Below are 72,089 nucleotides of genomic sequence, written 5' to 3' on the forward strand. Positions count from 1 at the left end.
CCATATGGATGGTGTCGTGGCATCTTTGCTTGGCAACAAGCATCACAGGTCCGAACGTAGTCGTCGACAAAACGCTGCATATGGGGCCACCAAAAGGATCGTTGAACTAGATCCAACGTCTTAGTGCTACCGAAATGTCCCGCCATATGGGTGTCGTGACAACTTTGGACGATTTGAAGACGACAGGAGCAATTGGGGACATATACAAGCTTTTTAAAGAATAACAAACCATCATGATATTCGAATTGTCGGTAGTCCATACTTGGTTGCTGAGATTGGGAATAGGATGCCCGAGAGGTATCAATGTGCGCTAGAATGTCTTGAGCAAAATTGTCTGTCTTCAAATTCACACGTTGTCGTGAAGATTTTCGTCCATAGGCGGAAACCGGGGTGGAATAGGCAAATCGGTGGTGTGCACCATGTGCACATGTATACTAGGAAATGGTGTATAGAAATAAGAGGGGAAATTTTATCCCACATTGTAAGGTCCCTCCCTCCTTGGGCTATAAAAGGAAGGGAGGGGTCACTTATGAGGGGTTGCCTATTTTGCGTATGAAGGGTATACCACTTAGTCTAGAGTTCTTACCGTTTTAGGGTTAGGGTTTCGTTTAGGGTTTCCTTGTTCATCCCCGGTTAGGGTTTTCTCATAGTTTGGTGCGGTCCATGCGGCCACCATTGTTGTAATGATTCGTTTGCTTTAATATATCTTGTTGAGTATCTTACCTCCGCCGATCTCTCCTTCTATGTCGTGATCATATTCTTTCTTCTTCTCCTCTTGAGCTAAGCATCCAAACACATCTTATTCTTTCTCCTCTACTCCCTAGTCCGAGACCCCCGTGGTCCCACCCCTTCTACACGCACGCGCGTAACAACGCGACAACGTATGGTGTCGATAATCTGGGAATCCATTGGGGTGTGAAAAATCCGCGTTGTGTGCAATCGTGTTGGTCCCAAGATTACTTGCTTTTGATTATTGAATGCGGGATCACCAGGACGAGGTGCAAGATATGAACGCCGTGATAGTGCATCTGCCTTTCCTTGTTGCTTCCCCGGTCGATATGTGATTTTGAAATCAAAACATGTGAGGAATTGAGCCCACCTAGCTTGCCGTCGATTTAGCACATGGGCGTTCTGGAAATAAGAAAGATTCTTGTGATCACTGAAGACAATGACCTGATGTGGAGAACCCTCCAAAAAATGCCGCCATTCCACAAATGAATCCACGATGGCTAATAACTCCTTGTCATGTATTTCGTAGTTGATTTCTGCAACATCGAATTTGCGCGAATGGAAAGCCACAGGGTGTAACTCTTCTTTATCTCCTTGTTGAGAAAGGATGCTACCGAGGGCGAAATCTGATGCGTCGGCCTCCATGATGAATGGTTTGCTTGTATCCACATGGGCTAGAATAGGTGCTGATGTAAAGGCTTTCTTAAGATGCCGAAAAGCCATGTCCGCTTCATTGGACCAAAGAAATGCTTGTCCCTTCTTCGTAAGTTGTGTGAGAGGTAAAATAATCTTCGAGTAATCCTGTATAAACTTGCGGTAGAAGTTAGCAAAACCTAGAAAACATTGTACATCTCATACTGACCATGGAATTTGCCACTCTAGCACAGTTTGGACTTTAGCTGGATCCATGGAATTTCCCTTTGAGGAGATAACGTAGCCTAGAAATTCCACTTGCTTGCAGTCGAAGCTACATTTTTCTAGCTTGGCATAAAGACCATTCTTGCAGAGTCGGTTTAGTACTAATAGTACATGAGAATCGTGCTCTTCCTGGGTCTTCGAATAAATCAATAGATCATCCAGATAGATGATCAAACAGATATCCAAGAGGTCTCTGAATATATCATTTGTCATGTGTTGGAAGATTACAGGTGCATTGGTTAGACCGAACAGCATAATAGTATATTCGAAATGCCCATACCGCGTGCAAAAGGCGGTCTTCCATTCATCTCCCGGTCGGATCCACACGAGGTTATACGCTCCTCGTAGATCGATTTTTGTAAAAAACTTGGCACCATTAACTCGCTCTAAAAGACTTGATATAAGAGGAAGTGCATACCTATTCTGAATGGTGACCTTATTTAAGTCGTGGTAATCAACGACAAGACGAAGTGAGCCTTATTTCTTCTTGATAAAGAAGATGGGTGCTCTGGGCAGAGATTTCGAATGACGAATAAACCCGCTTGCCAAGTTCTCCTCTATGTAGGCTCGAAGGACTTCTAACTCGGTGGGTGACAAGTTGTAGATTGGTCCCCATAGTGGCTCTGCTCCTGGTTGTAAATCGATGGGACAATCGTAGGGACGATGATGAGGAAGAGTACCGGCTTTTACCTTGTCAAATACGTCGGCATAAGGATGATATTTCGCTAGAAGTTGCACTAAGGATTCCTCCTTAATATTGCTGGAAGGATGTACTGATATGGCAAATAGGAACATTGCCTCCTTGACATGTCCTTCTTCGCGTAGTTGACGTAATGAAATGGTCGAAACTCGATGAGTAGATTCTTGGGGTTGTCGATATCGAACTTCTCTTGTTCTCCAATTTATGTCTGGATTATGTAGTTCAAACCAAGGTAATCCCAGGACAATGGGATGCTCTGGACTACTAATTATATTAAATGATACTACACACACAAAACTACCTAGGACAATCTGAATGGGTTCTGACTCCTCTACAATATTCCCGGAAGCAATGGGGCAACCATCAATGACTTCTACATCTGCGAGGCAAGGAAGTTTTCTTAAGGATATCTGAGAAGCTTGGGCAAAATTTCGATCCATGAAACAGGAATTGGCTCCGGAATCTAAAAGTGCTAGGACTTGTATTGGGGGAGTACTTTTAGTACTAATCATGACTTGGGCTAAGAACACATTGCTAACTTGCTTGGAGGGAATGGAACCACTAATGGGCTGTACAGATCTAGGGTTGTCCAACCAAACGACTCCTATTTTGGCTGGACTCAATCGTTTAACTCTTCATCTAATTGACAAAGGATTTCAAATTTGTTTGAGATACTTGGGCTATTAGTACTATTAATACTATCAGACACTCTATTAGTACTATTAATACTATCAGACACTCCTAAGGGAAAAATTGACTCGGGTTTAGTACATGCTATGATTTGATTTACTTGTCTTCTTGGTCTATGGGGACAATTGATTGTGATATGCCCTGGTCCACCACAATACAGACATAATTGATTTGCATGGCGTCATTGCTTTTCTTCTTTCGATAATGGGCCACGTCGACGCATGGTGTCAATCTCCATCGGTGTCGGAGTATTTGCTTGGGATACGTCGCATGCGAACGCTTTAGCCGTGACTGAGGCATATGTGGGCTTCGGCCTAGAGCGTGGTATTTGTAATTGACGTTCGGAACGCTGTTCGAAAAGGCGGTTGTCACATCGGATCGCTCGACTGATTGCCTCCATAAGAGATTTTGGTTCTTCGGGGAAGGTTAAAAGTAAATCTTTTACATCGTTTCGCAGGCCGTAGCGAAACTACTCCATTAGTGCCTGATCATCCCAGGGAATATTGGAGGCGAGTAGACGGAAATCCGCCGCGTAGGCAGAGGCTGGACGATCACCTTGACGCAATCGTCGGATCTTGTTGATCGTCGTCCTGATGTTGTCGGTGTCTCCAAAGCAGGCTTTAAACTCACTAATAAAATCTTCAAAGTTATTAAGCAAGGGCAATTGTTTTTCTAGAAGCGGAGCGAACCATGCTAAGGCTGAGCCGCTAAGCAACGTGCCTATTAGGCCGACTTGGGATGCATCAGTGGGGTATTGGGAAGGATGCAGTTGGATAACTAATCGTACCTGATAAAGGAATCCCCTGAATTGCGATCGCGTTCCATCAAATTTCATAGGAAGTCCAATCTTCGGCTCTTTATGAAATCCTTGGGGACTTGATCCTTGTTGTTGCAATGCTGCTTCGAGTTGTTGTACCCGTAACACTAACTCCCCATGTTGTTGCTGCGTTTGTTGTTTTTCTAGAGCGATTTGTTGCAGATCCCCTATCAGTCGTTGGTTTTCTTGTTCCAAGGCAACAAATTTATCTTTTAGGCACTGTAGCTCGGAGAAAACGGATTGATATTCTTGGGCGCTAACAGTAGCCATAGTATAGGGAAAAGGGTAGGAGGATGAGGGAGAACGACAAGTAGGTTGGAGGAAGAAATTGGTTCAAACTGTCAGGAATAGTACTAAAGAAGAGAAGTACTATTAGTACTAAAGAAGAGAAGTACTATTAGTACTAAGAGGACGGGACTGCGTAAGACTCCCGAGAGAGAGAGAGAGAGAGAGAGAGAGAGAGAGAGAGAGAGAGAGAGAGAGAGAAGAGAAAAGAGAGATAGCGAGGATGAGAGAGAGAGAGATGATGATGATAACAGCTAATATATTATGTGAAGGATAAGTACAAAATGGCTAAGAGGCTTAAGACTGGCATTGAACCAAATTGGTTCAACATAATGCCTAGTGCCTTCTTTTATAGTGTTCTCAAGAGTAATCCTAAAGCTTCTAGAATGTTCCAGAGAAATCTAGAATATACATTAATTTCCTATAATAAAACTTAAATGAAAATAATATCCTACATATTACAATAGGTGGTATAATGGTCAAGAGCTCAACCCATATAACGTAAGGTCATGGGTTCGAGTCTTGCCATATCATGACACTACATTCTCAACTTATTATACAAGTTTGGGATGACAGAGTGCAAATATGTGTCAACCCCTCTCGATTGAAACCTCAAACTAGATGTTGACTCTAGCACAGACGAGTGCGAGCCGACTCAATATCGACAACTGATCGGGAGCCTCGTCTATCTCATGATCATGCGACCCGACCTCAACTAACTGGTCGATCTCCTTAGCCAATTCATGCAAACTCTGCGAGATATCCATTTCGATTACGCTAAGCGAGTATTACGATACGTGAGTGGCATAATGGATTACGACATTCTTTACACATCGGCCACACCAATTTGACTTGAAGGGTACACGGATGCCGACTGGGCCAGCTACAAAGACGATCGACGATCAACCTTTGGTTTTGTCTTCTCCCTTGGCAACAGAGCAATTTCATGGAGTAGCAAGAAGCAACCAACAGTAGCTCTTTCGAGTACGGAGGCAAAATACAGGTAGTCGTAGCTACATGTGAAGCTATATGGCTCAAGAGCATTTGAAGGATTTGGGCATTCCCATCAAGGATCCGACTCCCATTTATTGCGACAACATGAGTAGTATATATCTGGCTCAAAACCCAGTGTTCCACTCACGCACAAAGCATACCAAAGTGCACTACCACTTCTGTATTGAATTGTGATGAAAAATCTGGTTTTTCTATGAACTCAAGCTTAATTTATTATTATTATTATTTTTTAAATCCGGTAAAAAAACTTTGAACATGAATTCAATATATTGTATAGAGTTATGATGAAAAATCTTTTTTTTACGTCAATTCAATACAACATATCTTGTTCATGTTTAAAACTCTTGTTGTTTTTCAAATAAAAGAGGTTTTTTAAAGATGTATGTTGCACAACACGATACCTTATGGTAAATATGTGCTTCATTTATTAGAAGAAAACCATTAATAATTGTGTTGATGGTAATTGAACTTTGCAAATGCCATTTACTTCACAAATTTTGAAGGGGAATTCTTATAAGGAAGGAGATTATAACATTGTAGATACCTTGATAACTATGTGTTATGTTCAAATTGATATATTAATGTTCACATCTAAAGTTTGACAATTTATGAATATCGTCTACATTTTAGGAGTTGTGGATTTATCAAAATTGTTTATAAATATTGTCTACATTTCTTGAGTTGTGAATTTATGGATGTTAATGAGCACTAATTTATAGATGATGACATTAAGGATTGCAATATTACCTTTTATACTTAAAACATTTTCAAGTCTAACAATAGATGTAACCTTAATCTTCTCAAGACGGTGAAACCATTAATCTTAACCTGTGCCTTGAGTTGACCATAATTGTGATTTTCTTTAAGTTAACTACATTTCATATCTGCAAACCATCAACATTTAAACATTATCCCTAAACTATTCAATTTTAGAAATTATCATTTTGAAATTTGTTAAATCTCAAAAAAATAGCCAAATTTACATGCTATTTAAAACATGTGATACTAGTGTATCAAGTTTTTGGAAATTGTCTAAAATCGCAAGATTATAAAAGGAATCTATAAGTGGAATGCGCAATCCTTCCACTTGTGAATGCAAAGGTGTTTTCATTCGAGAGCGTGTTCAGGACGGAGACGTCGATCTTCTACACATAAACACGAATCTTCAAACAGTCGACATCTTCACCAAGGCCGTAGGAGCCGACAAGCTTCGTCAATTCATGTCTGACCTTGGATTAACGATCCCTGACTTGCGAAGCTTGAGGGGGAGTACAAGCGAGAACCGGGTACAAGCCGAAGAGGAACCAGATATTGTCTGAACCGGATACTAGCCGAAGCGAACATCAATCGAAAGGAATCGACCCGAGTTGATCTTGAGGGGGCATGTTGAGAATCAAGCTCAACATAGTGCAACGTGTGAACACACCTTTTGAGAATCTATGATTACTCAAAGGTCAAGACTCACACCACTACTCTCTACACATTAACTATGTGTCATAGAATCATATTCTATGACACATAACTAATGAGTTACATATTCCCCATGACTATGAGTCTTCACATTCCCCAAGAGAGAGTGGTTGTTGTAGTTAGTTAATGAAGAGAGAGGGTGACTATATATAAAGCACCCTCATACTTCATACTAAGTAGGTTGTGACTCCTTGTAATGCTACATTTTGTATTTGTTATTCTACTTGTGAATATACACCTTCTTCTTGAGTATTCCTTTTTCTATCTATCGTGTGTTCTCTTTTCTCTCCTCTAATTCCCGTCACACATACACATAACACACATCTCTTCTGCTACACAAGAATCATACCCGGTTCTTTACATAGTGGAAAGGGCAGTTGCCCTAAGTCAGTTAGTATTCAAACCGACTTTTGTAATCTAATGTTGAGGTTGTTCTTTTTTGGTTGTTGCTGCCATTCATTTGTAACTCGGAGCTTCAATAATACAATTACATCTTGCTTGTGCTATCATTGTGTTTCTTCTTCCCATTGCTTTGTTGATCTTGTCTTATGATCTAGTTTCCTATTGCACAAAATCTATTTCTCTATCTATTCATCTGATGATCTTCATTATCAAGAGTGGTAAGATATTGTTCTGCACCTAGACGACTGCCTCCAACAACAACCATGTGTGAAGTACATACCTTCTTCCTCAATCATTTGCATTTGATCATAATTCAAATGAGTGATCATCATACCTTGTGTGTTTTGCTTGACGTTGTTGTTCAAGACACATATTGCCTCATACTCGTCGATGTTGTCGACCATTCCTAGTTTAGTGTAGCTACACAGCTTGTGTATGGAGGAGCTCCACCACATTTCCATTTTGAGAAGATATGAAAAAGCCAACAAAAAGACATGGCATTCATCGGGAAAGATTTCGAACAGATTGCAAGGATTTTTAAATTGCAATGGAAATGCTGTTGCAAATTCACCAAGGAGATGTTGAGATAGAATTACACTCTATTGTAGAGGCCCAATCCCTATTTGCAACATGTGGTACCTTGGTTGAAGGAAAAAGAGGTTTTTGAAACCATGCATATGAGAGATATTATACCATGGAATGCAATTATTGTTGAGGACTGAAGTCGTCAATGTGAAAACATCATGAACACTTTGATATGAAGATCACCGAGTACACAAGTAGAAGACAACATTAGAGATGAGAATCTGAGAGAGAGAGAGAGAGAGAGAGAGAGAGAGAGAGAGAGAGAGACAAAGAGGCACACAATGTAACAGTTTATTCAGAATAGTTACAACACAATAGAGGCAACGACTCTCTCACAATGGCAACAACAACAACAAACTAGGTTACAAAGCCCATTATATACTAGCTGGGCTAGGGCAACTGCCCTTTGACATATTTACATAATTGTCCTAAATCTAGTTTGTCCAAGATACAATGTGAATACAACCATTATAGACTAGTATTTGACACTCCCCCGTAATGGGCGTATAGAACGGAATCTGTAATAAAGAAATAGAGTAACCAATACAAATTTTTACAAGGTTGTCAAACAAATCAGACTTCTGTTCAAGTCAATAAACTCTGAAAAACAGGAGGCCGAATCGGTCAGAGTCGGAGGAGCTGAGACCGAACCTCGAACTGTTGATAATGATTGTTGGAAATCAGACTTCTGTTCAAGGTTGTCAAACAAATTAGAGTTCTGTTCAAGTCAATAAACTCTAAAAAACAGGAGGCCGAATCGGTTGGAGTCGGAGGAGCTAAGACCGAACCTCGAACTGTTGATAATGATTGTTGGAAACCATCCCGAGTGTCCGTCTCAATTGGACTAATTCTTCATTACGCCCATTTGGTGCCAAAGGGATTGGAATCGATCTGCCGAAAGACACTTGGTCATCTTGTCTGTGACATTATCGGTTGTACGTATTTTCTCGAGGCCGATTTTCCCTGAAGTGACACAATCCCAAACAAAGTGATATCAAACGTCGATATGCTTGGAGGCATTGTGATGAACCAAATTTTTCGATAGAGCAACTAACAATCGACAACGGTTCGGTTTGAACCGAACCGAACCACGAAACTGCAGTTTAACAGTTTCAACAGTTCGGTTCAGTTTTGGTTTGGTTTCAACAGTAAAAAACTGCAGTTTAAACAGTTAAACTGTTTCTATTTTTAAATTTTTTTTTAAATTTAAAAAATTATAAAAATTGTTTTTTAACAATCTTTTCATTTTAACACCTTATTCTCACATTTTAGGAACATCTTAAAAATTTTAAAAATCCTAAATAATGAAATATTATAAATTTTAATAAAAAATAAAATAAAATTGACCTATGTTGAAAACCGAAACCGAATCACGAAACCGTGGTTTTTACGGTTTGAAAAATGTTTATCGGTTCGGTTTAACAGTTTTGCAGTTTGGTTCAGGTTTTTTAAATTTCAACGGTTCGGTTCCAAACTGGTTCGGTTTGAACCCTCTCGAACCGAACTGTTGCCGATTGTTAAGAGCAACAATTGTACCCTGATTGTCGTTGTAGACCACTGGAGCTGAGTCAGAGTCAACTTGTTGAAATGTGTGCGCCAGCCGCTTGAGCCATAAAGACTCTTTCGCCACATCGGACGTAGCTACGTATTCAGCCTCGGTTGTTGATGTGGCAGTGCATTCCTAAAGTTTCGATTTCCACGAAATTGCTCCATTGCCAAACTTGAAGCAATATCCGGTTGTTGATTTTCGGTTGTCCACACAGCCGGCGAAATTCGAGTCAGTGTAACCGACTACACCTAAACTTTTGTTCAGACCGAAGGGATGCCAAGGTCTTCTGTGCCCACCAAGTATCTGAATACATGCTTAACTGCATTCCAGTGCAATCGACCTGGGTTGTGCATGAATCTGCTAACAACTCCTACACATGAGCAATATCAGGTCGTGTTGCGACCATCGTGTACATCAAGGAGCCGATTGCCAGTGAATACGGTACCGACTTCATAATTTCTCCCTCTGAACAAAATGTCAGGCAGTCTCGCTAAGATAACCGAAAGTTAATGGGGAACGGGGCCGAAGCAAATTTGGTCGATTGCATGTTGAAGCGCTCTAAAACATGTCTGTTGTAGTTGGCTTCAGACAAGAGTGGTTGTCGTTGATTCCGGAGCCGACTAATCTTCATACCAAGAATGTGTCAAGCAAGACCTAGGCCCTTCATTGCAAATTTCAACCGATGTTGCCAAACAAGATCGGCAAGCTCTCCAACATGCCTGCTAGATAGTAGCATGTCATCCACATATAAGATGAGGAAGATGGGTGACCCGTCTTGAGTTGTTTTCGTGAAGAGACATGGGTCCTCATCGCTCTAAGAGAAGCCAACCGATTAGATAAAGTTGTCGAACTTCTTGTACCACTATCACGATGCCTGTTTAAGGCCGTAAAGATTCTTCTTGAATCGACAAACTAGATGCTCTTGGCCGACTGCAATGAAGCCTTTCGACTGTTCCATGAAGATTTCCTACTCTAAGTCACCATGGAGGTAGGTTGTCTTTACATCTAACTGTATAAGCTCCAAATCCTCGACGATAATGACACAAAGTAGAAATCGAAGGGTCGTCATTTTCACCACTGGTGAAAAAATTTCGTCGAAGTTGACGGCATATTGCTGTCGGAAACCCTTCGCGACTAACCTAGCCTTGTACTTTAGGGTGGCCGAATTAGACGTCTCTTTGATTCGATAGACCCATTTGCATGGAAGAGCACATCGATTCTTCGGTGATTCAACCAAGTCCCAAGTCTTATTTGCCTGAATGGAGTTCATTTCTGACTCCATCACCAGATGCCATGTGGCCAAATCGGCTGATGCCGATGCTTCTTCGTATGACATCGGTTCACCGACATTTGTAAAGAAGATTCCAAGAGAGTATCTCTTTGGGGGTTGTGATAGTCTCCCGGATCTTCGAGGTATGATTGGATTAATCGCATCAGGTGTCAAAGTCGAATGGTCCGAAGCCGAATCATTCGATTGTGCTGAGTTGGTCGTTGTCAAGTCGGGGCTTGAGGATTCGGCTACCTATGAGGCCGACCTTGTGTTATCCGTTGGGCCTTCGTGAAGGGTTGGCACGTTTGAAAAAACTACCCTTCAGACTTCAATAGGCCTTTCGGTCGTCTTATGCAGAGCTGACTCATTGAACACTAAGTCCAAACTTTGAACGATCTGTCTGTGCTCGGGGTCCCAAAGTTGGTATCCGATCTCGCCTTATGGTCCATAATTGAGGAAAATGCATTTCCTGCACCTTGGGGTAAGTTTGCAACGGTCGTCCTTTGGTATGAGGGCGTAAGCCTCGCATTCGAATATCCTCAGCTTGTCATAAGTCGGCTTACTGCCGGTCCATAATTCTTGAGGTATTCGAAGGCCTAGAGGCCTACTCGGCGACATATTGATTATGTGTACTGCCGTAAGTAGGGCCTCTGCCCAAAAGCCATCCGACAGTCTAGAGGGTTGGAGCATGGATACTATCCTTTCTTGAATTGTCTAATTTATCCGTTCGGCAATTCCGTTCTGTTTTGGATTATAGGGTGTCATATATTCACGTCGAATGTTGCATTGTCGACAAAATTTGATGAATTCTTCATACTTGAAATCTCCTCCATTATCGGTTCGAAGGCATTTCGGCATTCGACTGGACTGGCTTCTCCACCGTAACGAGCCATTCGGAAAAAATTGAGAACACTCGATCTATGGTTTTGATTGGATAAGCCCACACTTTGTGAGTCGAGTCATCGATAAAGCTGATGAAGTACAAGGCACCGCCGAGAGACTGATGTAGCATAGGACCACAAACGTTTGAGTGGACCAAATTGAGTGGATTCGATTCTATGGGTGCTGATGTCGGGTGTGATGTAGCTATCTGTTTGCCATATTAGCAATGCTCGCAGAATTGATGATCGGAGAAGGAGAGTTTGGGGATATATCTGACTTTGGATAAATGCGTGATGTCGGCATTGCTGAGGTGTCCGAGTTGTCCATGCCATAATAATGATACATGAATATCAACCAAGAACAAGTCACCCTCTCTGAGTGTGACATATAGCGGGTACAGTGAATGTACTTTTGGTCCTCGAGCAAGCAAGAGGTTCCCCTTGTGGAGTGTCCACCCTCCTGATGAGAAGCCGGCACGGATGTCGTCTTCATCCAATTGTCGGACTGAGATCAGAGGTCTTGAGAGCTCAGGTACATGTCAGACATTGTGTAGTACTAATGTAGAACCACATGGGAGATTGAGTTCTATAGTGCCAATTCCAATGATAGCACAATGTTGTGAATTTCCGACTCATACTGAGTCGGGGTGTCAGACCGAATATTGCCGAAATTGGGATGATCTGTGAGAGGTCACATGGTAGGATGCACCCAAATCCAAGAGCCACATGCTCGATTCCTCAGTTGTAAGCAGAACTTCTAATTCGATTGGGTTCTCAATGGATAGTATATTCGGGTCATTAGACAGTACTTCGGCTGAAGAGTCGATTTAATTGACCTTCTCATGCCGGCCACTCTTTTGATCAACTCGTTGAGCCTTATCATTCTTGGCTTTGAGTGCACGACAATCAGCTTTGATGTGCCCGGGTTTCTTGCAGTAGTTGCATATTCAATTGTCCCGGGACTTGTTTTGACTTCGTTGGTTGTTCGGCTGTCGGGAAGAGCTTCTTCCTTGACTGTTTGGTCGGTCAGTCGAACCTTGTACTACATAAGAATAATTGGCCGAGTCATTCGCAAACGATTTCCTACGAGCTGCTTCAGTCAAAATTACGCTCGTGACTACGGAGTACTTAACGATGGCAGTTGACGCATTCCACACAGTTGTGACGAAAGTTTCCCACGAAGGGGGGAGACTACTCATGAGCAACATTGCTCTCAGTTCATCTTCGTCCCTTGAGGCGAAATCTAGGAGCTTAAACTTTCGTACTTGTTCATGTGTGCCTGGACCAAGTCGAATTCCTTCATCCGAAGGGTTTAAAGATGACGAATCCGATAGATCTTTGTGGCGGCCACCTTCTTCTCATAATTGTCTGACAATGTCTTCCATACTTGGAAGGACACGATTGCACTATGAAGTGCTGGGAATATGTCCCTCCAGTGGGAGGAAGAGCCGACTGTTCGGAAAGCCGACTGTCGAAGGGTCGAAAACAGTGATTCGACTATTATTATTATTATGGTAATAATAATGATGATGTTAGGAAACAGGTCACTCCGAATGGGGAGAGAGAGGAGCCGAGTGTTGAAACCAGAATCGTGTATATAGCCAACTCGGGAGACTATACTTGTAAATAGTCTCAATGTGCGCCCCATGAGGGTTAGGTATGTAAATAGCCAGAAATTTGTGTAAGTATATATGCAACCAGGGCAAACTTTAAGAAGTAGAATAGAAGAGAACATAATTGTGAGTGTGAGATAGAAGTGTGTGTCGCGCCATAGCTGTGTGAGTAATAGCAGACGCGAAGAGCCCTGCGTGGTTGATACACTCAACAGAGTGTTGTAACCCTCTCACTGTTGTATATCCACTATCCACAGTGAAGATCTATTCCCGTGGTTTTCTCCTGTTTTTTTAGGGTTTCCACGTAAACATCTGTGCATAGTTGTCTATCTCTCTTTTTTTTTGTGATTCGTATTTCAGCATTGTCTGTTCATTGTGATTTAAATTCCGAAATGATTTCTCAACATGAAGTACACTGACTCCGACAAGTGCATTCAAATTGTGGCACAACTATTTTGTCCAGCTTCTGCCATTCGTTCGGCTCAATGTATCCTTCTAGAGCATTTTCGTTTTTCGATGGGGTCAATTTGCCCTATGACTTTCATATATTCTTGCATTTGCTCCTTCCAAAAGTTGAAGTTCGATCCATCAAACTTCCTTAGACTCATTTCTCATGAGTTGTATGTTGATGCCATTTGTGTCAGTTTTTGAGAGACTCTGTTCAGAGTTGTCTATGAACAGTGTTTGGGTGCAACCGATTGGCTCTCCCGAATTCGTTCTAGCCGAGTTGGAACACGAGCCGAGTCAGATTCGAGTATCAGTGGATTCGATCCGGAGTGACTACGGCTGATTAGCCTAGTCAAATTGGATCCAAATTTGCCGATTGGATTTCGAATGTCGATTTCAAGATGTCAATCACAGATTATGTGCCAATTATGGGTGATTGCAACGATGAGAGGGACGGAGTCGACTGGTCCTCCCAAATGTCATTCAGTCGAATTAAACACGGATTGGAATTGTTCCCTAGAGCTCATGCTGGTACGAGTGATTACGACGAGCGAGTAAACAACGTCGATTGACCTATTCGATTGTGGTCTAATTCGATGTAGCACGATTGAGGCAAAGCCTTCAAAACAAAATCTCACTCCAAGTGGCTACAATCACGGGGGTAAAGTGCAGCCAACTGGCTTACTTTAATGGTGATTTAGAACAATGGAGTGCAGGTTTTGCAAGCGTTCCTCTTCACAGAAATGATATTGTAGAGAGTTGCCAACCGAGATCTTCAAGGTGTACATAGAAAAGTTGTTGATGGAGACTAAATAGACGGTTGCATCAAAATCGAAGACACCAAGCTCTGATACCAAATGTTGAGGATTGAGGCCGTCAGTGCGGAAACATCAACAACACTTTGATATGAAGATCACCGATTACACAAGTTGAAGACAAGATAAGAGATGAGAATATTAGAGTGAGAGAGAGAGAGAGACAAAGAGGCACGCAATGTAACAAATTATTCAGAATAGTTACAATACAATAGAGGCAACGACTCTCTCACAATAGCAACAACAACAACAAACTAAGGTTACAAAGCCCATTATATACTAGTTGGGCTAGGGCAACTGCCCTTTGACATATTTACAGAATTATCTTAAATCTAGTTTGTCCAAGATACAATGTGAATACGGCCATTATAGACGAGTATTCGGCAATGATCACATGCTATGCAAAGAGTGGTAATAGCTTTGAGCCTTGAAGTTATTGTTAAAAATGTTGGGCGAGAATGTGAAACATAATCTTAGACTGCATTGATGTCTGGATATGAATTACAAGGTGATGTAAAGGAGGTATTGAGGTTGTTGAAGAGGGGGATAATATAAGAAAAAGCAATGATCTTGATTGGGTTCAATGCTTCATGCATATAAGGATTCCTTTGCTGGCTTTTTTCTAGAGGTTGGACTATTCACGCATAAAGACTTTGTGCTTCAATGTATGAACACCCCTTTTTAGGAAGGATACACATAATATCAAGAACACATGTATACTCCGGTCCCATAGGTCAAAACTGACCTCTTTATGTACGATAAAAACATTCTAAATTCTACTTCTCTCTCACACATATACACCCTTAATATGTTCTCTACATGTGGAACGACATAGTTAATAGGGACACACCATCTCGAGGTTGGATAGGTAGGGACAATGATTAGAGGTTAGGTGGAAGGCGGTAAAAGTGGGGGGTGAGCTATTCTTGGCCTCTTGACCATTGGATAATTTACTTCATTGACAAAGATGTTGATGCATCATTAGGGAGTGACCCCATACTAGAGTCTCTCTTAGTGCTACGTCTTGGGTTTCATGGATGAATCCTACCTAGTACATTTCAAGGGACTATTGGATGCTATTTGGCAACCTCTTTTGAACATATTGAATTTTTTTTCCCTTGAAAGATTTTCTTCAATAGTATTAAAAACATTGAAAAAGTACAAGTAAAAGTTATCTGCCCGTAGGCTTACAACGTAGAATAAAAGACAATGTATGTACACCTAAACCTGTACATACAAAAACAACTTATACAGGGATGTTGAACCTTAATACGGTACATTAACATGTTGTTTTTTGTATCAAGAAAGGGTCCATGGAAGTTGAACTATTGTCAACAATGTTTCCCATATCTCAAGCAATACCTTTGAAAGACCAAGCTTTGTTGCATCGTAAAGTCGACTGCATCTACATTTCCATAATACCCATAATGTTATCGTAGTCACAGTTTTTCAGACTTGGACAGATCACACCTGCTTTCGAGGTTGCTGAAATGGACTAACCGATATCAATCTTCTGTTATGTACCGTCATGACCTCTTGTCTATCGTCTGCCTCATACAACATCAAGCCGGAGTGTACAATTCCCCAACCGCTACTCCCCATGAGAACAAGCAACCAACATTGATCGTTAGAAATAAAGAAAGAACTTTATTCCATACTTGCTGAGCCAAGGAACAAGACCAGAGGGCATATTAACATATTAACATATTTTGGCTATTTTAGGTTGAACATATTGAATATTAACTAACACTACGTTATAAATGCATGATTTCCATGGCATGCTTATACATAAGTATACACAAATTGAAATTTATAAACACACTCCTTAAACAAAGCACTTGAGGAATCACTTCATTTTTGGATGCTATTTGGCAACCTCTTTTGAACATATTGAATATCTAACATTACGTTATAAATGCACAATTTCCATGGCATTATTATACATAAGTTAACACAATAAGCATACACTAATTGAAGCTTATAAGCACAATACTTAAACAAAGCACTTGATGAATCACTTCATATATATAGTTTCCCAAAGAAATTATTGGTTGTTAAGCTTATTGAGGATTCAAGAGTTTATAAATAAATAAATAAACTTAAAATAACAGTAAATGACTAATCTCGATCCAAAATTGCACTTACGCTACATTTGTCTCTTGCAAGTTTTACCACTTCACAACATGTTCATAAAATATCAAATTCCAATGCCACATCTTCGACTTGTTTCAAATAGGAATTTGGTTGAAAGAATTAACAATATTCCCAAGTTCTAGTGTGGCCCTCAAGTTGCTCTTGCATGTCTTGTAAAAGCTTTGATTGCTTTAAATTATTTTTATTTTACTTTTTTAGCTTTTCTCATCATGTTTCAAGAGAGATAGTTGACAATGAGATTGTAGGGAATGGTGGGATGGCATCACCACGTGGTATCCTACTCCTCACCGCTCCCATCCAAGAGCCTTAAAAATGGTTTTACTCTTGATATAGTGTTTGGATTCAAAAGCTTACAAGGACTTTGATTAAGTCTTAAAAATGCTTGAATCCTCAAACGCTTCACTTTCCTCTGTTTTTGGCACTACATCAACAATATTTTCAAAAAAAACTTAAATGAACCTACCAACACTTCTAGGGGATTCTTTAGTTTGTTAATTGGTCAGTGTAATATATGTTCTCTTGAGGTAGTATGAAGAATCTACACCATTGTATTGTGAATGAATGTCCAAAGTTAGTAAGATTGACAAAGGATCTTTCAAGGGGCACACACAAGCATTGTTCTTTGTGTACAACAAGGAAGATAGTAGACCACGATGTTATTCTCTATATGTGACAATCTATTGGATATTAGGAGATGTTCAAACTCAATAGCATTGGCTATATTGACTATTCCCCTTCTGACCAAGTTGCTAGCTTGTATTGCCACTTGATGGGGAAAGGCATTTCTCTGGTTTTAATTATTGTGTTGACATACTCCAATACACTACATGACCTACATCCACAAAATGTGGGATGGAGTAGAACAGATCTTTTATAATCCATGATGAGGCCAAATTTGACCTATCAACATATCATCTTGTATGTGACTACTTCCTAAGAAGGGGGGTTATTACTCTGTAGTAATGGACACTCATATGTGCACACCCTTGTTTGGGACAATTTTGAGTATGACACTCACACTATTATGTCAGTCTAACAAGCCATCATATTTATCGTGTTAAGCAAGTGATAATTATCACCCACTAGGTTTTGATTGCATACCTCTCATATCTTCATGGTTGTGTGATGCTGTCATGACGCTACCTCAACACCTAACTTGTGTGATCGAGTTTGAAGAAGTGTTAAGGGGTAGAGAGGTGCTAGATGCATTTATTGTGTTATACCACCCAACAAATTTTGATTTGAAGGGCTAAAAAGCTTAGTGGGTAAAATGCTTGACTCATATCTTTCCAAGAATAATTGTATTGGTTGCTAAAAAGTTGATAGGCTAGCTTAAGCTTCTCGAGGGGAAAATGTGAGACTTCAATATTTCCAAGTAAGGCATATTAGAACAATAAGTGGAACATGAACAAGATGCCTAAATCATTAACAAAATGCAACTAAATTTGCATCTCTAACGAATTAAACTTCGATTACTTGCTCATTTCATTGTCATGGATGGCGGGTCGTGACTAACAAACATGTCGATCACTTGTGTCCTCTATTAGACATTCATTGTCCAAGTGCCTTTTTTTTTTTCGTAAACAATGGCTTTCATTACGAAAGAAAAAAACACCACCATGAGTAACTTACTACAAAGTATAGAACCCTTCTATCTAGGCATCTAAAAACACAACTACTCTACAACGACTCCAAACTCAATGCCACCGGACACACCAATTCATAATGGGCAAATAATAAATGATATGTGGCCTTGTAGAGTTCTCGTTCTTTCTCTCTCTCTCTCTGGTCGATCATCTTGTTTTGTCGATGGAAAGGCGACCTCGTCTACAGAGTGTGTCGGAGGTTAATAGAAGAGGCGGTGGCGTTCTTCTTTGCGGATCACGTGTCAGCGTGAAACTTGTGAAATCTCTTGGCACATACATACAAAGATGATGATTGAGGCCTAGAAAAGGAAAGGAGAGAGAGAGAGAGAGAGAGAGAGAGAGAGAGAGAGAGAGAGAGAGAGAGAGAGAAGCCATGGAAGCACCTGAAAGAAAAAGATGTGTTGTAGGCTGTATAGCTAATAAAGAATGAATAATGGAAGAGATTAAGAAAATGCCCACATCAGGTTGCGGCGGGGAAGGAGATGTCGTGTGAACACTCCCCTCCCCTTCTCAGGTAATGCTGTAGGGCAGTTTCTTCTCTCTCTCTCTCTCTCTCTCTCTCTCTCTCTCTCTCTCTCTCTCAAGAATTGCCCCTGTCCCTCTCTAATACTCTGTCTTTCATTAGTTCTGTTTCTCCCCTCTTTCCTGTGCTATGAACGACCCAGATTGATCCAATCCTGGAGGAACCCATTACAAAAACTGGATGATCTCTGTCTTTAGGAGAGGATGGAAGGATCAGAGAGCAAAGTGTCTTCTTCCGTATCCAGCAATGCTACCCCTCTTCACTCGGGAGCAGATGAGGATTCTGACAAAGATAGCATTGATTCTGCTCGGTTAGTATCTGTTTATTTGTTCAGAAAAAAAGTATGAATCTTTCCTTCATGCCTAAGGAAGGAAGGACACCCCCTTTTTTTATTATTTCTATCAGCATATATTTTTAATTTAAATGGAACAGCTTCCTATAGGTTTTGAATATATTCTAATCATTTGATATACGATGCATACTTCTGAATGTATTAAATCCATATACATGTGTTGATTGTCGGTTCAAAATGAGATATAACTTCGTTTGATCAATGATTGTTGGTTGGAAATGAGATATAGCTTAATGTGATCCAATGGTTCTAGTACATTAACAATTACCAAGGTCGTATGGGCATGTGATTATGAATGCGATGCCTGGGTAAATGGTGCCATTAATGTTGGTTAATTTTCTTGAGTTGCCGGTTGGAAATATATAGAAAGGGAACACTTTGCCTAGTCATATGGGCATATGATTATGAATGCATCCTATTGGTCAATGTTTGGGAAAAAGTTGTCAAAAATGCAAGTAATTTCCCTGAACTTACTGATCAGAAATACATAGAAAGGGAACACAATCCAACAGAAATCTTTAAATTTCTACTGAAATTTATGGTATTTTCTCATCATCTCTTATCGGTCATGCATGAAAAATAAATGTACGCCAATAAATAAAGAAAAGTTCTCATGTGACACTCAACTACTCTCATGTCAATCCTATGCTATTGTGCCCACCTAATAATTGACGATCACAGAGTACATCAACAACAACTGAGACCACAGGTTTGTACTGTTCCATGGGATGGGAGCAATGGCAGACAAGACTGGCACACCTCATATGATCTGGCATATAGTTAGTTCTTTCCTGCTTGAGACTAGGGTGCTTAGAAGTCAATGATCCAAAGAAGCCCTTATTGCTTAAGGTGATTCGACTGGACATGTTTCCAAGCCAAACAAATGCGAAGCATTTATCTGCAACACCAAACCAGAGAACGTGGGTTACAAATGGGAGAGAACAAAAATTAATTAGCATCTTGGGATGCAAGTTCTCATAGTATTTGGTCCACATCTATTACTATTATCTTGTGGCTATTCTATTGTGCTTCCTGGAGGGTGGACAATAAAAACTATTGATGGATAACTGATCTGTGTGCAATATGGTGAAGGGAAATAACAATCATGATTGGCCATGGCTGCAGTCAATTGTGCTATCCTGCCCCACTATTTGGGAACTCCATCCATTATCCAAGTGGAATCTCCATAATTGAAACTTCCTCCTACAATAGGAGTTAGGGTATACACGAAGTCCATGAAATGCTTGAGAAAGCTTAACATCTGCAGTTTTAGGGGGAGCTCAAAAGAAAAAGAGTCTTTGAGGCAATAATCCTTACCTTTGCCAAATGCCGAAAGACAATATGGGATTTCTTGTTTTTGAAACTATGGTTTTATATATTTATTTATTTATATCTATCTATCTATCTATCTATCTATATATATATATAAATAACGAGAGAGAATAGATAGAGAGAGAAGAAAGAAATATATATTAAAGTCTTTAGTGAGGCCAAAATGGCCTATAAGACCAAGAAAGAGATTACATCTTAAAGTGTTGTCTCGTCTTCGAGAAACGGCATACCAAAATAAATAAATGTAACTAAACAAAAAAGTAAATTGAAATAGGCTAATGTGTGACTAAAGAATCTTGTCATTTATGAATATAAGATACTCAAACCAGATATATAGTAATTTCCGTGTTTGAAAGATGTCTAGCATAGGTCGATCAAGATTGGAGAGGTCCCCGAATCAAGGAAAGCACGTGCAATGGCAGGAGATGATGGCCTTTATCTATTGATGATAGGGGTGATGAGATTGTGATCCTAGAGGCCAAGGCCTCTGTGCACGACAAATTGCTATTGCCTGATCTATTTTAACTCTTTTGCAATGTCTTGGTTGGCAGCCCATTTGGGTAGCCCTTAATTGACTTGTAGCATGAGTAGGAATAATGGCTTAAAGAAAGTTGTGAACGTTCTTTATTAATGAGCTTTGTGTGGCTATATTGTTGTCCAACAATTTCTCCGTGTCCCTTGAGTTCTACCAAGAAAAGCCCCAAGCACTGTTGGTCGTCATATTCCATTACCTTGTGTAGTAGACCAAAGCCTTGGTGAAAGAGGCAATGGTATCTCCCTCTTATTTCATAAAAAATAGTACACTGAAAAATAGTGTTCTTGAGAGAGAGAGAGAGGGAAAGAAGAAGAAGAAGAAGATATATTAACGTCTTTGAAGAGGCCAAAATGGCCTATAAGACCAAACAAGAGACGGAGAGAGAGAGAGAGAGAGAGAGAGAGAGAGAGAGGACTAAATTCTGTCCTCATGTTAAATATGCATCCCAAGCACATAAGCTACATAATGTTGCAGAAATATAGAAAAGTAAGAATTTTCAACCAGTTACATAATTCTTGATCTATTCTTGCTACATCTGATGTTGCTTTCTATGCATCAAGCATTAGCTCAACTAATAACTGAAATATTAAAAAACAAAGGCACCATTTCAAGGATCTATAATTGATCAGATTCCAGTAAATAAGCATCACCTATAGCAGTGGAGATTGAGCTTCTTTTCATTTGTGTTTTGGTTAGATGTAATATATGGGAAAATGGTTTGGTAGATAGGATGTGACACACTTGCTTCATGATGCGTCACTAGGTTCCTCTATAAATGAGGCCTTTTAGAGCCCATCCTGGTATATGCCATTTGAACCATTGCTTCATGCAACTTAGCTCACGATGTGAGACGGGGCGTTGGGGCACAAGTGATGAGAGTAGTTGACTATGCACACTTTAAGAGTTTGAATATCACACTTTGATACAATGCTCTACCTTTGAGCATATTCAACCATGCTTTCCACACATCTTCGACCAAACCCAATCCTTGCACAAATTTCTCTAACAACCACAATGTGTACTCAATTATTACATTCATCGGTAAAGTTCTTGAACATCGAGAGCCGCTACCCACTTTCACATGTATTACGTGAAATGTAATATTTTTGGTCTCATATGCTATATTTGACCTCCGAAGACGATAATGAATCTCTCTCTCTATATATATAGAGAGAGAGAGCGAGAGAGAGAGACAGAGAGAGAGAGACAGAGAGAGAGAGAGACAGAGAGAGAGAGAGAGAGAGAGAGAGAGAGAGAGAGAGAGAAAGATATATTAACATCTTTGAAGAGGCCAAAATGGCCTATAAGACCACACAAGAGATTACATCTTAAGTGTTGTCTCGTCTTTGAGAACAACAAATCAAAAAAATAAGTAAATAATACTCTGTAAAAATAAAAATATATAAGATAAAAAAAGAGGAGGGAATCTGGTTTTTCGGCACATGTGAGATTCTCAAGTTAGATATATTGTAGCTTTTGACTTCGAAAGATCTCTAGCTTAGGTTGATCCAGAATGGAAATGTCTCCGAAGCGAGGGAAGCACCTGCGATGGCGGGAGATAATGGCTTTTATCTGTCGATGACAAGGGTGTTGAGGGCGTGGTCCATGGGGCCGGGGCCTACGTGCACAGAAAATTGCCATTGCCCGATCAATTGTAACCCCTTTGTTATGTCCTAGTCGGGAGCCCATTTGTGTATCCTAGACTCGTAGCATTAGTAGGAGTGATGGGGCTAAAGAAAGTTGTGATTGTTCTTTGTGGATGAGCTTGTGTGGTTGTATTCTTCAACAACTTTTCCCGATGTCTCTTGAGCTCTAGCAAGAAAAGTCCTAGGCACCGTTGGTCCTCATATTCGAAAGAGAAAGAGAAAGAAAGATATATTAACGTCTTTTAAGAGGCCAAAATGGCCTATAAAACCAAACAAGAGATTTTAAGTGTTGTCTCGTCTTTGAGAACAACAAATCAAAACAAAATAAATATTACTCCGTAATTATAAAAGTAAATAACATAAAAAGAGACAATGGAATCTATTTTTCGGCACATGTGAGATTCTCAAGTTAGATATATTGTAGCTTTTGTCTCTGAAAGATCTCTAGCATAGGTTGATCCAGAATGGAAAGGTCTCCGAAGCGAGGTAAGCACCTGCAATGGCGGGAGATAATGGCCTTTATCTGTCAATGACAAGGGTATTGAGGTCATGGTCCATGGGGCCTAGGCCTACGTGCACGACAAATTGTTATTGCCCGATCAATTGTAACCCCTTTGTTATATCCTGGTCGGGAGCCCATTTGTGTGTCCCTTGATTGACTTGTAGCATTAGTAGGAGTGATGGGGCTAAAGAAAGTTGTGATTGTTCTTTGTGGATGAGCTTGTGTGGCTGTATTCTGCAACAACTTCTCCCGATGTCTCTTGAGCTGTAGCAAGAAAAGTCCTAGGCACCGTTGTTCCTCATATTCTATTACCTTGAGTAGTGGGCCAAAGCCTTGTTTAAAGAGGCAATGGTATCTCCCTCTGATTTCATAAAAGACACTACAGTGACAAACATAGTGTACTTTGGATTCTACTCCTTGATGACACAATTGGCAAATTCTTTCTTCTAGAGGTATTCGTGTATATCTGTCTACCTCAATCTGTAATTGCTGTGATGAAGTTCGCAGCTGCCCTATCACATTGCCCAACGCATAGGATAGATGTATGTCTATATAAGGTGGCTTGATGATGAATCCATCCTCTGATGTGTGTAAGAAGTGTGTCTTATAGTGGGCCATCTTCGTACCAACAAATATTGTGGGGCTGATCCATGTTATCTTGTTTTCCAACTTAATAATATAAGTTTGGATCACTCTATTCTTTTCCACTTTGGTCATATTTGGATGGGGACAGTCCAAGCTATATTGGAACGGGGGTAGTGCATTTATACTCATGCCATGTGACTCGAACCATTGCTACATTTCAGCATACCAACAATGAATGTCTCCATTTTCAGCCAGTTGTCTTGATGACATAAGTGCCAACCTTGGGTACCTTCGTTTAGGGAGCTCCCAAAAATGTTGGATAAATGTCACTGATCGGAACAATGCCTCGGTGATTATAGGTGCTGCTCCCATCTCTGCCCGGATTATATTTTGGGGCACCGATGCTTTGCTCCTTGTCATGCTGGCAATCATTGACACTAAAGGTCTCTCTAAATCTTTCCAATGATTTGCCTTGTTAAGACTCGGTCCCCACATTTCTACTCCATAGAGAAGAGTTGGTGTGACAAGTATATCAAATAACCATAGCTTATCGTGGCTCTTGGAACTGCAAATGTGCACGTTGTCTCTCGAGAGCACCAAGGGCTGTATATCCACGAGAAAGCCAAGCACAAGCAACCTCCCGTAAGGAGAACCTAGGCCTTGTAAATGTTACTCCTAGGTATGTGTAGGAGCGCATGTATTCCACCTTTTCCTCTCCCAAGAAGAATTTCGATTCTGAGTGGTGTTCAACACCATCACTTTAGTTTTATCCATGTTTATCGACACATCTTTGTCCATACAAAATAGTTTTTAAGGCATTTAGATGTCTTCGTAGTCCCTCTAGAAAGTCAGAAATCAGCACAATATCATCAACATATAGTAATATTTGTATAGCTATACCTGCTAGGTGTGCTCCCGAACCCCTGAATCTCTCTATGTAATCATTAATGCAATACCTCATCTATATAGAGACCAAAGAGAGTGGGTGATAGTGGGCATCCTTGCTTCACTCCAATGGTGCTAGCCACCGCCTCTGACAAACCCATGGAAGACTGCACTTTTCCTGACACGGATTCATAGAGTGCATAGATTCCCCATTGCATATCTGTAGGAACACCAAGGGTTTCTAGCCGCTGCATAAGCCAAGCACGTGGCACAGTGTCAAAGGCTTTTCGAAAATCCACAAAGCAACAATAAATCCTCTTATTATGGGCTCTGCCCTCCTCAATAAGGGCCCGGAGGGTCAATATGTGATTCAAAGTTGTGAACCCTTTTCGAAAGCATGCCTGTCCAGTTGAACTGCAGCCATTCCGTGCTGCCCATATACTCAATTCTGATTCTAGAATCGATCCATATAGTTTAGCCATGTAATGGCCAATCATGATTGTCCTATAGTTGCTTGGCATCATGGGGTCTCCACTTTTGAGGATTGGCACAATGGTATGTTGAGTCCATCTAGTAGGGAAACCTTCACATATGGCTCTATTAAAGATGTGTGCTAGCAATGGGAGCAAGGTGTCACGGGCATAGATGAAGTGCTCACCCACCAATTCGTCATGATCTTGGGCCTTCCCAAATTGTAACTGATCAATGGCATTTCTTACATTTTGTGGAGTAAAAAAGGTTGATTCATGTGGGCGTGAGCCATGTGGGTGGGGTAGAGGAGGTTGCCCCGGGATATCATATAGGACCTTTGCATATTGATGCCACACCTAAGGGGAGGTCAGCTGTGTGGTAGGTTGCCTCTCATTAAACATTTTCCATGCTCTTTTACTTTCTTGTCCTAGAAACAAGCGATACAAATGATCTTCAAATTTAGCTAAATACTCTTCCTTACAAGGCGTTGGAAGGTTGCTCTTGCTTGTTTGTGTGTATAAATGCCCCAAGTTACTTCACACTGCAAGCATCTCCTATGTCACAACATTCCTCATCATACCAACTATTTTGTATTATTCTACCAAGTTTGGGGGGATTGGCTGTTGTGTGAGGAAAGGCATTTGTGGCTGCTTCATGCAATGATTTTGACAATCCTTGGGTAAGTCAAGGGGTGCAAAAGGAATCAAATCTAGCATGCCATTGTATACTCCACAACTATACACATCAATTGTCTTGCGAATAAATCAATACTTAGCCAACCCACTCTCCTTAGCATATACATCCTTTGTGCATCCATCCTTTACCTCAAAGCGTAGATATGCATGATCAGCTGCCAAGCCAATAGGTCTTCCCGATATAGTGAACACTTTTATTTCAGGTATAAGAGATGGAGATCCCATTAGATAATCGACTGTGCTCCCCCTTTTGGGTTCCAACATGTCAAAGCATCTGATCTAGGCCATTGTGACAAGCCATTATATATCACAAGTCCATGCGCGCTTCCCAAGGCTAGAAAGTGTTTTCCATATTCAGTTATAGCACTCATATCTTGAGCTTTTCTCTTTAGACCAACCTCTTCCACCATAACTTCTCCATAGACAGCCTCGTCGGTGTTAAATATAGTTGTTTGTTCATCCTTGGTTCGTGCATTAAAATCTCCTAATAGTATTATATCCCCCATAGTAGCAAATCTTATGATATCATCATATAGTGGTAGATATGGTGATTCACCTAGAGGTGCAAACCTTGAATAGGCAGGTGGAAAGAAGCAAATTGCAATATATAGCTCCCTAAGATCCCCTCTTTTTATGCATATCCACATGTAGCGTGCATCCACATCCTTATGTACAACATGCACTCTACCATGGAGCTCCTCTTTGTATAGCATAGCCACTCCTCCCGAACCTCTAGTGCTTCCTCGGGTCCGAGGTTGGGGGCGACATATTGACTCCCATCTGTATCCTTGGACCTCGGGGAGTTTGCTTGCCATACATTGGTGAGTCTCTGTATACATAGCAATATCTGTGTTTTTCAATGTATCTTCAAAATATCCGACATCTGTCCGTAGAGAGCCGTTGCAATTCCATATGGTCATGCGTAGGGTCTCATAGGCCATATATCGTCATGCGGTTCTCTTCTCTGTAATAATGACCTTGCCGTCTCTATATATGGCCCATTTACCTTCCTTTCTTGCATCAAGCACTCGTGGCATGTTTTCTTTGCGGTGTGCCACTTGGGCTGGAGTGAGATCGTCATCTAAGTATATCTTTTCACCCTTGAGTGCCTTTCGTTTAGAGAGGAAAGCTTTTTTCTTGTCAATATCCATGAAGCGGATGATAAGGGCTTTAGCTCTAGACTCATCTCTTCCCACTCTCCACGCCGAAGCAAATGGAATATCCGATGCTCCAATCTTTGTTGCGAGATTCTTGGCATCTTCTTGTGGACTTCCCTTTTCAGCCCAACCAACCACTCGTACATGCAATGCACGAGCTTTCCTCTTGGCTTCTTCTTCTAAAGTAGCATTCATCATTGCCATCCTATCCATGGATGTTCCTTTTTGCTTTTTTACTACCTCTATCCAAGGAGCATTTGCTTTAATTTCGTTTTGGGCGTGCTCGGCTTGAGCTTTGGCATCTTTGGCGATGTCTGCCCATGTTTGCATTTCCTTCGTGACATTGGCTTTCACTATAGAGATGCATCTTTCAACTGCTTCTTGTCCTTTTTCAAAATCCACTTTTATAGCTCCTAACTCAACCTTACTTGAGGATATTTCATCCTTAAGGTATTGTGTCATGTCATCCTTGAGCTCTAAGTGTGATTTCTCCACATGGCTTATAATGTCTTTCCGCATCTCTTCTAATAACTCAGCCTTGATAGAGGCGTACAATTCTGATTTCTGTTTCTCTATCTCCTTTTTCATTTCTTCCTTTAGTGCTATTTCGATATCTTCTCTAATACGGTTGAACTCTTGCGCAATCAAATGGCGTAAAAGATCACGTTTCCCATTTTCGACATCGAATGGAATGTCGGATGGGGCCTGCGTTCTAGGTTCCTTATGCGCCCTTCTGACGCTATTCAGGTCCCGTCCTTTTCGTCTATGATATCTTCTTGTGGTCTTCAATAGATCTAGACCCTCATCATGCGTGTTAAGATCCATCTTTTCAGTGTCTGTCCCTTCGGACTCCATGGTGTGTTGAGGGCAGAAAGAATAGAAGTTACTACGGGGCAGAAAGAATACAGGAACAGAGTTGGCAGAAGATACAGGAAATCAGATTAGGAAGAGAACGCACAGGATCAGGCATTGCAGAAAACACAGAGGACAGACATTTCAAAAAAGACAGACAGAGCCAAAACCCTAAACGCAAACCCTAAACAAAGAGCCAAAACCCTAAACGCAGAGCATAAACCCTACAGGGAGAGAGAGAGAGAGAGAGATATTGTAAAAAGAGATTGTGTGTGAGTGAGGAAGAGTGAGATATGAGAGAGAGACGAGTGAGTGAGAGAGAGAGAGTGAGAGAAAGATTGCTCACAGTATTGGAAGTATTGATAATGGAGAGCATTCAGATGACAAAAAGAATATAGGAAATGAAGGTCGCAAAGAGGTCACTGATAATCGTGAGGCAGATGAACGGTATGAGTGAATTGGCATATATAAACAACTAGAAAATTTACGCTAATAAATCAACTCCATGTAACAAAATCTGTTGTTTATGATGGAAAGCTAACTCACTCTATTTGTTTTCTTTTCAAGCTGACTTTATGTTCATTGTACTCATGTTTAGTTTAGTTAGTATTTCAAATATTGTAAAGTGCTTTGTGAATCCTGTATGTGATGGATTCAATAATGTCTCGTCATGAGAACTGTCAAATCATATGTTGTATCAAGTTTCGAGAAACCAATAGTCTTTATTGTTGGATTGCAATTGATTAGATTTTATGACTGAAAAAATTTGCACAGGCTGGCAAGTACCTTATCTGCAACGTTACCACCAGAGCTTGCGGGTGTTATTCCGATCTTGGAGAAAATGCAGGTACAAAGTATATTGTGATTGAGTCTTACTGTGCATTTTACACAGACTTACCTACCCCTCCCTTTCTATTCTTTGATGTAAAGAATAATTCACTTGATAATTTCTGTTATGCTTCTCAAATTCACTGTAAATTGTGATATCTGTGCAGATTGACACATTTCTTAGATCAATGCAAAAACAACTTCAAGGTGGACGGCGGAGTTTTTTCGGTAAAAGGTCATCAGTGGCTTCTTCTGTTCGAGACAAGTATTCCCTAGAGGATATGCTATGCTTCCAACGTGTATGCCACCTATGTGAAACAAATGTTTCTCCACTTGTTACTATGTAAATGCTTTTACTTAATATTTTTTTGTGTAACTTCAGGAACCCATTCCAACATCATTGCTACGGATGAGCAGTGATCTTACAAGTCGGGCAGTTAAGCTTTTCCATGGTGTCCTCAAATATATGGGTATTGATGGCACATCGTCATCTTCTACTGTGAAGCCATTTGAACAAATGGAAATACTCGTGAAGCTTTATAAACGATCCCTTGAGCGTGCTGAATTGCGTGATGAATTGCTGCTACAAATCTCAAAACAAACACGCAACAACCCTGACAGGTGATTCTTTTTTAAGCCAGAGAAGAATGTTGATCTGGTTGTTTCTTTGTATTGTATTCTCACAAAGTAGAAATTGGAAACAAATTATACTAATCTATATTCACACAAGGACGTTTACTAAGCTTGTGGCCTTGTGACACACATCTCTTTGAGAAGTTATGAATTCAATTAAGATAGAAATCAGCCAACTTAGTTCACACCTAGCAGCACCGTTCTGTAAATTATGTGGCAGGTTTTGGCTAAGGTACTGTGTTGATCTTCGAAGCAACATGAATTATCCCATTTTTTTCAATTCAAAATATTGAGAAAGTTTTTTTCTTCTGCATAGTTCCTTTCCCCTTATTTGGTAATCTGTGACACATTCCATGTTCCCCCTTAAGGTGTTTTCATGTTTATTCTTGTGTATGGCTATCTGCCAACTGTCTATTTACGGAGCCAATAGATTCTAATGCAGGGCCTCTTTGCAAAGGGCATGGGAATTGATGCATCTCTGTGCTTCTGCAATGCCTCCTGGCAAGGAAATTGCAGCCTATCTCTCTGAATATGTGCATGATGTTGCATATGCCCATGATACTTCACCAGAACTAAAGAAGCTGGCTTTGGACACATGGAATGCTCTTAAAAGGTCTGTCAAAGCGGGTGCAAGGCGATCAATTCCTGCGCAAGAGGAAATTGAAGCACTTTTATCTGGGCAGAAACTCACTACTATTATCTTTTACTTGGATGATTCATTTGAAGAAATATCTTATGACATGACAACCACTGTTGCTGAAGCCGTTGAGGTATAACCTTATAAATACGCTATTTGCTAAACAGTGGCAAATTTATAATTAATTCATGTGTATGCTTTGGAGTTGCTCTTTTGCTGCTCTGTTATTGTTTTTTCAATCAGCTTATACAGTTGGATTTATATCTCTATCCAGGTGTTGGCTGGTTTGATTAAACTTAATTCATATAGTACATTCAGCCTTTTTGAGAGTAGAAAAACATTAATGAACTCCAAGGGTGCTGATAATGGAAACGGTTAGTTCATTTGTACTCCGAAAATTTAAAATTTATTCTTATGAATTTGTATGTATTGCCTTCTTGTTAGAAAAGTAAGTAATGTTTGTATGGTGCACATTGTGAACCCTTTAATGATACTTTATCTTTATGCAATGTGCGTCCTCTGCTGGGGAGCTGTCTTTAAGCTGTTTCTCAAGGTATGTGGAAATATTGGTCAATTCATTGAGATACATGATCATCGGGTTTCTTGAAGATATGGGTCCAGGGTAAAAACAAATGACAAGAAGCTGATCTCGGCAGTTATTTCTGATGCCTATTTACTGGAATCAGCTCAAGTATAGTTCCTTGATATTTCAGCTATTAGTTAAGCTAATCCTTGATGCATAGAAAATAATATCAGATATAGCAAGAATAGACCAGGAATAATGTAATTGGGTTGAAATATCTTTGCTATATCTGTGCACTGAGCTTGTAGCTTCAAAGAAGGTGAGTTCCTCTCATGTACTTAGGATGCATATTCAATGTGAGGACACAATTACTCTTGCCTCCTGTTAGTTTACAATAATCCATATTACTTTGAATTAAGATCTCCGTTATTCTGTAAAGTAGTTTCACAAGCATTTCCATATGGAATACAACTGTAAATAGTAAGACCACCACATTTGGAATCCAGGCGGGAATTAATACTTATGTGTGTGAAGTGTTTCCGGTTTCGTTTTATTTTCTGCCGGCCATTCTATTCACTAATCTTTGAATTAGTTGCCTTTTTTTTCTTGTCACAATAATGATTATTAATAGAAACATAGATACCTAGCCGCACCTACTCTTGTAGACTTATTACTTATTATGGATGCTGTAACATATTTTGATAGAAAAAAATGGTAGAACATAATCCATATTATGCACTATGATTTGTCTAGTATTTTGTCATCTTTGTATAATATCTTATGGTTATGCTCTTGGAGAAGATATTTTGGTAACCAAAATGGCCTTCAGTTTCTTTCCACTGGTCTAAAAGCTTTGGCTCCATGTTATGATCTAAGAATATCTCTTGGGTTGATAACCTATGATTTTGTATGTTTGAGACTTGATGAATGCATCATGAAATTAGGTGCCTTTGTGTGCTCATGCAGCCCTGAAAATACCTTTCTCTTCCTTGGGTGGGAGTAGAGCATGGAGGTGGATATTGCTTATGATCCAGCTCTAATGTTATTGGTTCCCAAATTACGATAGGTGTCATAGGGATTTCCAAACAGCTCTTGCCCATCTATCATGACTCATGAGTAATATTTCGATGAGAGCTTCTCCGACCCTTCGCTGTGTAATTTGTGTGCTCCAAGGGGGAGACCCTTAAAATAATTATTTAGCATTTTTTTTAATACAGGACAATCTACGTTATTGAACATGCATACTGTCATCTGGATGCTGCAGATGAGCATATTAGCCTGGATGAAAACAGGTATATTGGAGATCTTATTGCAGAGTTTAGGGCTTTGAAGGAGCGGAACAAAGGTGAAGCCTTGCAGTGCAAGCTTTTGTTCAAAAAGAAACTTTTTCGAGAAGCAGATGAAGCAATCACTGAACCCATGTTTATCAAGTTAATATATATTCAGGTTACATGCATATCTATAGTTTACACACGCGCTTGTATAGATTGCTATAAAGATTGGATTAACTGCATGCTTTAACATTAATCAGAGAGCAAGAATTAAGGGCTAATCTTGAAGGAACTAAAAATGGTTCAGAGGAAGGTGGAACATGACATTCTTTAATAGTTCACAATGTTTAATTTATTATATACAACCATCAAGATTAGTTTGAGACCAAAGATCTAAAATAATAAATGTCTTTGGGAGATGAAAATTTCCCTGGTAGTATATCCTGACTTAATTTGACCGAGTTTTTTAATGTATTCAACGTGCCAACTACATCTATCAGCAGATATGTGCATCATTTTGCATCTGGAAGAACCATGTCTGCCAGTTGTTTAAACTTTTTTCTGGAAAGAAAGAAAGAAACATATTTAACGTCTTTTAAGAGGCCAAAATGGGCAATAAGACCAAACAAGAGATTGCATTTTAAGTGTTATCTCGAATTTGAGCAATAAATCAAAATAAAACAAATATTACTAAGTAAACATAAAAGTAAATAAGATAAAAAGAGACTAAAGAGTCTGGTTTTCGGCACATGTGAGATTCTCAAGTTAGATATGTTATATCTTTTGTCTTTGAAAGATCTCTAGTATAGATCGATCCAAAATGGAGAGGTCTCTGAAGCGAGGCAAGCATGTGCGATGGAGAGAAAGTAAAATAAAAGCCAAGGAATATGTGGGAATCACCTGATATATGTTTATGACTTGCATGGGATTCTGATCCCAAAACACTGGGATTGAAATTATATGCTGTTAAGCTAATTTAGTGAAATGGCTTGTTTGGACTGCCATGCTTTTGGGCGTTGGGGGAGAAAAACACGTTTTATTTTATTGGGCTTCTATCCCACCAAAGAAATCGTAGACGCATGACTATTGAATCTTGTTGCGTTAAACTTAAAAAACATTTTCAGCTAGAAAAAGAATCTAGTAAGAAAGAAGGCTTATGTAGATTTTTCCAAGAGTGGGCCTTCTGAGTCTGTTCATTGCAAAAATTACATTGAAGATATATACCTATAATAAGATCCAAATCCACCCTTCGAGTAGCAGATGTAGACTGACTGTGCCGACACATTTTGTAGTTTTCCTGAGTATAAAATAATTTTTTGAGAATTGTGACTGAATTCGGTTTTTATTAAAGAAAAAAATGCTGACCCACCCATTGAAAAAATTGAAAGCCATACAAAAAAAATTCACTAAACTTTACCTTATATGCCTCTTTAATTAAATTTCTGCATGCACGTGTTTCATGTCGCATAGAAACGAGATGTCTGGCTAAAAATAACCTCTTGGAATGCAGTCACAGTATGATTACCTACTGGGAAATTATCCCGTAGGAAAGGAAGATGCTGCACAACTGGCCGCACTACAAATTTTGGTAGAGTATGGTTCTGTTACAAGTCCAGAAATGAGCTTGTAAGTTTGAGAATCTATTCAGGTGCTCTATTTCCTTTTATCTTAGGAAACATTATGCACATATCCAATGATGCATTATATTTTGTACAGGGATTGGCAAGGACTCTTAGAAAAGTTTATGCCTAAACAAATCACAATTACACGACCCAAAAAGGACTGGGAATCTGATATTCTGTCAAGGTATCGAGCTATGGTATGCGTCATTATAATGACCAAGTAAATTCTTTAAGGAAACAAAAGACCATGTGATTGTGTTTGCTGATCTGTAGCTTATGTTATTTCTGCAGGCACATCTTTCTGCAGATGATGCAAGACAGCAGCTACTCCGAATACTTCGGGCTCTTCCCTATGGAACCTCTGTATTTTTTAGTGTTCGCAAAATTGATGATCCTATAGGTCTTTTGCCTGGTCGCATTATACTAGGAATCAATAAGCGCGGGGTATGCTTGAACTTTTCTTGGATGATTCTCTCTTTTCAAATTCTTGTTAAGTTTCTGTTTTGGGAAATCTTTCCAAATACCTAGACAAATTCTGAAGATAAATATAACTAAAACAGCTGGTTTCTTAGGTGCATTTCTTTCGTCCTGTACCTAAGGAGTTTCTCCACTCAGCAGAATTGAGAGACATCATGCAATTTGGAAGCAGCAATACTGCAGTCTTTTTCAAAATGAGAGTTGCAGGAGTTCTTCATGTTTTCCAGTTTGAAACTAAACAGGTGTATTATCCAGCTATATAATTCTTTATTTTTCAGAACCTTGTTAACTTATTGCAAACTCACATACATGATTCAATGCCATGATATGTAGGGTGAAGATATTTGTGTAGCCCTCCAGACCCACATAAATGACGTCATGCTGCGACGATATTCAAGAAGCCATGGAAATGGTAGCTCAGTTGCATCTAGCAGTGTGGATGCAAGTGTAGTCAGTAAGCCACCTGGCATGGAGGCATATGAAAAGCATGTGAAAGAAATGTCAAAGCTTCTTGAAGAATCTCAGAGAAAAATTGATCAGGTTTTTATTCTTCACTTGAGCTGATCGTGGGCAGGTAGAACAAATAAATGTCATTGTACCCCATGTTAAATTGGTAGAACTTTAAGTTTACTTCTTGTTGAATGTTGATCTCAGATGTGCGGATGAAACACTCTGCCAGGGAGGTAAGTATGTGTGCAGAAGGCTAATGACCTGGCTAGGGTGAACTCATGTGTCATCTGACACCTGCATAGGGCCAAGTCACGTAGATAAACGTGTATCATGTTTAATTCTATCATAAACGCTTCATGACTTGAGGGTGAAACCTCTTCCGTCAACGTTTAAATATTGCCATTAGTTGATTATCAGCTTGTTAATACTGTTTTGATTAGTTCTTAAGATCACAAAAGTTTACTCTTGTAGAAGTACATTTTCAGGAAAGCAGTCAGTAGAATCTGTTTTTAGTGTATATAAATTCTTTTGTCATGACTTATCACCTATTCATATTTACTTCAAGTTTCTGGTTTTGACTTTTCTTTTTGCTTTTTTTTTGAAATTTTCTCTTTTCTCTAAAAGTGGCAGTTCATTGTGTGCTAGTTTACCCCTAGAAGCCATCAAATTTGACTCCTATTCTTGTCAGATATCTTCGCAATGTTCTTCACATGTTTTCTGCATTGTTCACTATTTGCCTGAGTTCCAGACTTGTTTTATGACAGTTGGCAGAAGAGCTGAGAGAAAAAGAAAAGAAAGAAAGACAGGTTCAGGAAGAGCTTGAAGGACTTAAGGACTCCCTTTATGCAGAGGAAAAAGCTATAACTGAGCTTACTGAAGAACGGGAGAAGTTGCGCAAATTATTGGAGGAAAAAGAGTTTGCACTTGTTGTAAATCTCTTCTTTTCTCTCCATGTCAGCTATTAAACTTGTATTTGAAAGTTTGCATAACTTTTTTGATGTTCTAAGTTATAGCTGTATATGCAGACGGCCCAGGAAGGAGGTACTGATCCCTGCAATTCTACTATAAAGAGGACTGTCAGAGGCTCTAAACAAGATAAAGACATTCTACCTACTGAAAAGGATAGAATTTCACAGATCCGTAACCTGGAGACACAGGTAGTTTTTGGGTCATCATGAAGGGGTAGATATGAGTCTCCATTTCAGAAATAGTTCCTGTACACTGAAACATAATCTTCTCACAGTACCTTATGGAAGTTGATTTCAATGTTATTGGTTTGACATTGTTAGGTAAATACTCTATGGACTGATCTGAAGGCAAGGACTGATGATCTTCATACAGTGGGGGAGAATGCCAAAAAGCTAGCGATTGAGAAACAACTACTTGAACAAAAGGTCAATCGAATGGAGAAGAACAAAAGTGATGAGGTAAGTAAACTTTCCATTCATCTGTCTGATATATTTTTCTATCTAGCTATGTTTGCATATGCATTTTGAGATCATTCACGTTTTCATCCAGTTTAGACCATTGGTTGTAACTGTCAAGGGGGAGGAGAAAGCTTCGGAAAATATGAAGCGAGAAGCTAGCTTCAGAAGATATGAAGCAGCACTCTCTCTTGGATGGTGCAGGGTGTTTTGCTCACTAATACAAGCAAGGAAGAAACGTAAATTAGCAGAATAAAAACAAGTTGATTAAGTTAGAATATAACATATGATAGAATCCAAGTATGCAACCCATGGGAGTAGAAAAGTTATATGAATACATGGAATTGAAGGTAATAGATGACACACCCGTGGAAAGATTAAGACTAAAAGGGTAGGAAAAAAATGTAAAGGAATCAAAAAGACCTTTCAACATTTTAGTATCCTTCAGGAGGACAGTGGGTGCCAGGGAGGACAGTTGGAGTAGATGAGGTATTTTCAACATTTTAGTATCCTTCAGGAGCCATCCTATTTCCTCTGTTGTCAAAAGTTGATCAAAGAAGATAAAAGTGGCATTTGTTTAGAAAATTTTTGAGCTCTTTATATCTTATGATCATCGTGGAAGCAAGCACACCTGATCCTCGACAGATGCTTACTGTTATTCTGTAGGATCATTCATATATTGTTTTGTACTACTCATTGTATTGTGCATTACCATGCATGTCTTACACTGTCTATAATATACCTATATTAATTCTAGTGTGTGTATTGAGGATTGTAAGAGAAGTTTCTCTCACAATTATGTTGTGCTTGTGGTTTGAGAAAGTATAGTGTTCTGTATCATTGGAGAGATTTATGGGGCGATATATTACTTCGTTCACCTGTAAACAAACCTCCACCACAATGTGAAAGTAGGTGAATATAGCATGGACATGGATGTTTTCAGAGAGATATATTGAAATATATGGTGTTCAGACATCTTGATAGCATGACCATTTGATCTTGAAGTAGTTATATTTGTCTGTTACCTTGGAAATGGACGCAGTATTGAAGCAAAAACGTGAACAAATGTATTTTCTGTAGATATTTATGGAATGGTTGCTTAGTCATAATGCATATATTTGTATTTGGTTATAGGCGAAAGCATTAGAGCAAAAGTTTGAACAAGAACGAGAGACTTTGAGAAACCGTGTGGCTGATTTGGAAAAGAAACTCAATGTTTGCACACAAGAGCTTACCATGGCTGGATCAGCACTAGCCCTTCGTGATTCTGAATTAGAAGCTTTGCAAGGATGTTCAAAAGAGCTAGAAGAGCTTCGAGAAATGAAAGAGGTTAGGTGGTATTCTAATTATTCACATTCTGCAGTTTTTAAATGGTTCTCTCTGATTTGTTTTATTGGTGGTCTTTGCTCAAGGATATTGATAGGAAAAATGAGCAGACAGCTGCTATCCTTAAGAGACAAGCTGATCAATTGGCTGGCCTTGAAGCCCTATATAAAGAAGAACACATATTAAGGAAGCGCTATTTTAACATGATGGAAGGTTAGTCCACATGCATAATCAATAACAATCTGTTTCTATCCACCACTCTCAATCGAGCAATCATGAACAAGTCTTTTTGACCTAAACACCATGTGGACAATGTGGTTGAAGAATTTATTCAAGTGTTATGTGTGTCTTGTAGATATGAAGGGAAAGATCAGAGTTTTTGCTCGTTGGAGACCACTAAGTGAAAAGGAGAAATGTGAGAATCAGAAATCCATTCTGTCAGCCCTTGATGAGTTCACATTGGAACATCCATGGAAAGATGACAAACCAAAACAGTTTCAGTTTGATCGTGTTTTTGATGAGCATAGCACACAAACAGACATATTTGAGGATACGAAGGTATTTGAGGGTAAACACCATGTAAATTTTCGAGTAGATGCTCAATCTACTTTTATCAATTTATATTTCAAAATATGTGGGATGCCCTAAATGAAGAGGCAATATCATTAACATGGATATTTCATTATAAGATATTGCTATTATGTAAAATTCCATGACTAAATATGGAACTTTGTTTGCAGTATTTGGTACAATCTGCAGTTGATGGATTCAATGTTTGCATATTTGCTTATGGTCAAACTGGTTCTGGAAAAACTTTTACAATATATGGTTCAGAAAGTAACCCAGGCCTAACACCAAGAGCCACTCGAGAACTCTTAAGCATTGTCAAAAGAGATAGCAACAGGTTTTCATTTTCGTTGAAGGTATATAATAATTGAGGATTCCAATGTTCTTTACCTATTCTTGATGTGTCCCCATGTAAAGCTCATATGTTTCTCTTGTTTTAAGATTTATGTTCTTTACCTATTCTTGATGTGTCCCCATGTAAAGCTCATATGTTTCTCTTGTTTTAAGATTTATGTTCTTTACCTATTCTTGATGTGTCCCCATGTAAAGCTCATATGTTTCTCTTTATTTTAAGATTTATATGATTGAGCTATATCAAGATACACTAGTAGATTTACTACTTCCAACAAAAAATGCAAAGCGTCTCAAGCTTGAGGTTAAGAAGGATTCAAAGGTATTTTGTCTTTGTGTATATTCACTGTTAATCACACGATGCTAAAAACATATTTTGGTCATTTTGAACAGACAATTAAATCTACGGCTGATCTTTTGTGCTGAAGAAAAACGGTATTGCATTGTTATGATAATGTAAATAACTCTTGTGCAGGGTATGGTCTTGGTTGAAAACTGTACATTAGTTCCTATTTCCACACTGGAGGAATTGGAAGCAACTGTTGTGAAAGGGCTAGAAAGACGACATATATCAGGCACTCAAATGAACGCTGAGAGTTCCAGATCTCATCTCATTCTCTCCATAATAATTGAAAGCACAAATCTCCAGACTCAGGTTCAAGTAAAAGGAAAGGTAAAGTTCAATGCTCTCTTAGATTCGCCACTACCTCTGTTCATTCTGTACACAATGCTGAGATTTCAATGTAAAATACAGGGCAAAACATGCTAAATTTTTGAATAATTACAAGAATACTTCCAAGGGTGCAAAAATTACCAGAATATCCTTCTCTAATAGTAAACGTTGTACTACAGAAGGGTATTCTGTTAATTTTTTAAACTTATAAGGGATTCTTGTATTCTGCTGCTCTCTCATGATATTGATAGAAACAAAGAAAGATATATTGACTGTCTTTTAAGAGGCCAAAATGGCCTATAAGACCAAACAAGACATTACATCTTAAGTGTTGTCTCTTCTTTGAGAACAAATCAAAATAAAATAAATATTACACAGTAAATATTAAAGAAAGGAAGTGTTTCATTTTGGTTTTCTGCAGCTTAGTTTTGTCGATCTGGCTGGTTCCGAGCGAGTTAAAAAGTCGGGGTCTAGTGGTGAACAGCTAAAGGAAGCTCAAAGTATAAACAAGTCGCTATCTGCTCTTGGTGATGTAATTAGTGCACTAGCAGTAGAGGAACAACATATTCCTTACAGAAATCACAAGCTTACAATGTTGATGAGTGACTCGCTTGGTGGCAATGCAAAGACACTGATGTTTGTTAATATTTCTCCGGCAGAATCGAACCTCGATGAGACATATAACTCTCTTGGGTAAAGCTTTCGTGCATCTATTTGGTTTTTCTGCATTTTTTGTTGTTAAGGGAGATGCTCTTCTTTTAACACAGACATGACATCTAACCAATTGCTTGAGATTCAATGCCATAACCTTAACATTAGCATCGTGTTTATATATTATTTGATTTTTTAAATCCCAGTAAGAGAATCAGTTTCTACTAGTTAATATATGACTTGTCAACCAACATAACTTTTCAGATATGCATCCCGGGTGCGAGCCATCACCAATGATGCTAGCAAGAATGTGTCATCCAAGGAAGTAATGCGTCTGAAGAAATTAGTGGGTTATTGGAAGGAGCAAGCAGGCAAAAGACCTGAAGAAGAAGAGCTGACTGATATCCAGGATGAGCGATACATCAAGGGCAAGGCGTGAAAGTAATGCTTTTTTTTGTCATCCTACCTTCAGACTCACATAGAGTTAGAGCACATCTTTGCGCCATAAATTTTCAATCCGTTAATTGAGATGGCTTGCGGCATTCATTGAAAAAAATAAAATGTAAGCATTGTTTGTCTGTCATTACAGACAATTGTAAAATATATTTTTATCAATTCACCGAACTCCAGCAATTTCAGAATTCAAAGAAGCTTTTCATGGACATTTTGGAAAGAGTGAAGAAACAAATTGTCAAATGATTACCCACAAACAAAGGAGAAACTATCAACAAACTACCCAAATATTTCATTTGTAACTGATCATAAAATAAATTGCCATTCTTTCTGGGGGACAAGCTTCTCAGTATAGCAGGAAGAAGAGAAATATACTGTTCTATGTGATTCTTTATGGGGTTAGGCTTAAGCAAAATCCAATGTTAGGTGACACTTGCTTACCACAGAATCTGTTTTTCTTTGTCATCATGATTTACCACATTTTTATCCTTTCCTGTCACAATCGTTGTAATGATTACACATGTTTTCCCTTTGAAAATGCAACATTTTTGTAATGCCATCTCCAATTTTGCTAAATTTTCTTATTCAATCCCATAGGTAGTATTATATCCTATTGGGATAGTACAAGATTTGAAATCAATCCTTTTATGTATTTTCCAAAAATCATAACATTTTCCAAATCTTGGTATTTTTGTGCTTGTTCACAATGCATTGCTCACATGAGCAAGGATGCAAACTCTCTTTAGTTTTTGCATTGATGAATTGGAGCAAATGATTGATGAGTTTTTGAAAACTAAAATGCATTGAAGTGGTGCTATATGGGGAGCATTATCAATTGGCAATCAAAATACTACAAATAAAGATCAGCCATGTATTGTGAACTATATGTTTGAGGTTCTCTACAACCATAGATAAGAGTGAATGTGTTACTCATTGTCTTGAGAATATTTGTAATGAAGGGAAAATCAAATGTTGGGTTCTCAAGAAACACTTCTGGCACTTTCGAGTATGGCATTGTAACATCCCAATGCCATCCTTGAGTTCACTTCGAGGTTCAAATTTGTTTCATATAGATATGAGTCTAGCATGTTGACTCATTGTACTAATTTATAAGTTCCAAGATATTGTGGTGTGCATGTGTTCCGTTGTGCCACCCTTTTTAGGATGCACGTACCCAAGTTGACCCACCCTTTTAGCACACCCAACCCAAATGGATTCCGTTGTATCAACTATAAATTGATTAAGAAGTAAGAAGCTAAGTAGACTGGTTTTGATCTCTTATGTGCACCAGCCCCCACATCCAAGCATCCACCTCTTCTACTTCGTAGGTAGCATCGCCCTCGCCACCGTCACCGACACTCTTGTTACTCTCTTGTAGTAGTATCTCTTCCATTAGCACCGCCTTAGTTCACTAGTTAGGCCTCCCGACATCCATCGCTTCCTCCATCCAAGTCTTTTTTTGCGATCGCCATCTATACCTCTCTAGCACGCAAGCCCACTACACCTTCACCTTAGACACTCTCACTTTCTCACACCACTTTTATGTCTTGCCCCACCAACTCTTCCCCCTCACCTTAGGTTGCCCACTAACTTCTTGTCCCATGAGTTTCTCTGATCCCCCTCCTACACAATAGCCCCCCTGTCCCCCACCTCAGCCAAGTCCAGGTGGCCCTTAGTCCACAAGAGTGATTGATCTTTCTTTGCCAAATGATCTTTTCCCCGATCCCCCTCTGACACGATAGCCCTCTTGTCCTCCACCTCAGCCAAGTCAAGGTGGCCCTCAGTCCACAGGAGCGATTGATCTTCACCGCCATATGATCTTTCCTCGATCCCCCTCCGACACGATAGCCCTCCTGTCCCCCACCTCAGCAAAGTCCAAGTGGCCCTCAGTCCACAGGAGTGATTGATCTCTATTCGTTGATTGATAGCTCGTTTTCCGTCACTAGCCCCGTCCAATTATCAAGGCCAACAGTTCCATGGGGATGTCCTCAACGTCGTTGCAACTCAACTACGTGTCCGTAGATGTTTACATCCCCACGCCATCTTCACCAGACGCCTCAACAAGACCCTCAAACACGAGATGGCTGCATAAATCAACCCTTTTCAAGCACTCTATGGGCATAACCCTCGCCTCGCACTAGAATCATCCATGGATTTTCATTTGAAACCTGCCATCAAATGCTCCCCCTCCTTCGACAAGCCATTGTTCTTGTTCTTGTTCTTGTTCTTGTTCTTGTTCTTGTTCTTGTTCATGTACCTGTCTTGTTCTTGTTCATGTACCTGTCTTGTTCTTGTTCATGCCCCTCAATCTCTTGTTTCTCGCAGGGGGGGAATGTGGTGTGCATGTGTTCCTTTGTACCACCCTTTTAGCTCACCCTTTCTAGGATGCACGTACCCAAGTTGACCCACCCTTTTAGCACACCCTTTTTAGCCAACCCAACCCAAATGGGTTCCGTTGTATCAACTATAAATTGATTAAGGAAGAAGCTAAGTAGACTGGTTTTGATCTCTTATGTGCATTTCACAATATTAAGAATAACTCTAGATCACTCTAGAAACCCCAAATTGTCGGACAAGTGTGGGTTGATATTCCACCATCCAAATGTTGTGATCTAGGCCATTTATTGTAAGTGCTAGTCTCTATAAATTGAAGCTTCACCACTCATCAAATCATTCTAGATCTAGAATATTGACTAATTGTACTACTTTATAAGTTCCAAGATACTAAGAATAGCTCTAGATCACTCTAGAAATCAAAAACATCAGACAAGTGTTGCAACAATGTGGGTTGATATTCCACCATCCAAATGTTGTGATCTAGGCCATTTATTGTAAGTGCTAGTCTCTATAAATTGAAGCTTCACAACTCATCAAATCACTCTTGAATGAACTCTTGTCATTAATTGAGTGTACCCTTCTACTTCTTCAGTGTATCACTTCCCATTGAGATCTTCGGCATGGAACGGGTTGTTGAGTACATGCTTAAGCATTCCCATCCACTGCATATAACAAAAATTCGAGGTCCGGATGGATGCACAATATGAAGCATAGTTTTGGGAAACCTTAGTATGACATGACAATCAGGCAAAAACTTAGTGTAAAAAACCACTGCAAAGCATTACAACCCATGAACACAAATTCTAACCTTGCACAAAACTGGGAAACTTACAGTAGCTGATAATATAGGAGACATAAAAAGCACTACATGACAAAAATTAAATGTTATACATCACCCACATTGGTTTTAGGCAGAAGGTTCGCAACCTAAATTGCAGCAGTGTTCCAGCGGGCTGTTATGTCCTCATTCATAACACAAACAGAGTTGGCAAACAATGTGGATAAATTTAGTGATTAATTAGATAAATTACAGCTATAGTGCCCAGTCTTGACAATCTTACTTGCCTCATTAGTGTTTTACATGTGAGCACTGATGCACAGGACAGTCTCTCCAAGGTGGGATGCAAACAATTAAAATACAATAGTCAGTGCCACCCATGCAGTCCAAAAAGCCCTACAAAATTTGTTACAATTGGACCCAGTAAGGGTCATGCGAGTCACTGTAGCGCTCCTTCCCATTCTGGAAAAGCACTGGTGAAATGAATCTAGGTCACACACGGCTTGCTCCATGCTTTCTATCTCCAGTAAGATAAGTGCCTCTGGAAGAGGAACTGCTGTACTGCTCGATATGCATACACCTTACCTGAGCCAGTTGGACAATAGAGAGAGCTTCGAGATTTGGCACGGCACCAAATAGCAATGGGAGATTTAAAGGCACGAGTACTCCCATTAGCATAATGCTTTTGTATGGAACGTGTTGACTATGAACCAGTCACTTCATGTGTCTTTATGTAACCAGGACCATTTGTAACATGCCCAAGGGTATCAGCTTCATTCAAATTATCACCACCAGTATGATCCAAATAATCAACATCTTCAATGCTCTTACAAAGTTTAACGCCTCGTTGTGGCGGACTAGATTTACATGACTCAGTCTTCTCTTCATTCATGGCACCTTCTGATAATTTTTCATTACTAGAGGAAGGTGATCGATCTTCATTAGAGCAAGGTACCCCTATAGCAGTTTTTCGTCGCTTCAAAGCCTCAGAATCATTCTCACTGCTTTCAGTTACTGGAAAATACTTTCTCCGTTTAACATTCTGGATCATTTCATCCTCTTCCCGATCCAACCAAACCGAGTCATTGCTAATAGCAGCTACTACCACACTACCTTCCTCATTGCCGTTACTCTGGACAGTAGGCAAGTCATCCTCATCATCATCGTAGTCCACCAAACCAAAAGAGCCACTGCATATGGAACTGGATGCAATCAATGGTAGCAATACAGAGCTTATTATTTTAAGCAAATTTGAGCCTACCTCAATGGACCCCCATTAACAGTCATAGCTTGTGATGCCTTTCGAGTTGACAGAGTGGTCTGTACAGATGCAGTGTCTTCTTCTTCATCACTGCAACACATTTAGTAGCGATAAGTTGACATGTTATTACAAATATAAAATCACTTCCTTGAAAAACATTAAAGTACCAACCTATCTTCATTAAAGTATTCTTCTTCATCCTTATCCAGAGCTCGCTCATCCTTCCTTCTTCGAGTATCAAGGAAACCATCAATTCTATCACGACCTAATCCCTCTCTCTCCCGACTATTCACAGCTTCAGAATCATCCCGTGTGATTAGTCCCTCTGATGCCTGTTTATTGACATGTTACTTATAAATTTCAGAGAATCGGTTGGCTCACTTGATTCAAAATACTACCTGATCATATTTGCGCTTTAGCTTTTGAATTGTATCCACATAATCAATGGTAACAAGCTTGTCATAGTATTTTTCAATCAAGTAGAATATAAGTGACTTCGCATTATCCTGCATTAAACTTGTGAGTTACCAAACTTAGCTGAAATGCAGATAAACTGAATGAGCATTTAACTATAATAAATATACAACAAACACTTGCCTTGATCAAAGAATTGAAAAGCTCAAGTACTGCAGAATTAAGCAGATTATAACGAGTCCCGTTTTTAAGAAATGCTTGAACAACAGGTCCAAAAAGGTCATGCTTTATTATATATCGATAATAGAACTCGTCCTACAAAATGAGGAGAAAAATGATAAAATATGAATTTCCTGAGTGAATGACATAAATTATTATCAACTTCATTGATCTCCTAAATATAAATGATTTTTTATTTTACTAAATAAAGAATGCTTGCATACCCACAATTTACAAGATGCGGCCTTGACATGACACAAAAGGAAAGCATTTCCTTTTGTGTCATGTCACTATCACTTTTCATTTTATTTTTCTTTCATGACTTAACAATCTAGACTTAAAGCAAACAAAAAACAAAAAACTACTTATTCGAGAAAACTTAGAATTATAACTATGAAGAATCTTTACAAGAAAAGTCACAATCCTTGATTAAGGAAACAAGAGTTTTCTAAAAAGAGTTTCCCATCCTACTATTCTTGAGCTACTGATATATTATGCCCATGATAATATTATTAAACCCAATCCTATTCACCATCTCTTGACAAGAAAAGTTAAGAAAAACACTTACTTGAGAAGTTCAGAGTCATTTAATAAATGACGAGCTAATAGGACATACTTCCATTTCTCAATGATAATCTTACTTTACATCTAACTTTCTCAGACTAAGTCAGAAGTCATTACGCAACCTTAGTGATAGTGGTTCAAACATATGCCCAATCAAGAGATCATAGCAGAAACTTTGGCTCAACTCTGAGTTCATACCAAAGTAAATCAATTAAAAAATTGCTTAAGATACCATGTCAATTCATCAAGCATTTTAGAATACAATTCACAGATAGATCTTCAACACTCTTGAGATGAAAGATGGATATTCTAGTGATCTGACCATATAGCTCAGTAAGCTTAAATGAACTGAAACTTCTCCATCTCAAAGATTTTCAACATGGATAGGTCAAAGATAGGGCGGTCATTGTGCACAGGCCTACATGCACAATAATTTGTCCCACATTCCAAGCATTCTTGAGATTTGGGTTCTATTACAGCACAGACTGGATGAAAGTCATGTGAGAAAAAGCAGTAATACCTCCCAGTTATTTCATAATAGCAAATAGCAAAATGAAGGTTCTCTGATTTCAACCTCCAAACACAGTTAGCATATCTTATCATCTACAGTTTTCAGTGTATATCTGTGTCTCAATTGCCAACTAACATAAAGTGGTCCTGGGCTTTCCTAACAAACAATGGAGCAAAGATATGTGTACCCATACGAGAGGGCTAAAAATTAAATCTTTCAGATGAATGACCTGGCCATTATAGGGATGCTCACATTTCAGCCAGTATTTTATGATATATACTAATAATTGAAACCATGAGCATCAAAGATGGGGAGGTATCTTATGATATTAAATAAGGATTGGAGTTCCACACATCAAGATGCTACTTACTTTCCGTCCAATGCAGGTTCGTAAAACCCTAACAGCAGCCACAACAAGATGTTTCTCCTTTCTCGTCGTTAGTTGTAATACTTTCTCCATTACCTGATTTCTCGTAATGTAACTCCTGCAGAAGAAAAGAGGATGACTAAGAAGCACTGCTAGCGCTTGAAATTTTAATCTTGCAGTTCTACTTACTTTATTCTGTGGGCATGATGCTGGATAGAGAAGCAAAGAAGTTCACAAATGTTCCCTAGTATCTCTGCACTTATGGAGACTGATCTGTTATTAGCAGCATTGTCTTTTGCCTCCTTAGCATTTGTTTTCTTGGATGTGGCCGCTGAATTCAGAATTTTCATGATCTGATCCATGTACTTATCGTAAAAAACATCGAGAAAGTGGTTTTTATCAAGAGCTGGCAGCTGTTAAAATTTTAAATATTTGTTAAATTGCTTTCAATTAGGAATATTATCTCAACCCAATGATCAGTGATTCCAAATGCAATGAGCATCAAGGGGCACTGCAAGGAGGAACTCAAGTTATGGAATGCAACTTACAAGTGAAATGCAACTGAAGGTTTCTGTTTGAAAATTATATGTGAATATGCAAGCTCTAATCTTGAAGTAAAAATCATTAGGCATGTGTGAAACAAAACTATTAGCCTCTGAGGTATATATACCCTTTCTGTTGTTTCACATTCCAAAAGCATTCTCATAACCTCAAGAATTTGTGACTGAACACCACCCTGACCAGCAGTTACCATGCCTGTAACCTATGTGAACCAAATATTAAGTTAACAGTATAATCACTGAAAGATACAATATTAATTCATGAAGTGCAGAAATACTAACCAAAAACCCAAAAAGCTCCTGCCCTGTTGGGAGCACCAAAAACTTCCGAAGTAATGATGCATCAAAGTTCAAAACCATGACTAAGATATCAGACCTTCACACAGAAAAAATAATTGAAGTAAATAGTTATGGCATGTAATTGCAACGAATATTTACGCAGAGTCATTCAATCAATAGTTCAAGTACCCTTTTAGCCGAAGACTCTCTTCAGCACTTCCAAGTAGATCAGTTACAACAGGGAAAAGACCCTCTTTTACAAAAGAACTGCAAAATAAACACTTCAAAATACTCAATACAGAATATTAATGAAGCTATTTATCAGCAATTTCAAGACATTCTAGTGCCAAGGAAACATGCCAGACATGCATAATCTTCTCATGCATTCAGAGAACAGTCAGTTAGCATGTTTACAGCACATTCAATACCCATAGAATAAGCAATGACAACAAACATTCAACAGCAGTACTGACAGCAGATGCTAGAGTGTGTCCATGGTCTCTTTTTCTGTCTTTTTTCTTTTCGTTTTTCCTTTACTTCTCTTTTTCTTTTTTCTGTTGTTACTTGCATTGATGACCCATGCAAATATCATCGTTGTCAATTCTGATAACACATTATGGTCTTTTAGGGATGTTTTCTTTGTTCTTTTCCTCTTTCTTTAAACCATCCGTTTTTCTTTCTTCTAGAAAGTTTTGCATTCTCACTAGAAACCTTTATTATGAAGTCATCCATCAGTGTCACGTCACCCATCCCTACACATAATGGACATCAAATAATGCATGCAAACCTGAATAGCAGTGTCCGTAGAGGCAATTGTAGGCTTTTGCTCAAGCTGCAAAATTCTTGCAGAAATTGAACCTGCAAAATTCACACAGAAACATACATTAGGTATGTCCTGATGAATGATAAATCCATACAGCACAGTGGCAAGTAATACTCACTAAATCTTTTTTTTTTGCTTGTTCCAAACTTGGAGACTTCAGCTCTGAAAATAAATCTTTTATAAATGTAGTGTGATCTAAAAGCATACTTACAACCTGCAAAGAAATGCAAGAGACAATCTTCAAGAGCTCATTATTCAAAATATCTAAACAAATTATTCAAATGAAGTTCTTAAATGTACTCATGCTCACCATCACATTGTTGCTTAGGATCATTGAATTGAGACTTGAAACAGTTGGATTATCCAATATATTAGGCAAAATCACATCCTGCGCAGAAATTAATGAATACCATTATCGTTAGTATAATAGCATTGTACTTAGCATGTGTATGTGAGCAGCAATGTTCTACATTCTTGGTAGCATCATCTGCCTGAAAAATAATTTCAGTTGGATTTTGACATACTTTCATATATCCGATTCGATATGTTTGATGTATCTTAGCTAATATCTGTGGATCTGGTATTGGCACTGCCTGCATATTTTACTGGTGGAGATCATGAGAAGAGTAAAAGTGACATCATTGCAGAAGGAACTGAGCAGCCAAATCAAGCAGAATTATACCTCTTTGAAGATGACTTGATTTTTTAGGAAGCCTCGATGATCTTGCCGAGACACAACATCAGGGTCATCTGATCCCAACCACATGATTTTAAGCATTAAATTAATTAATCATGCCACAGAGTGCTCTGACAGTAAGCAAATTAGGTACTCGAACCATAATAATGCTTTAAAAAGAATCCTCTTAAAACATGTACTCACATTCCAGCATGCCAATGAAGTCCATGATGAATTTATCACTGAATATAATCTCAAATATGTGCCCATCATTCAGAGAAACTGCACCATCAATAGAATGACATTATCAGTGCAAACAAAACAAATGAAAATATAAACTCTCCAATGGAATTAGGAACAGGTAAAAATGTAGAAAACAAAAACAGGGGAAACTTTTATGTTGTAGAACTCCACAGTGAACAACTATAATGCCACCAGCTACGGCTCATTAGGCTATAGTTTCCCAGGAAAAGATTGGGCAGATAAAGTCAAAACTTACGTTTGCACAATAAAAGTCCTGATCCAAACTTGTGATAGCACGTGGAACAAATGATTAAAAATGGAAAAGAACACTCCCCCCTAAACATCATTGTATGACAACGCATGCCAGACAGGTGTCATATATTGAGGTCATGTACACAGTACCACCCAAGATAAAAAGATTGACCTTCCCAGATAGCTAAAATCATGTTTTCTCTGGCATGGGCCTTTTCCAGACCTGCCACCTGCATGCTGGTCTTCTGAAGGTTGCCTGCCACATTCTGTCAATTGACTCAATTGTTGAATTAACTGATTGTGTCAATTTCTATAAATGCCACAATTCTGAAGTGGTGATACATACAGTGCACCTCCATGTCTTTCGTGCAACTTGTTAGCAATTGTAAGACTTTATGAATTGAAACACAAATTCACACAAGCAGACCCTCGACCTTGTTCAATATTCAATAAAATGCAAGGAAAGGGAAACTGTTATCAGTCCAAAAGAAGGTCACTGAAAATACTTGACCTCGTAGATAGACAAAATTATATCAGTGAAAATGGATTGTCATTCCAGATATGTAGAAACAATTGTCTCACTCTATAGTTATCTTCTTCTGCAAGCCAAAATCAATGATTTCCTGGTCTTTCTCCACTCTGCACCTTTCTCCTTTATTTATATCATTAAGCTAATCCACCTATTGGCTTTTTTTTAAAATCAAGTTTCCAAATCCAATCCAAACAAACAAGTATGAAAGTTTTGCAACATTCTCTAACCTGCAGAACCCAATATGACACTAATGCATAGCATTAATTTTTTTCTACTTTTTAGTTGCTGTTTACAACTTCTAAGAAAGTGGGTTATCTCTCAAATCCTCAAAGGCAAGTAGTACTTACAAACCACTTAAGAGAACCAATCAATTTGTCAAACCTAAAAAGGATATACAAAAGAGTCCAAAATAAGGATACGTATAAATGTACAAATTTGTACATGTATTATCCCAGAATTTGGTTCAGATGGTAACATACAAAAAAAATGTGTCAATTCTACAACTGTGGTGAACTATAACCAAATTTACTAAGCAATCCTTGACGTTCATACAAAGCAAAAAGAACATCCACTAGTATCCTAAAGAGAGTATCAAAGTTCTTCTTGTTTAGAGTTTTAGCCTGTCTTTCATGAAAAGAATTAGCATCATCATTCAGCTTTTCCCTTAGTAATGTTTAAAAGAATATGCACAAATAAAGAAGGCTTATCTTAATTAGATTATCTGTGGCATGAGAGATAGAATACTTACTGAGAGCTTTAGCTATCTTGAACAATGTATGCAAACCTTCAACATTTTCCAAATCTTCACAGATTATGAATAAGTCGATCAGCTTGTTTACGAAATTTGGCTGCAATTGTATAAAACATTTTTCAGACCAAGTACCTTAAATTACGTGTTTGGAAAGAGTTCACATAACCATGTGCATTAGCAAACAATGAGGTTTCCTTACTTCATCATGCATACACATGAAACTGAATATCTAGAATGTATGGAACAAACGCAGACGTTAAAGATACTGAGCTGCCAAATAAACCTACATAATTAGCATAAGAATATTTGACAGATTTCCCCTCATATGCAATCTGCCCCTTTTCTCTTGGACTAAATCCAGGCAACCACTACCACAACACTTCTCTCCATTAAATACTCTATCACAGCAGTGCAACAAGTCCTTTAATGGCATGAAAAGTAATTCAATCACAAGCATAGACACCAGACTGCTCAGTTCTGTAGTACATTCTTTCCAAAAATAAATCCTGAAAAACAATGTAACAACATGCATGGAAACCACATTACTCATTTTTGTAGTACAAATTTTATGTGACAAAAAAACAAATTGAAAGCAGAACTTTCATTGAATACTCTATAACAGCAGGTGCAACAAGTCCTTTAATAGCATGAAAAGTAATGCAATCACATGCAGACACCAGACTGCTCAGTTCTGTAGTACATTCTTTTCAAAAGTAAAGCCTGAAAAACAATGTAACATGCATGGAAACCAGATTACTCATTTTTGTACTACAAATATTATGTAACAAAAAACCAAATGTAACGCAGAACTTTCATCGAGTCCATACATTTATTTGCTCCCGATCCAGAAACGAAACTGATGCGTCCGTGAGAATCTATAAGACAAGAAAATAACATTAAAACCATGTGTTGTTATGGAAACATAAACTTAATCATTTCTTAGAAAAGATGTTAGGTGCTAAAAACATAATGATAAATGCCCAAACTACAGATACACAGACTACAGGTGTCAATTAAACTATGTATTATCAGGTGTAGTGTCCAATTCACATGATTCATCTTGATTCCCAGGAAATTGGTGGTAATGAAAACAATCTCTAACAATAGAGACTAAGATCTGGCTTCATGTTCTTCAAAGTTAAAGTTTCTGCTCACCAAAACTAGATGTTGCCAGATTAAGAGTCTCGTTTTATATTTCTTACCACATGTTAATGACCTTCAATCATCCCATGAATCCAGATACATTCCATGTTTCACATAAGCTTTAACATCCCAGTGAAGACTGACCAACTTCTCACTCATTGAATAATGCCCAGCTACTCAATTTTCCTGATTTATTTTCTTTCTTAGCTCGATTAGAACGATCAAAATAAGATTAAATTTCATTGTTTACTAAATTTGAACTTCGAACATGTCCAACATGTCTGCATAAAGGTATGGCAGATTGTCTTTGGCCATGACAGGAATTGCCATTCATGTGAAAATATGAGGATTGTGAAACACACAGCATATTTTATAATTTTCACTAAAATCTATATTTCTAGGCTTTCTCTATGCATTTCCAGTCATATTAATCTAGGAACCCGTTAGAAAATTCCTTAAGGTTTATGGCGCCTTTATGCTTCCAGAAATTTCTCCTCGAGTGCTTCTGATGCCTTGATTCGATATCCAAAATCTAGTCTTAGAGAAAATGCAATCTTGCAATCGCAACACAGCTTTCATTACAGCCTGAGTCCATGTATAACATACTTGACTGTTCATCTGTACCAGATTGCTGCTAGAAAATTTATCTCCGTGCTTCATAATTGGCCTAGATGATGATTCTGCCACATGATGTGACCCCATGATAGAAAGTTATAAACATAAATGGTTGCAAGGCAATTCATAGTCTAGGCAAGTTTTGTAAACACACTGATAGCAATAGCATAAATGATTAATCTACTCCATTATGTGATCTCTTGATGGAAACTTATAAAGATAAGTGACTGAAAGGAAATTCCAAATCCTTACATGCTTTGTAAAAACACTGACAAACATGGCATGATAGCTAATCATTTCTGAGTTATACTCAAGTAGCTTTGATAATTATGGTTACAAGCTTGACATATTTTGGCCATTCTTAATGAAGGTGGACCCAAAGATGTTGTTTATCTATAAAGAAAAATATGGGAGAAAAGTTACACACATTGTATAGATTGTGGCAGGAATGCGGTTCAAACCTGTGTATAGACATGGTCTTATTTCCACCACTCTTTAAAGAAGAAAACTTAGTATTCAATATTGGAGAACACGAACCTTCAAAATTTGATGTAGTGATGAAAGTTCCACGGTAGGCAACTCTAGAACTTCATTGTTCGCTCCATCTTCAAGATGAAAAATAAAAAATTAACAAAGCCTTCGTTACATGCAAATTGAAGACTGTTCCAAAATCAGATACTGACAGTTTCCTTGAGATGTGCTTAGATGCTCAAAGTCATTTGCAGATCTGGAACCAACATCTAATCCTGCCAGATACAGAAGAAAGAAAGAGAGAGAGAGAGAGAGAGAGAGAGAGAGAGAGAGAAAATTAAGACAAAACTGCATCCAAGGATTTACCTTCCATACCACGTGTTAGTTTTATTAATGTGTGATAGAATTCTACAGAACCACACAGAATATGTAAGAAAGTACACACGCAATTTATGCAACAAAGAATACCTTGTACACTATAACAATTTTTCACATAATCAGAACTAAGAACATGAACAGCTGATTGAAGCTTCTTAGTGATATTAAAACTACACTACTATTTACGTAACCACAATTAATTTATCTAGTTATGGGCACAAAAAATCGATAAAAAACCAATTTATTCACGAGCATGCTAGAACTTTTTCCTAACGCCCAAAGAAAATGACCGAGAAGAACCAAATCACCTCCAACACTAGCAGGGAATTGAATGGACCTCCGAACCTCACATATTTGATCCCTGCAAATGAAGGAATAACAATCATTTTATCACATTTGTTGAAGGTCAACTTTGTTCAACCAGAGTTCGTGTAAATAAAACCAAAAAAGAAAAATTCAACAGAATACAGTTTCTAACTTCTACAAATCTGCATATTTATATATAAACACTTTAGAGAGATGTCAAATGTACCAGATATGGGTGCAGCATGCTGTCTCCTGAAAGCTTAAAGCCAGATCTGTCGCAACCTCTGGGTCCTTCCATGAGATGATAGTCTCTGTATGGGACAAAAAATTGGATGCAAAGTTCAGTAACTTAGTAGCTGCAAGACTATGCAATCGATTCAGAGTCTTCAACCAAGCAGGTCCCTATTCTTTCCTTAATTACTAGAAAGCTGTACTATTCAACCAGAGTCTCCAACCAAGAAGACCCCGATTATTCCCTTTACATGATTAGCTACACTATATCCATACATGAAAAATATTGATTCACAAAATTGATACGAAGGTTTCCAACCTACTAAGAATAAAAATTAAAATGCTATATCACCATCTTCAAAAGGCCAACAGAACCAAATAGATCATATCAAGGTAAGGTCTAATCCTATTATTCCCTTTACATGATTCGCTACACTACACCCATACATGAAGAATACTGATTAACAAAAATGAGTATGACGGTTTCCAATCTACCAAGGTGTAAAAAAATGATGTGTCAACATCTTCAAGAGCCAAAAATAATACATCACGGTTAGATCATACAATATCTGATAGATACAGGACAGCAAACAGAAACAGATTGAATAATACATCAAGCAAGGGTAGTACAAATCAGGTGAAAGTCCAGTAGTACTAAAATATATATTTCTGCAAACTTCTCAAAGAGTTTTACATTATAAATATAACCCTAAATAAATGAAAGGAATATACTGCATAAAAACACACAAAAACAATTTCCATCAATAAGTAAATTATGATTTGACTGTTTCATATCCTGGACAGAAACAGGCATCCTTACATCATCAAAGTTCAAGCCTTAAGAGAAGGATCAACATCTCAAGAATTGATGAAATCTAGCATAGTACAGGCCAACGAAGTTATTTGCATCGCTGCTTTCATGAAAACTACTGATACAAATGTTTGAAACATGGAATTCATCAAAGGGCAAACCAAAATTCTGGAATAGTATGACCAATCCATGTGTTGATTTCCTATATATAATAGCATATTTTTTAAACGAAAATGACATCTGATTCTTTTAATTATGATTAAGACAAGTCAATATAACTTCAACTGCTACACCTTGCGCCCTACGATAGATGTCATCTGCCGATATGCGATGTACTAGTAATGTCGCCCTGTCATCCTCATCAATCACTACAAGACCCACTGCTTCTGACCGCTGTAAATATCAGACAAAGAAAATGAAGACATGAAAGTAACACATCCAACCTTCATGAATCTTCAGAATTATTTACCTCTAGATATTCAATAGATACATGCCCAGTTCCTTTGTCATCCCAGTTCCCTTCATCATTAAGCCTGTAAACTTTAGCACGCTGCAAACGTTCGAAATGATAATAATGTAAAATATCCCCATGGAAATAACCAGTAGTATCAAATATCACCATATAGTCCCTAATCTTGTTTATTATGAAGATTGAATAACAATAATCAACTTTGAGCACCTTGGTTGAACTACAATACACAAGCTGATTCCTATTAAATGCTAAAGAAGCATAAGGATTCAGACCAAACAGAATTTGAAGGCCAGTCAAAGCCTGCTAGCAGCAAAATATGAAGATTTCTTTTATTGATAAACCTAGGAAAATATTATAGTCAAACATGAATCGCAGAATCTGTCAAAGCCTGCTAGCAGCAGAATGTGTGGTTTTCTTTTATTAATAGACCTAAGGAAATTACAGAATCTATCTGCGTCAATACTCCTACATATTTCTGTCAGTATCAGTGAGGACTGCATGTCCTTCAGTGTGATACCATTTCAATTTCCTCCATGAAATTGAAATGGTTTTCTTTGTGGTTTTCAAGTTCAGTATTAGTGCTTCTCTTTTATGATAAGCCTAGAAAATTCACATAGTCGGACATGAATCACGACTCAGAGAACCTGTCTTAGTTAATATGTCTACATCTTTTTGTTGCTATCAGTAAGGATTGCATGTCCTTTAGTGTGGTACCATTCCAGATTATCATTACCATAAGTAGTCAGCTAGCCACAATTGACCTCATATGACATATTTACTATTGGAGTTCAAGAGTCAGGAAATAACTGAGTACTGAAAATGAATTGTGCAACGCATGGAAAAACTTTTTACAGTCAGACTGAAACATGAAACAGCTGAATGGTTGAAAGTTCCAAAGTGAAGGAAATGCTAAATCTGAAATGGGGATCTACCTTAAAAAAAAATTAGGTGTTTAACATTAAGGGGATAAAAGTTGGGTCTAAAACGAATCACGAAACGGTATTAATATTTAATTTTTGGTCCAGCCTCAGACAACCTGCCAAGGTGCCATATGATTATTTCTTTTAATGTGTGGTGGTAGGGGAATTTGTGGGGAAATAGATTTTTTCTTTCCATTATAGTCATTCCTCGTCTTTGGGTAATCTACTGACATCACTATCAGCCCCAGAGTCTAAGAAATGAACCCTAATCCTAATTACAGATAAAGTTCTGTTCATCTAAATTCCAATCATATCTAGTTAATAGATATAATATTTTACCATGTTACATAATCTAGAAGTTTCAGTCAGAGTTCAGATCAGGATCGTTGAAAGGTGAAACAAAGCATTCCAGGACTGAAAACATTTCAAGGTGGCATTACAGGTGCAACAAATGGTGTTCGCATCTGAAGCTGGGATACCCAAGAAGTGACTTCCACTCAGGAAAATAGAGATTCAGATAGTATCCAAATTAAAATTATCCCAAAGTCTCTGATTGACTTGCATCTCAAAGCTATGGAAAATGTTTCCTTGGAAAAACGTGACTGGCTATTGGTTAAATTACTTTATCTAACATATAGCTAAGGTTAGACCATCAATCTAGTTGTAATACAATATTCAGTAAAGGAAATTTATCAATCTATATTATGAGCAATGTAGACAACTGTAGTAGATCAAGGCAATGTTCAGGAAAGGAAGTAGATCAGTTTTGATGCAAAATTAGTGGTGGTTTCTATACTTTCTGTAGTTTAAACTCTCAATCTCATTGTCATAAGAGTAAGTATCGGTATACTTAAAATAATGCAGCCAAGTGTGATAGACCTCCAGGGAATGAAGTTGGCAAGAGAAAATGGTGAATTTCCTGTTTTTGAATAGATTATATCTGTACTTTGGACCTCTAGGGGGTTGGCAAGAGAAAATAGGGAATTTCCTGTTTTCGGATTGATGATATCTGTAGTTTGGACTTTCAACCTTGTTGTAATAGGATATCTAGAAAAGGAATTTAACAAGTAGTGCAGTCACCTGAAAAAGAACAAGATGGTGACAAAGGAAATAGACAAGATGCAATGCCAAATTTCTCAACTTCAAAGTGATCATTTCTGTAGATAAGGAACTAGCAATCATACAAGCAATAGGATCCCCAGTGAAGAAAATTAGCAAGTGATATCCAGTAATGGATTTAAAAAGTTATACTGTAAATAACAGAACCAAATGTAATGCCAAAACTCTCATCTTCAGAGAGATTATTGCTGTGAAGATAATGATTTCATGTATCATGGTTGCTTGATTTCAGAGAGGTTATTTTGGCAAAAATAATGAATGCTTGCTTTCCATGATTTCTCTCTTATCTCCAATACAAAAATGACATGATGTTCCAGCACCATGGACACAGAAACAAACAGCAAAGTCTAATAATTCTACAAAAAACAGACTTTCTTGCTTTCCATAGTTTCTCTTGCATCTTTGGCAAGAGAAATTCTATGCAGTTCCAGAACTATTGGCACAGAAACACAAGAAACGCCTGGTAATCATGCAAAAGAATGTTTTCTTGCTTTCCATAGTTTCTCTTGCATCTTTGGCAAGAGAAATTCTATGCAGTTCCAGAACTATTGGCACAGAAACACAAGAAACGCCTGGTAATCATGCAAAAGAATGTTTTCTTGCTTTCCATGGTTTCTCTCTCGTCTTCAATAAAAAAATGGCATGACATTCTAGCACAGTCAATACAGAAACACATAGAAACTCTCATAATTGTAGAGGTTCTAGCTCTTCATGAAATGATGAAGGCCACACACATATCAACGATGAAGCAACCCAATTTGAAGTGACAATTGTCGTACAAAATAGAAGGGAAAAAAAACCTGGATAATACGAAAATCCATCGTGCAGGCCGTGGAGAATCTCAGGGTCGTAAAAGCATCAGAGCTTTCTGCTCGCAGAGAGATAGAAAATAACAACTTTTGCCTAACAAAACTTCATTGATCGCGAATCTATACAGAAAACAGAAGAAGAAGTGGAAGCTCTGCCAGCGAGTTCGAAATCTTCGGTTCGTCTTCACCTGTGCAGAGTTAAGAGTTCAGATTCACAGCTATTGGTTATGATCCTGCTTCTGTAACTGCTGGCGGAACCTGCTGATGTTACTGCTTCTGATGAAGTTAGTGTTACTTTTACTGTTACTGTTACTGTTACTGTTACTGTTACTGTTACTGCTTCCCTGCGTCTGTTTATTATGCTTCTCTTACTATTTACTGTTAGTTCTGTGATGAATACGCTGGCAGCATGATGCGTTGTTTTAGCTGAAAGACGGGAAGAGAGAAAAAGGAGCGAGGCGATGGCGATGGAGATGGCGATGGAGACAGAGACAGCGAGGCGAAGGCAGAGAAAACGCAACCCTAGAGAAAGAAACAGGAAAGGGAGCAGGAACCCTAAAACGCCATGGAGGCGAAGCTTCTGTTTCTGTTTGTTCTGGTGTGTGTGGGGTTGGGGGGGGGGGGGGGGGGGGAGGAGAGGAGGAAAGAAGTACAAAAGTAAATAAAATAAATTTGGGTTTCAGAAAAATAATTATAAATCAACAAAGAAGAAGAAGAAAAGAGATGCCTTCAGACTCTTGTCTATCTGAGAGATCTCACAAAAGAAGGCAAATCTTCTTCTTCTTATTCTTCTTCTTCTTCTTCTTCTTCTTCTTCCTCTTCTTCTTCCTGTGTGTGAAAAAGGAAGATTTGCATCGAACAGACTTTTGCTCGCTTGTTCTTAAATGTCGATTTTATGGCATTTCGCTGGTAAAGTCCTTAAACGTCAAGAATCGGTACTCGTTTCCAAATATGTGTTAAGTGAAAACGTTGCCTTTTGGTTTGGTCCCATAGGTCACATTTAGTATCCGAACTGAGTAAAAATTTCTCTTTATCGTGAAGAATAACGTATTAATTATGGAATATAGACTACCATGCTGACAAAGCATCAAAAATTATGACCATGATAACGTCATTCTACCTAACCAGTTATGTGATCAAGGGGCCAATACAAATGATAGGTATGGTGACTAACCAAGTTACACAATCAATACTCCTCTTCATCCAATCAATAAATTTGCCAAAGCAACCATGCTTTCAACCGTCAAATGTGATTATAGATTCCGAATTGCCCACCAAACACAAGCGCGTTCCTTGTACACTAGTTATGCCATTGCTCCCAAAGCCTCCAATAATCAAACACAACATAGCAATGAGGTGGTAATACTCTTGATTCTTGAACCCACTTTTGCAATGACTCGTTCACAATATCTTTCGATAACACATATATATATAAAAACCTCACTACTTATTATAAAATTTTACATATGTGTTTCAATTTATCACAATAAAACTCAATGCAAACTATGTTCTACTAGAATTGTGCGAAAGAAACACATCCCACATGCAATGCAAGCTTGTCCTTCTCGAAGCATCTCCAATAGATAAGCCACCATATAAATACCTTCACTTTAAAACGAAGACAAGAGTGTCACCTTCTTTCGACCACGTCCTGCCACCATAAATCAAGCCTTTGAAAATCCCATACTTTTGACACTCTACTCATAATCGTTGCATCCTTGTTAACGATGTTATGATAGGCATCATCAATCCTTATATTGAAACATCCTTTTGCCTCCTTCCAATGCCTAGACATCTTCGAATGAAGATTCCAACAAGCTTGGATTTGGGCATCATAAAATCAGCATTTTATCATAACTTATCCCAAACACTTTGATAACTTCATTTCACCTCATCCTTATCATCTAGAAAGCCATCAATCTACTATGAACCCCCAACATGACCTCTTGTGCTCTAACTAAACCTAACCTAGCCATCTTGTTGAGCTTTACACTTGAAGAATGCTTAGCCTTTCATGCCAACATTCTTGATGTTGCCTTAATATTTCGAAGAATTGGCACATTGCCTCTCAGAATGGAGATCTTGTCAACTACACTCTAAAGAGTTATCCGATGAGCCAAAAATGGTCTAAATTCATAGATCTTGTACATTTAATATGTTCATAAGAGTTATTTACTTTCCATCAATAAGTAATAAAACATTCTCAATATAGAACTATACCATTTCTATCCAGGACAAGCATTCACAAACATAACTATGAATAAATAATGTCTTTGAGTTACCACACAGTCATGCAAATTCAACAAAGTGATCCCACCAATTCACTTCCGGGGTACTATGTATATGATCCCACACTAGTTCGGGTATTCCCACTTTCTCCTTCCCTTTCCATAGCATGCACCACATTGCCATTGAGACCATATCAATGACCTTTAATGACCATGGAATGAAGGTAAATAATAATAAACCATCATAATCATTATCTATTGAATTGCTTTCATATCGTCATGATAATGGCAAAATTGTGATTTCCAACACATGAACTTATCCTAAATCCTGGTACAAATATAATCTTAATGTTTGACATTAGTCCAATCGACCTTATAAGGTAACTAAGATGACAACAAATCATACCTTTATCTTAATCGGGCAGTAACCATCCAATCTCCTCTAAATTCTTCTTTGCACATTAAATAAGAAGAGGTTTCCTTATATTTATTTTTGACCATGAAGCAATAGCAAATAGATGCCATACTTTCATAGCTTTCCCAACATTATCATAATGTGACCCTAAAGACGCAATGTAATCATTCCCTAATGCTTGAACACGATGAGAATTTCCCGATGTAAACCAAGTCCTTTTAATACTCCGCCTTACAATGACCTATGAAAATGTATTAAAACAATAATGAAAAATGACAAAGAATTGAAACAATATCCTTGATCAACAAATTTATGAATAAGAAGTGAATATGCGACTCCACAATTAAGCATAACATGTGAAACAACAACCTCTCCCAATATATATGTATACATATATAACATGGACATATATATGCCAATTCCCATACGAGACATCAATTCGCTTAGAAAATACCAATCCACATTATCATAAGCTTTCTCAAGTCTATCTTTAACTTGACTAACTCTTGTTTAGATTCCTTAACTTAATCCAGAGTTATTCATACATTTAAAATACTGTGCAAAATAACTATTTTTGCAACGAAACCATATTGACTTTTTTGCACATTCATGGGTAATATCTTTTGTGATATATTGACAAATAACCATTGTGAATATCATATACACTCCTCCCATTAGAGAATTTGGTATTCAATGAGTAAAAGATGACACAAAGGGAATAGTAACGACTTGATCAAATTGATGTTCCAAGAGGGTGGCATAATTCCCAAACGCCAAACCTATTGAAATAAATAAGCAAGTGGACCCCTTAAATTCATATATTCCCATCATGAACTTTTATCAATCAACAAATGCAAAATCTCCCTCTCCCTCCCTCCCTCCCTCTCTCTACATCTCTCCAAACAACCTTATGAATTGAATTTTGCTTTCAATTTTTCATTAAAGTCATATATATATTAAAACATGCCAATGCAAAAAACACTTGATGTCCCTACAATAGTGATGATATATGGCAATTCTAAGTGATGTAAGACTAACTAACATAAAGGCAACTCAATTTTCTTTTTATCTTATGTACATGTTGTTATACTCCATGGGAACCATAAGCAAGCCCCATTTCTCGTACTCCACTTGTATCATAGACCCCAATATGTACCCAAGGCAAACAAATACCATCATGATCCATTTTCTTTCTAGATAAAAACTATTGTATCAGATTGAAGAACCATTAGGTGAATATGTAATGCAAGAAACATTGACACCACCAATCAAGTTCCATTTTCAAACTACTTATGATAATATCATTTCTATGCATAGAGAGCATAGTTCTTTTGCTACCTAATAACAAACCTTTCCACAAATTGGTTGCCACCAATTTCCAAAGGATATGCAAAGCATTGATTGATCACTAAACATGGTCATATCCAAAAGTTATACAAAACCTAAATTTCATGTTTTTGAATGCCATTATATGAATGTGTGGCATTACAATAATGTTTCTAACAATTGTCAAAGCAAAATAATGGTCACCAAACATGGTTATATCTAAAAGTTGTATTGTTGCGAGCATAACCATAACCATAGTTGTGTGCTAATTTGTAAGAATGAAGGGTGAGGATTGAGTTATCTCAATCTTACGACGAGAGAAAAGTTTAGATTGTTTCATCACTTGGCTATTTTTCATAAAAAAAAACAACCAAGTGAGAAACACACACAAGGGACTAGGGTTTACGCCTATATAAGAAGGCTAGCTACCTTCATGAAGGGGAGATATCTCTTTTCTTTATTGTTTTGAGATAGAGATTCTAATAGTGTGGCAAAGCTCTAGCTTCTTGCACATATACCTCCTTCTTCTTTAAACACAAGGTACAATCCATGTCTGTACACAATGGTATGGGACACTAGCAGGGAACTTGGATTTGTCTCTCACCTTCACTAAGGGGTGGTTGGGTGGATTGAAACCTTTTGTTCATTATTTTCCTATATAATTTTGCTTAACGTTAATTAAGATTTGAACATGTACAAAACCTAATTTTTATAGTTTTGAATGCCATATTATGCATTTGTGGCATTACAATAACATTTTTTACAATTACCAAACCAAGCGTTACCAAATAATTGAATTCAAACTAGCACCTTTTTTCCTATATCTTTCTCTCAATGAAAACACACAATTATATTAATAAACAGGGAAAAGTACCAGGATACCCCTGGAAGTTCGTCTATTTACCAGAATGCCCCTGAAAGTTCCAAATTTACCAAACTACCCCTGTCCAAAAAAGTACACTTTATAAAGTAATTATACACTCAAATCTACAAGCCCTATTTACCAAAGATGGAAGAAATGGACCCGAACTAGCCCTATTTATTTGAGTGTGTAATAACTTTATAAAGTGTAATTTTTTGGACATAGGGGTAGTTTGGTAAATTTGGAACTTCCACGGGCATTTTGGTAAATAGATGAACTTCCAGGGCTATCCTGGTACTTTTCCCTAATAAATATTTGTCAAAGACACTATAATGGCACCATAACATAGTCGTGTTAAATCGATAATAGGCAAAACAAAAACTCCATAGAGCAAAGAATTTCAACTTGCTCCAACACATCAATAGTCCTTTCAACTTTCATAGATGTATCATGTACTCTAACCCTATGTCTATCATCAAATACAAAAACATTGCAAATATCCCAATTAGGATGCAAATATCTCAAAAAAGGAAAACTATCTCAATCTTTGATATCAGAATGAGCTATATAAATTGTGTGAATACCCATGGACTTAACATCCAATAATAACATGACAAAACTTGCCACATCTGAAAATTTAACGCCATATATGACGAGCAATAAGATATTATAAGAAATAATGAGTATTATGTCCCACTTGGACAATGCAAAAAGACACAATTGTACGTTGTAGTCCATGTCTCCTCAACAAATTCTCTTAAAATGAAGACCTTTGTTACAAGTGGAAATTTAGAATGGCAACAATGTTTCAAGATTTGTTGCCATTCATAATCAAATTACTCTTTGTTTAGGCATAGATGATAACCATAAAATAGACTCAATGAATCAATGGTGCAAGAAATTAGTTGTCACTTGTTGTTAGGTTTGTATGGGCAAAGGACCTTGAATCAAAGTTATATTATATAGTTGTTGCAAAATAAATTCGTAATTGGGTAGTATGCGTATTAATCATCTTGCTTCAAGAAAATAAAAAATTACTTGAGATCAGGCATCAAGACATCCCTCTTTGATCCCCAGACAAAACAAGTGATTATACTGAAAGCACAAGCTCTCCTTTCTATATTGCAACATATTAATCGAGAAGACACGAGTAACTTCGTTTGCATGGAATTACAATGCTTTTTACTAGATGATTATATAAGTCCACTATTGCAATCTAATTCTAGTCACAATTTTTTCAAGAAATTAAGCATTATATGAAATGATGACCTCTCTCTCTCTCTCTCTAAGATATGTTGTGTGCATATGAGCAATCGACTTTCAGATTTTTGCAATATCACTTTTGCTGTTACACAAGGATGCCCACTCTCACCCACTCTATTTGGTCTACGCATTGATGAATGGGAAGAAATGGTTGCCAAGTTTGTAAAGGAAGAAGCATTGAAGAAGTTTTGATTGGGAATGATTATGCTTTTGTTATATGCAGATGATGTTCTGATTTTTGCAAATACTTTAGGAAATGCACAATAGCTTATGAAGGCATTGGAAAATTATTGCATGCATACTAATTTGAGTGTAAACAGCTCTAAAACAAAGATTATGCTTGTGAAGAGCTAAAAAAAAGACAAATGATGCATTATGTACAATAATGAGCCACTTGAATGTGTGGAAAGCATCAAGTTTGTAAAGGAAGAAGTTGTGATTAAGAATGCAGTCATTATGCTTTTGCTATATGTAGATGATGTCGTGATTTTTGCAAATACTTTAGGAGATGCACAAAAGCTTATGAAGGCATTGGAAAAAATTTGCATGCATACTAAATTGAGTGTAAACAGCTCTAAAACAAAGATTATGCTTGTGAAGAGCTAAAAAAAAGATAAACGATGCATTATGTACAATAATGAGCCACTTGAATGTGTGGAAAGCATCAAATTATCTTGGACTTGGAGTTCCTTCAAATCATAGATGGAATGAAAGTGTTACACTCCATGTAGAGGCAGGAAAGAGAACATATTATGCATTTGAGAAGACATGCAATCATGGAAGCATTAAGTGTTGGGCCCTTGAGAAATACCTTTTCAAGACTTTGGTGACATCGACGCTTCTATAAGGGGTGGAAGTATGGGTTGATAACATGTTTGCATCTACTTGGAAAGAGTTTGAAAATGTCCAAAAATATTTTCTTACAAAGTTTCTACAAGTTAAGAAACTAATGCCATGAGAAGAGAGTGGAGGATTTCTATGTTGAATTTGGGTTGTATGAGGCTCACGTGGAGGGTATGTAGTCGAGTAATGCTATGCTCATTGAATAATGTGGTGTTTTGGAGTTTTTTTGTTGTTTTCTTTACTCATGTTGTTTTCTTTTCAACATGCAAGTTGGCCTGTAAGATATGAGTTGTATATTATCCTATGTACATTGCCTTAACTAATGGAAGTAGTTTTTTTTTTGGAAAAAAAAAGAAAAAGAAACAAATGCCATACGCTCTCCACCTCCTTAAGACAGGATCACTTCCATTGAGATTATGGCCATGGAAGGTTTGTTGAATATATGCTTAAGGTTCAAAAAAGTCCCTCACATCAACTTCCTATAATTGCTTGGGAAGCAAGCAAAATAATCCAGAAGACACATAAAAACAACATTTGATGTTCCAATTGGATGTAAGATAAGGAAATGGTTTGGTAGATGGGTTGTAACATACTTGCTTCATGATGCATCACTAGATTCCTCTATAAATGAGGCCTTTTTTCAACACCACTGTATCATGACATGGGACAAATGTGGAGGGTCACGCTTCACACATTATACTATTAACTACAAAACCATATTCTTTATGGAATGGGGAAACCGTACACAATGATACATGTTAGATCCCATCCTGTTGTATGACATTCAAACCATTGCTTCCATGCGACTTAGCTCACATGCATTGCGTTGTGAGATGGGGCGTTGGGGCACAAGTGATGAGAGTGGTCGACTATGCACACTTTGCCCTAAACAAGTTCGAGAGTTTGAGTATCACACTTTGATACAATGCTCTGCCTTTGATCATATTTGACCATGCTTTCCATACATATTCAAACACGCCCAATCCTTGCACGAATTTCTCTCACAACCACAATGTGCAATCTCGATTGTAAGATTCATTGGTAAAGTTCTTGAACATTGACAACCGCTACTCACTTTCACACGTATCCTGTGAAATGTAATATTTTTGGTCACATAGGTCATATTTGACATGTGAAGATGATATTAGAATCTATCTATCTCAAAAAAACACTTATGACAAGGATAACCCTTTGAGGTGTTGTAAGACTAGTTGACATAAATACGACTGATTATACACATTGAGTGCAAAGTACACATAGAACTTAGTTATGAGAAATACCAAATCAAGTTTCTCATGGTACTGCATAAAGACCACCAAACAAAAAACAATACTCCAAGGTGATTAATCATAACCTTATATAATGGAAGTATAAAATTATAGTTCCTTTAATTTTCTAAATCTGATAATCAAGAATTGACATATAAAGTAATTATTGTCAATTTTAACCATAGTTAGGGGGTATACGAAACCAAGTTCACACATAGCTAAAGGCAACAATCTATCTACGTGGCACAAAAACAACATTTTGCATAATTACCAACCCAAGCTTTGCCATACAATCTTGAGATGTTATTTTCCCCCCTAGTGGAGGAAATTATCTTATTTGATAAAGCATTAATATATATTTTTTACACTCTAGTGGTTACTACTCGAATTGCCAGCTTCATTGCCATTAGAGAACTAAGTGTCGAACCATTATAGATTATGGAAGTTTAAAAACACGTTATTACAAACTTGCAATAATCCTCACATTCCCATGGTATCCTTTTCTACAAAATAACATATTATCTCCACTCGAGGTTGAGTTTCTACACATATTTTAAGCGGTAGAATATTTGAGCAACCATATGGTCATCCAATTATAGTGGATTTTGCTCCCTTGAGCACTTAAGGTTTAGGGTTTAATCATGTACTAATAAGTTTTGATAGCCCTCCACCATCATCTAGCATTTGACCAAACTTTTCTCACGTGGGTTGTGGCCACATTAAAAGTGGTATAGTTAATGAATAATAATATCCTCCCTAAAAATAACATTATGATTTAGTGAATCAATGACACGTATCACCCTAAATAACATAGTTTCTATTGACAACAATGAAATCCACACTATGTGTTCACTTTCTTCTAGATTCAATCACAACGGACTTTCATCACTTTCCTTGAGGCTGTGCGAATGTAGCCTCACTATAGGCAAACACTAAAATTGCTTCCATGTTTATTTTCCGAGAGAAAACTGCTTCCCATCAATTAGGTGAATCGCAAATACAAAACAAGCTATGTACGCTCTAAGTATCTATATCTACTATACTATTTAAGGTCGTTTTCATATATATATTTGGCTATTGTATAACACCTTAGATAAAAAAGGGGGGGCAATCGTTGTCCACATAGCAACAAACGGGTGCATGACAAAACCTATTATTTTCCAACAAGCATCAAGGCATAGATAGCAAGCTTCTGAACGCAGCTAGACATTGATATCACCAAAGGCAATATGGGTGGCCGGGGTGGGGGTAGAGCAAATGAGACGATTGGAAGCACGATTTTGGATGTCCCGACGTGAAGTCCACCAATGGTTTGGTTTCCCAAAGTGAGATAAATTGTGCTCGTGCCAACTCTTAAGACTTTGAATCTCCCTGCCAGTTTTTGAATTGTGCACACAAGGATACCACTAGATTAGTCCATATAGTTGTGTTGGCATCTATAGTTGTGTGTGTGTTTCCCTTGAGTACCATTTCAGACATATGTATTCTAAATGTCCCACATAGTAATTGATGCCACAATTAACCATGCTTCCATGTTTTATATGATGTCATTACTTGCAATGTACACTCGTATTTACTGTTAATGTTTAAATTTACTAAACTTTAAGCATTGCTTTCTATTTGTTATCTAACAAACGTATGTTCCGATTGGATGAAACCACTTCATTTTACACCTCTTCCAATTTTGGTATAAATTTGAACTTGAGTAATTCTACCACTCCCCATCATTTACACATCTTGCACTATAGATGCGCATCTTTGGTATATTTCATTAACAAAAAATTCACAATTATTTTATTGATTCAAATATATTATCATGATTCATAGATGGTGAAAAGGCAATGTAATCTCACGAGGTAGAAACCCAAAATGGTTTCGTAAAGAACATCATTAAAGAGCCAACAAGATGTTAGACAACTTGATTGTGGAGTTACACTTAATTTTGTTTGCTTTAGTTAACAACTCTAGAACACAAATATAAACATCCAAGCCAAAAGTTTCATCAATTGTCCAACATTCATCATCAAGTGAATTTACCTTGACTTGTGATACACAATTGAGAGGAGTTATCGTAGTGGAAAATGTCATTTGCCGAGTTAAGTTTCTTTTTTCTTTTACCCAAAAGAAGCTACTTTCCCATTAGTTAGGATATATTATTACAAAAAGACTATACAAGGTGGCTTATACATAAATCGAGGAATCACCCTCTGACCGAGTTCAAGAATATGAGACTACATGTCCTTTCAAACTGACTACTTAATGTACGCAAGTACCTATAACTATAAATTAGTGCCATGTATCATCGGCTAGCACAAGTCGGATGCTATGGCCTACAACAAAGGGAGGGTGGGAGGTGAGTAGGAAATAGCCAACATGGGGGCTGATAATTCCACCATGGGCCGTTTCCTCCTCGTGTCACCATCGACATTTTCCGCCATTTCTATTAGAAACGCAAACGGGTAGTGACCACGTCGTTGGAGTGGTCGCAAACCTTGTCCAATTCCCCTCGTAGGCAATTGATAATCGTGAACCATATATCCACGATCAATTCCTCTAGGGGGCGTACTAGATCTTGGAAGACCTTTAGGCTGTGTACATTTCATACATACCATAAAATGAAGCCTATGATCAACATCAAAATCCCCCGGAACTGACGGGATGCGGTCTTCAAGCCTCTCTCAAATCGGATCTTGACGATTTTACCTCTTGTGCATTCATAGCATCAATTGTCTACATTGAAGGCGTCCATCCAACTATCAAAGAGATCGATCCAAGCCATTGCACTCCACAATGTTGTTCCTTCTAGTTCGCGTGCAACTAGGAGGCGAGTCACTCTATCCCATACCCTCTGTCTTCTCAAGCACGTGGAGACGCTAGAGATCCTTCCAAAATGTACTGAGCACCTCGTCAGGGATGCCCAATGTCCGCCATCCATTGCGTAGGGCCCGTCCAACTACAATTGTATAGCCGGACCCAATTTAGTACTGCAATAAGAGAAGTGGCGCAGTTTACCATCGTCTTTCCACCTGAAATCCCTTGGGTCCCATTCTAGTTCCGCGAGGGGTCGACAATTGTAAATAGTAGAGTTAAGATTGAACTCTTACTCATGGAACATCATTATTTATTTCTAAACCCCCATAAAGGCCATGATTAACAAATGTAATATGTGCAATGCATAATCAATCTTGACGAAATAAACTTGTATTAATCGTAAAATGCTATTTTGGGAGCAAATGGGATGGAGTGATTAATGGAGAAAATTTAAGCTTCTTTCACTTAAAAAAAATCACAAGAAAATATTAAGGGTTTTATGACATGTTAACGAAAATTTTAAAAAATGTTTAAGAACAATTTGAGGGCGAAAGGATAGAGTTACATGATCTTGGATTAGAGCTTTGTCATGCATGACCTCTTTCTTCAACGTATATCCTAGTTAAGGGATGTTTTATTTTTGGACAACATAAACTTGTCATTTGAATCATTAATGCATGCAAATAATGTTGTCTCTAGGTCTACCGAAGACAGATATTTTCCAAAAGAGTTGGGGATACAATATAGTATGAGGTTGACAAATATGTAGACATGTCTATTCACCAGTAAGTGTGGTTTTTTTCTCATATATGTGGCATACGAATCCATAGACACGTGTATACATGAGATGTAAAGCATACAAAAAGTTTTAGGTATATTGAAAAACAATTAGCAATCAAGAAGAGTGCATGATATTGCGAGGGTGACGTAAAACTTTCATCCTTTTGTCAAATATGTCATGAACGTATCTATCAATGACTAGAATTGGCCTTACTCTTTCAATGCAAAAATTTCAAGCTTGTTTGTCAAATACGTGGATGCAATAATATATGCATAGAGGTGGGCTTACTCCTCAATAGCCTCTTGGGTATATTCCAGTCACATTGCTTCATTATAGGTGGTTTCCTTTCTTTTATTTATGAGATCCTTATCCATTATTACCTTTTATTCAATTCAATATATTCTTGCCTTTTAGGTTCACATTCAATTGGAAAAAACAAATCACATTTGTTTGAAATTGTGAAATATGTCATCTTCAAGAAACATATTATTGTTTTTTCAGGTGATATATAGTACATATGTTACGTGCGCTAAAATTTGCCACTTATCTCAGTATTAAAGTTTCAAGACGCATGTAGTATGGTTGTTTCAGCTTACATGACAAGTATATTTTAGAATGAATGATCTGATGCAATGACACAAGGCCATGAACTCAACGTACTAAAAATGTGTGATTTTCCATGTTATGGGCATAGATATTTTAGATTCCTTCATGAACCGACATTCTTCACACGTGGCTAATTTTGCAGGTTAAAGACTTTAAGGTTTACCAACACTTTTCACATTCTCTATGATTTTTAATTAGCCCTAAAGTTTAATGGTCAATAATGTGTTCTACTTTATCTTCCAAAAGGTTTTGAAATGCAAAAAAGGTAAATGAGACATCTTGTTTAAAATGCAATAATGGATTTGTGCCTTTTCCTTGGCATTATATTTATATTTATGTTTAGTAAGTTTTCACATTCATGGATAAATAAAATGTGATGGACTTGCGGAATATATTCCAATCACTAATGGTTTTTTTTTTCCAAAAAAGAATATACTCCTTTAGTTAAAATATACACAAAATTCGATCCCTTTCTCGGGAAGGCCGAGCCAAGATTATCCTATCCTACACAAGAGGTCTTGCTTATTTATCTTACACTTTCACATATGGCTCTAGCCATCCTTTCATGCACATCACCTACATTCACTATCCCACATGCCATGTCTTTCACGCCCCTCGTTCATCTAATGGGAGGGGGGAACAACCATTTGGGTACTTCATACTTCCATAGTATATCCATTCCATTTGCTGCGGCCATCGGTGTAGTACACCATCGCAACATCATTAGTTCTGCAACATCATTAGTACCATCAATCCGCTCATATTGAGCTCTTAGTGTAGTTAGTAATGTGTGCCAGATTAGCTTAATCGATTCAGCTGGGGGGCGTTTGTGTGCTTTTTGGCCTATCATCAACCCATCCATATCTCTAATCAATGGGTTCCATACAATTGGCATGTACATTTGCGCATATGCATCATTTCTCCACCTACATGTGATCATCTTTTTGATTTCTTGCCATGCTTTCATAATTCCAATAACACAACGACTCTGCATACTTCCCCAGTATTTGGGTCTCATTTTTGGCACAAAGCCCCAAAATGGGATGCTTGGCCAACGTCCACCTTGTCTCGGCAACCACATCTTCCATCTACGTCGCCATATAACTTTCCAAGGTGCCTCAAGAGGTTGTAGGCTCCTGACCACTAGTTTGCCTAGCAAGGCCTTCGTTTGCACCACGGGATCTATCAATCCCACCCCCCCTTCACTTTTCCTTTTTATAAGCGTGGTCCAAGCAACCTTTGCACAAGACTGTTTTTCCTTCGTGCCCCCCCATAAGAAATTTCTGATAATCCTTTTTATCAAATTCATTGACTTGGGCATGATTATCTGGCATGCAGCAATATGCCAAATAATGGCCATTAGAATTTGATTTGCAATCACAATCTTGCCCGCAAAGGATAGTTATCTTGCATTCCACCATATTAACTTCGCTTTTATTTTGTCCACTAGTAGATTGTAATGTTTTGCTCGATCGATGTCCATACCAATTTTGAAGCCCAAGTATCTAGTAGCTTCTCCTTTCCTCAACCATCTAAAATTGGGGTCGGGGACCCAATTTAACATGGGCTTATTACTGATCCAAATGCCCACAGATTTATTCCAATTTATTTTAGCATCCGATCCCCTACAAAACTCATCAATTGCATTTTGCAATCTGCCCAAGTTGTGTGCATCACCTTTGACATAGGTCATTGTGTCATCAACATATGCCGTATCAAGCACCATACCTTCATCATCGGTCAAGGTAAGGCCTTGTATTTGCCAAGATCTATTAGCAATTTGATAATGCAAAGCTTCTGCTGCAATGATGCATAAGTACAGGGCCAATGGGCATCCTTGGCGTACCGAACGTAGCATCTTAAACTCTTCCCCATATTTCCAACCATTAGCACCTGGCTGGATGCACCTCTGTAAAAGGCACTCATTCCAAGGATCCATTGTTGTTCAAAGCCTAGGGCTGCCATCACTGCTTCTAGGAAATCCCATGAAATCCTGTCATAAGCTTTTTCGAAGTCGAGTAGCATTACTGCTAGGTCCACTTCTTGCTCCTCCGCCAATCACTAATAGATTTATTGGACTTCTAGCTCACAACCTCATGGCTATAAATGTATATATAGGCAAAGGTCATTATTGGAAATGATAATTCATCAATTCCACCACTAACATGTGATTTATGTACATAAATATGTGGATAGAGTTTGTCCATAATCTTAGAGGTTTTTTGGATAACATAAAAGGTAATCCACAACAGGAAGAGTTACAAAGATTGGAGTTTCATGCCATATGGGACAAAAGAAAATTTTATAGCCAAAATTTTGACAAGGTGGATTGTTTTTACTCTATACAAAAGTATTTTTTTAAGTCGATAGTTAGGATTTAACATGGAGTAATTACCTAAACGTACATATTTCATGTACAACCTTAGGGGGCTTCTAAA

The 72,089-nt window shown here is 38.1% G+C and overlaps 3 protein-coding genes across 7 annotated transcripts; 1 reads left to right on the forward strand and 2 right to left on the reverse strand.

The window, feature by feature from the left end:
* The first annotated feature begins 18,555 nt into the window (after positions 1-18,555).
* Positions 18,556-39,798, forward strand: LOC147849583 (kinesin-like protein KIN-14I). Of its 4 annotated transcripts, none has more exons than XM_087337347.1 (24): positions 18,556-18,818; positions 27,869-27,967; positions 28,295-28,367; positions 28,516-28,647; positions 28,731-28,969; positions 29,424-29,751; positions 29,893-29,992; positions 31,406-31,587; positions 32,923-33,038; positions 33,129-33,231; positions 33,326-33,478; positions 33,607-33,753; positions 33,845-34,051; positions 34,726-34,890; positions 34,975-35,118; positions 35,251-35,388; positions 36,520-36,714; positions 36,798-36,924; positions 37,067-37,269; positions 37,452-37,634; positions 37,853-37,951; positions 38,105-38,302; positions 38,724-38,995; positions 39,218-39,798. In XM_087337347.1, exons 1-24 carry the CDS (start codon positions 18,712-18,714, stop codon positions 39,390-39,392), a joined length of 3,885 nt encoding a protein of 1,294 aa, XP_087193473.1. In that variant the 5' UTR covers positions 18,556-18,711; the 3' UTR covers positions 39,393-39,798. The 4 variants fall into 4 exon arrangements, with proteins under 4 accessions (XP_087193473.1, XP_087193475.1, XP_087193476.1 ...); XM_087337349.1 differs by having other exon boundaries at positions 34,987-35,118; XM_087337350.1 differs by lacking the exon at positions 27,869-27,967.
* LOC147849584 (uncharacterized) lies at positions 26,370-27,454 on the reverse strand. Its single transcript, XM_087337352.1, has one exon. The coding sequence runs from the start codon at positions 27,254-27,256 to the stop codon at positions 26,459-26,461; it is 798 nt and encodes a 265-aa protein (XP_087193478.1). The 5' UTR covers positions 27,257-27,454; the 3' UTR covers positions 26,370-26,458.
* Positions 39,799-42,728: 2,930 nt separating the features above from the next.
* LOC147849585 (uncharacterized) lies at positions 42,729-54,565 on the reverse strand. Of its 2 annotated transcripts, XM_087337333.1 has the most exons (24): positions 54,398-54,565; positions 54,222-54,321; positions 53,113-53,197; positions 52,889-52,941; positions 52,415-52,477; positions 52,269-52,336; positions 50,801-50,848; positions 49,971-50,070; positions 48,400-48,477; positions 48,202-48,269; positions 48,044-48,112; positions 47,830-47,907; positions 47,638-47,733; positions 47,484-47,554; positions 46,886-46,963; positions 46,700-46,793; positions 46,528-46,620; positions 46,047-46,270; positions 45,861-45,975; positions 44,380-44,511; positions 44,181-44,288; positions 43,954-44,114; positions 43,783-43,872; positions 42,729-43,711 (listed from the first exon to the last, which is right to left on the reverse strand). In XM_087337333.1, exons 1-24 carry the CDS (start codon positions 54,548-54,550, stop codon positions 43,225-43,227), a joined length of 2,712 nt encoding a protein of 903 aa, XP_087193459.1. In that variant the 5' UTR covers positions 54,551-54,565; the 3' UTR covers positions 42,729-43,224. The 2 variants fall into 2 exon arrangements, with proteins under 2 accessions (XP_087193459.1, XP_087193460.1); XM_087337334.1 differs by lacking the exon at positions 52,415-52,477.
* Between the last annotated feature and the right edge of the window lie 17,524 nt (positions 54,566-72,089).

The sequence above is a fragment of the Azolla caroliniana genome, unplaced genomic scaffold (assembly GCF_043228905.1).
Source record: "Azolla caroliniana isolate FFs.n. ecotype wild unplaced genomic scaffold, voAzoCaro1.0.p SCAF_30, whole genome shotgun sequence".
NCBI classification, from domain to species: Eukaryota; Viridiplantae; Streptophyta; class Polypodiopsida; order Salviniales; family Salviniaceae; genus Azolla; species Azolla caroliniana.

What these genes read in the sequence shown, in the direction of transcription:
- LOC147849584 (XM_087337352.1), bottom strand. Translation starts at nt 27,256, where the DNA reads ATGAAAAAGGAGATAGAGAAACAGAAATCAGAATTGTACGCCTCTATC.
- LOC147849583 (XM_087337347.1), top strand. Translation starts at nt 18,712, where the DNA reads ATGGAAGGATCAGAGAGCAAAGTGTCTTCTTCCGTATCCAGCAATGCT. An exon ending in AATCGTGAGGCAGATGAACG is followed by an intron (nt 27,968 to 28,294) that starts GTATGAGTGAAT and finishes AAATTTGCACAG; the next exon opens with GCTGGCAAGTACCTTATCTG. An exon ending in TCAAGTTAATATATATTCAG is followed by an intron (nt 31,588 to 32,922) that starts GTTACATGCATA and finishes CTTGGAATGCAG; the next exon opens with TCACAGTATGATTACCTACT.
- LOC147849585 (XM_087337333.1), bottom strand. Translation starts at nt 54,550, where the DNA reads ATGGTGATATTTGATACTACTGGTTATTTCCATGGGGATATTTTACAT. An exon ending in TATCTATTGAATATCTAGAG is followed by an intron (nt 54,322 to 54,397) that starts GTAAATAATTCT and finishes TGATATTTACAG; the next exon opens with CGGTCAGAAGCAGTGGGTCT. An exon ending in CATCTATCGTAGGGCGCAAG is followed by an intron (nt 53,198 to 54,221) that starts GTGTAGCAGTTG and finishes TGTCCCATACAG; the next exon opens with AGACTATCATCTCATGGAAG.